Source organism: Heliconius melpomene, chromosome 20 (genome assembly GCF_056956725.1).
Source record: "Heliconius melpomene rosina isolate 202511_hmr_F chromosome 20, ASM5695672v1, whole genome shotgun sequence".
NCBI classification, from domain to species: domain Eukaryota; kingdom Metazoa; phylum Arthropoda; class Insecta; order Lepidoptera; family Nymphalidae; genus Heliconius; species Heliconius melpomene.
The window spans coordinates 878,638-950,726 of record NC_140408.1 but is presented as its reverse complement, the minus strand read 5'-3'; the positions used below and the strand labels follow the sequence as shown (position 1 = coordinate 950,726).

The following is a 72,089-nucleotide window of genomic DNA, read 5'->3' as shown; positions in this document are numbered from 1 at the left end:
CCAACGCGGCCTTTATATTTTCAGCTTATTTTCCCTCGCGAGTTTTACGGCAGTGATTTGAGGAGATAAAGACTGTAATTTAATCAATGTTTGTGTGGTCTTATTTTTTTCTTTTTCGCACCTTTTGTAGCTTCTTTTGTGATGTCGACGCGTGAATGTTTAAATTTGTTTTAAATGTTTATTGTTTATTGCTAGTGCATATTACATATGATAAGAAAAGCAGCGTCAGATAGTAAATGCGACGATTCAAGGTTCGATCCCCACTCGCTTCGGTAACAAGACAAAAAAAATCAAAAATAAAAACCAGAATTTTGCCATACGCATCAGCCAATTAATTTATATTAGCTTATACATACTTATATAACAACAATAATAGTTTCTGGTAATAAAATATCTCTACAAGCAAATACAGAATATTAATCCGTACTATATTTATATTAACCATTTCATTCCAGAAATGTAGTATTATTTCGTGACGTTGTCTTAATAAAAGTGGGCCGCGTTGGGCGCCGCGCGGCGCTAGCACGCCCTGGAGAAATCATCGCGTCGATATGTGACGGTTAATGAGTGCCTGTATATGTATATAGGGTATACTATTTATATAGGAGGAAATTATTGTATTTACTCTTTCTATTTTTGTTATGAATATCTTGGCTGTTGTGGCGTAGGGGCTGTAAACGCGGCGTTTGTGGGTTCGGGGGGAATTTTAGTCGAAAACAAGCAAAAACAAAAACTTTCAAATCGTTAACCCAATAAAGTTCGTTCAAAATCCATTCCATAGCAAGCAACCAATAGCTAAAATAAATTCCACGCTTCTCTACAAAATACCGTTCCCCATACGTACCGTACCGTAGAGTCAGCAATACCGGTAGATTGATACAAAACAAAAATCAACAAAAGAAACGGTTGGAAAAACGGAAAAAAACTACTACATCAAAATCGTAACGATTATTGGTATGGAGCTCCCCAATTGGTCTGAACTCTCAACGCATACGGCGGAAGGCGCATTTGCACAAAGGTAGAGAAAATATGTGGCCGGCACTAAACATTAACGATTATAGTCGCCAAGTCACGTCTAATTGTACTGGGGACGGTGTTCCATAGAGATGCTTCGGTATCATTTGGTTTCTTCGTGCGGAGAGCTTTGTTGTGTTGTTTTTAATGTATATTATGTATTTATAGCCTTGTGGTAGCGTAGAGGTGTAGTGTTTGAATGTACGTGACGATTGTGGGTTCGATTTTCGCTAGAGGAATTAGTTATTTTCATTTATTTACTCTGGTAGCAAGGCAACGCGTTGAGCGCTATACAGAACTCAATGTCCCGTAAATTGGTCGAAAAGTGCGGAACGGAGTATTTTAGCACTAGGTTCTCTCTGCCTGCCTATCCTATATATGCTGTTATGTATTTTTAGATATATTTTTAATTAATAAACAAAGTTTACTATACATAAACCACAGATGAGAATAAAAAAATCCTTCATAAATGACTTCAAATACTGAAAAAAAATATTTCCTAACCCAACCAATCCAAATCCCCAATATATCTAGACATAAAGACAGAAAATAATAGAAAATAGTCGAAAAACTAGAACTTTTTAATACCCACCTGCATAAAGCCGTCCAGACTAATTGTAAGCGCGCGTTATCGCGAGACAAACGCGTTGGTGCAACGCATAACCGTTACTACTTTTTGGTTTCGAGAAAATTAGCGCCTTTTTGCATAGCACTATCCGGGATGCCCTAGCTGCTGCTCTTTGTTCTTTAATTCCTTTTAGACAGGACCATTTCTATGTGTTTATATTGATTTGTAATCTTTTTTAAGTGAAAGAATCATTTAAATTTGATTTAGGTATATAGGTAATATTATAATGATGTAATTGTGAGAAAAACTGCGAACGGAGTGTCTTAACACTAGGTACTCACGAATTCAGCGTGAAGTTAAAAAAACAAAATAAAAAAGATATATTTTTCTCAAATTACATTAAACACACGCCTATCACAAGACGTGCTTCTCCACCACCAATTACTCTCAAGCAACTTAGAAGGGAGGAAATTGCAAATTAGTCGTCAATACTTAATCAACATTCCGGTTCGAGTCCGCGTTACGGGGAATTAAACAGGCACATTTGTCTAATGTTGTTTTGTACTTAACAAATAGAATAACTGATACTATTATGTCTTAGGAAGTAAATAATTGGAATCGAAGCTCTAGAGGCGCTGTGCAATAACGTCAGATTGTGAATGTAATGGTTCTGTGTTCACTATAGGGAAGATGTAAATTTTCATTTCCTCGGTGTGGTAAGAAGACGAAACGCGGCGTTTATTTCCGTTATTGAACATCTAATGCGTCTTGAGCAGTACGTGGGAAATGAAGCTTATCCTGTTTTGCGAGAAAAAGTGTGAAGCTACTAAAAACTACTGCCGGGCTCGCGGCTTCGCCCGCTTCAAGAAATTGCGTATTGAGTGATAAAACTCAACGTGTCGCACTGCGTCATGAGGACCTAAATAAATCTTGATTCATTAAATAAAAAGTGTAGTGGCGTAACCCTGCCCAGTCCCAAATGTAATTATACTTTGCAAACTAACAATCAAACAATTTGGATTGGCCCAATCAAGTTGATGCTTCTGACAGGCGTCATGGCGTCATGGCAGTCGTGGAATTACTTAAAAAGGTAGCGCAGATTGACCTTCCCTAAATTAACATTCCGTAACTTACTTTACGGTGGGATCCAGTTTACACTTACATATTATATAGATATGTATGAGGCCAGTCGTAGCGCAGTACAAGCGTATAAACGCGACAGGTTGTGGCTTCGATTCCCATCCCTGGAAATGAAATATTTAATATTTTCATTTCGTCACATTTCTAACGAGGCAAAACTCGGCGTTGAGTTCCACTACTGAACACGCAACACTGCCAGAATTCGTCGAAAAATTGGGAACGGAAGTGTTTTAATACTACGTTTCTAAGTTTCCTTTGCTGCTATGTGTTTCGTTGCGGCGGCCGTTAACAAGAGCATTGATTGTATGTAATTTTATTGTTATCAAAACTGAACTAGTTATATTTCAGCTCAATCAGGCACTACGACGGTCAAATTGACATTTCTAGATTTCACGCACTCTAACACGCATACTAACACGGCAAATCAAATAAAAGCTTGTAATATCAGTAAAATAAATGAATATTTTAATTCATTTTATCAATTCTCACGTACACAGAGAGGGGTGGGTCTCTCTGTAACGACGACTGCTACGAGACGAACATTCGACAGCGTCCGTTACCGGATCGACACCGGAATTCACTCTATTAATGTTCAAACAGTTGAATGTAGTGCGACTGTTTGTTTAAATATTTTTCTAATATTTTTTGTGTAGTCACTATGTACTACTATTGCACATATAGTAGAGTAGGCTGAGGGAACCTATTTTTAAATCATTATATTTCTTATTTTCTATCCAAATTCAGAGACTTTCCATGTTCAGTGGCTTAATTCAATGACGCGCTTTGTGTAATTTTTTTTCCTGTCATACCGTAAAAATGGTATTAATTTTTTTTCTCCGAATGGAAATCGAACGCAGAACCGTCGCGTTTACCGTGTGACGACCTTATTAAGTATTATGATTTATTTAAAAAAATATTTCACATAAAAAGCCGAAATATATTTCAGAAAAATAAGAATATTAAACTAGCTGAACAACATGTATGGGGTAGTGGTTCTGGCTATGGCTTGGACGATATCCAAGAGTCACATGTTCGAGCCCTGTCGCATATTTATTTTAATAAATTTTAGTAAGTTTAGACATTTTCCTACTATTATGCAAAATGTTCTTTTAAATTTTATTCAAACAAAAATGTTTACTTGTAACTGATAAATATGGTTACTATGAGATGCACTAGTATTTATCGAATAGACACTACCCCTTGCCGTATTAATGCGGCCAATTTGTAAGAGGGCGCGATCTTCTTTGAAACCCTTCCATATAACCAATCAATTTACAACCTTATTATATATAAAATAGATTTCATAATGAAATAACTTATACAAACAATACATTTATGTAAAATTACACACGATTTTGAACCTTATGTTGAAAAACAGAAGTATTATTTTATTGTGTCGTTATTTATTGCGTACACTTTCTTAGAAGTCGAAACACTAATTGGAATTAAATTAAACAAAGCATCAGCAACTGTTTTGATCAATCCAAATAAATGTCTGTTAAGTTTCCATTGTATTGCCCTAAAAAAAGGAAAAATCCTATTTTGCTCTTTCCCGCAGGAATTTTGGGAAACATACTTTTAATACTTCTTACATTTCTATAGAAACGTAATTTAGGCTGTATGTTTTCTCTCTGTTTCTGAGTAACGGAAGATTTTTTAGAGGTACAATAACATACTCGTATGTGTATATTTCTTATAATATTAAAATTTCATCTCTTAAATAAAAATAACTAGCAAATGTGGCACATAACGTACTCTAACTGCACGAAGTAATTCTGACCGCCTATTATAGAAAACTTCAAAAAATTTTCCTTTTATCGGTGGATGTGTTTAGGATAGCCTTAACAAAAAAAAAACAACTTCTTCATTTATCTTGATTTGAATTAATGTAAGATACGTTTACATAATGAATTACTTGAAGTTTATTAATTCGTTATCATATCCTTTTTTTTTATTTTTTTTTCGCTGGGAAATGCATTTACGCAGACCACTCATAGGAAGGCCAGTGCCTTACGGATGAGCGGTACTGTGAGACTCAGGACTCACCGGTGAAACCGAACCTACCCACTAAAACCCAGCGGAAACCCTCTCCACCAAAATGAGACGCCGCAGGATCGTTCACGCATACTATTTTAACATTTATTTTAACAAAAACACATTACTTGTACATTTATTTAGTCAATAGACTCATAACATCTAATGAACCAAATATTATCATTATCATGGTATCAAGATTAACAAGTTTTTAGTTATTTAAATCGAACGGTGATAACGGCGTTAGGACAAAGCGTTATCAGATGGGAAGTACTGAACAAGAGAAAACTCATTTATCCACCTCAATACAAGATGTAGATAGCATCTAAACGCCATCACGATCTTGTAATAAAAGGCCCAAAATGCCAATAAAACGAAGAGATAGTTGATCAAGAAGTGTTTTTTAGCTTCAAGTACCAACTTAATGCTACGACAGTCCGTTCCTCATTTTCTACTCAATTGTCAAGACATTGCCTGTCAGAAGCTCATTGCCGCGTTTCATAAATTGAAGAAATGTGCTAATATTTTTTTTGACTGAGAATCGAACCAGCAGCTGTAGCGTTTACGGTCCGATGCTGTGCCCCTGTACCATGACGGCCTCAATCAAGAAGTGTTAATTACATATTAATACCAGTAGTTTAGTACACAAAGTAGATATTCTATCCCTAAAGTTGAAGGATAGTGGAGAAGGGAGTGTCTTAACAATACCTTTCCCTCTGACCTGATGCACAACATAGCGGGTCAAGAATCTTTTCTTTCTGAATCAAATAAAACATAGCTTTATTTGCTCAACAAATTAAATAACAATTTACTCACGACAAGAGATTTTTTTATATATTAAGATTGTAAAATAAATAAATAAAAAAAAAAAAAAGATATCGTCATCCCACTCTTCCAATATTATTTCATTATATTACCTATAAATCATGACATACTTCCTATAAAAAAATCTCAGTACATCCATTAGAATATAATTCCTTGGTTAATGTAACTTTATCGGGTATCGAGTTACGTTAATCCAAGATATGATTCAAACAAAGACATCCCGATACAGTCCCGCGCTGATGTCGATACATACAGCTACGAAGGTTTTATATGGTATATATAACTATCTTTTACCTACGGGTTCGTCCTCGTGGTCATGTTGAAATAACTAAGAGCAGTGTTTTACCAATGACATATTTTAAATACCTGAGGTGACTTTGAACTCAGATACACTTAGGGTTATCTAATAACCGGGCAATCCAGGATTGTCCCAGTAAATTTACATTGCTATCCCGGAATTACTAAAGTCTAGTTTTGTTCAATCAAAGTTTAATATTTAAGTCCTAAAGATGTAACTAATTGTAATTACATAATTAAAAAAAAAATACAAAAAAGAATCAACACACGATTCTAGGTAGTTTAGTCGTGAATCGAATGTCTCGGTAATTTTGTGTCTGGCGGCCTAAGAACAGTAGTTAAATCGAAACAATTATCGTTATGTAATATAATGTGCCATTAAGAGGCTACGCTATGTCCATCAGTGGACTAGGATAGCTTGATGATCTTTACAATCCCATTAGCATTTTTATTACAAAATTAATCCGACATCCATTTATCAAAAACAGAACATTAAAAATCAACAAAACTTCGTAAATTATTCCCAATAACGAATGCCTCATCAAATCTTCCTTCCAGCATCCTCGTCCTAAATCACCGTCCTCACATCCCATTAACCGTTGGAGTTCGTAACAAATTTGCGTGGATGTGCAAACTTCTATACACCTTGTTTGTTAAGCTTTATCAAGATTGACAAAGTACGATTGTTCAGGTAGCTCGTACCTGATAGGATACGATACGTGGTAATAGCATGGTGTTCAGTTTGTTGTGGGCTCCATGATGGGTATATAAAGATACCCTTCTGTGGGCTCTGGTATAGGTACCTAACCTGACTGAAAATTAAACTATGAACACAAAATTATGATTATCTAAGCAAAACTATATCGAAAATAAGTCGTAGCTCACAATTACGTTTGCGTGAATTATAATATGTTAAATCTTGGTTTTCTGGTTCTGTAGTCTATACCAGTGAAGCGAGCGGCTCACAGCAAGCGGATCAAAAAAAGCGAAGATCCCAGTGTATTTACATTTAGGTTAACACAAAAACTAATCGAACAATAACTATAATTAAACTTAAAAGATACAATCCAGGTTATCAGCAGAATCACGTCGAGGACCCTCCCCCAAACTTGAATTATATCGGCAAGTTATCGGCCGCCGTTTATCAAACAAACGTCATATTTAATAATAATTAATGATAATTGCCTCCCAGCTCACAAAGCCGATCGACCGATTCACGTAACTTACTTCTGTTTAAGTTGGAATTTAGAACTGTATCTTGTGTTTGAGGATGCGATTTGGGGGTGGTGTGGACTCGTATTGTGATATCAAGATTTTATAATCTTAGATAATGCTAAGAATATGTTTTTAGGAACGTCAAAACAGACGGCGGAAATACATTGAATTCACGCTGTATCCCATGCATAACAGAGCAGGCAGAGACAACCTGGGAGTCTAATGTCAACACATCGTCCATATTAAAACACTTCCGTTCATCACTTTCCTCCGAATTTTATAGGCATTGCATGTTGAATGACGGAACACAACGCCACACCTTGCTTCATTACCAGAGGGTGGATATGAAAATATTAATATTTCTTAAATGATCTTCCACCGTCTCCACAGTTATCTAGTCCATATAACAGTATTCTTAATCACTTAGCATTGGTAAACGCTCGACAAGGTAAACAATATGAAGACTCGCAAGAGAACTTGAACTATAATTCACGGTTGCTTAACTTGAACGGACCTTAACTGCATTGTTTAAGTTGAACCAATTTTAACTATGACACACGGCGTGCTTATTGAAATCCTAGGCTTTAAGGAACTCTGTGTTTATTTGTGTGTGTGTTTGTTTGAGCTCTGTTAGGGTGTGAACTGTTTGTTTAGAAAACTCTCGTTGGAATTTAGTTGTTGATAGGACTGGAGACAGGATAACAAACATACCTAATAGGGATGGTTCTATATATTTTTTTAAGTGTTAATGTGCTTATGTGATCATTCAATAAATAAATATCAGAAGCCATCGAGGCCAAGTGGGGCAGTGCTTGTCAGTGAAAAATGAATGTGGGTTCGATTTTTAATTAGGAGATTAAATTATAGTCTTTTCCTCGCTCGTAGAAGAATTGTCTTAAGCGCTTTGGCGCGATATTGAGTTTCGCTCCACGCAATATCTCGAAAATTCGACAGAAAGTGTCTGCAAAATAAACAAAATATACAATATTTATTTTCTAGCTTCACACAATATTCCGCACTTAGGGAACATATTGTAAAAACACTCCTATCCCATTATGACACATCACTTTCCGCCGAATTTCGATGTGTTGAGAAGCGAAACTCAACCTCAAGCTTTGTCTCGTCACCAGAGCGAGAAAATTAAAATATTAAATACTTCATTCTCTAAAAACAAAATAAATTTCAACAATACAAAAACAGGGTTTACAAAGAATCTAATTTATTTTGTGATCCAATACTGTTTGAGCATAGTTAGTTAAATTATTTTTATGCGTACAAACAATGTTTGAAATTAATAAAATTTACTTTAAATTTATATCTTTTAGGTAAAACAATAAATAATATTTTAAATTAATGCTAATAGCGGCGGTTGGCCCAAGCGTTAGGTCGACGTTATAACTCAGCTGCGACTCTCACCTCTTAAATATATGAATATTTAGCCGACTATTATCCGTTATTTATTATGATTATGGGATAGAGTGATGGATACGCGCTATCCTGTAAATGGTCTCTGGTACAGTATTGAGGTTCCATTATTATCCTTGCGGTTTTCTTGGTGCTAGAAGCCGAATTGACGAGGAAAATAAGCGTTGCTATGGTAACGCAATGCCAAAAATTACCTACATTTGGTACAAAAGTGTATATTGTCAAATATATTTATTTTATTAATAGCATGTTTTTTGTATTATAAAGAAATATATGAGCATTTTTCACTTCTATATAAAAACTATAATTGTGTCAAAGTTTATTCTCTTAAGTAGATATAGATTATTTATTTAATGTCATATAATTATTTTGTTTATCTAATAAAATATAATATAATATGATTCACATTATTACTATAATAACCCTTTATTAACAATGGGTCCAGAAAATATACATTTGGGCGGAAAAACATTAAAATCGCCTGATAATCTTGTTAACTGTTAATACAAGATGACACCAAATGACAGTCGTTACGAGCGGAGGGCGCTAGAACGCTATCATTTCACTTTATTTATGTTTTTAATGTTTTTTACTATGGACATTGTAATTTGGATGGTTTAATTGGTGTCATTTGGGTAACTTATTTGGAGGAATCGTTAAAAGACACCATGGTAATTTTAATATTGGTGTTAGTTAGTGTTAAAATACTCCTTTCTCCATATACTGTCCAATTTTTGAGACATTGCATGTTGCGTGGCGGAACCCAACGCCGCGCTTTAAGATATAAGTATATGTATGTATGTATGTGATCGTAGCATTTGTTGCCAGTCGTGGCATCTGTGTGGGTTCGATTCCCACTAAGAGGAATGAAATATTCAATATTTTCAATTCGTCACTCTGGTAATAAAGCCAGAATTCTCACGAATCCACCGGAAAGCGCAATGCGGAATTATTTTAATGGGAACGAAGTGTCTTAGCTCTAGGTTCCTATTTTCCCTCTGCCCTACCCTTCTTTGTGCGGGATACAGCGGGAAACTAATAAAACATATAAGCCTTTGTTATTTTTAATACATAACAAAATAAAATAAGTATAGGCACTGATCCCTCAGTGGACCTAGTAACGTTGTCCTATCTACGAGTATATCTCCGGCCGGAGCTCGTGAGTATTTAAAACTACCCCCATCAACTCTTTGTTTATTGTGACCGTGTAATAGCGACACGTTCAAACTAAGATACTTAAACTTTAAATTGTTGTATAACTTGGATAATATATTTTTGGTAGACTTAAATGAAAAGGTATATTTTTGCGGCGTAGAGCTCCACCACTCAACATGCAATGTCTCGAAAATTTGGTGGAAAATGGGGAAAGTACGAGTAATGTCTTAATATTGGGTTAAGACGTTTTCCCCACTCTGCTTGCCCTGGAATTTTATTTTGAAAAGCATATTAACAAAATAAGTTTAAGAAGTTAAATTCTAATAACAGCAGTGACAATTTTAATAACTTAAAAAGATGGCAATTAAACAATATATACTCTTCATAAATTTCTAAATTTTATTTTTTTGGTACATTGAATACTCAAGGCTTTACATATTGTGTAATATTAGATATTATATTCGAATAATTTTCGTAGTTTCAAAAAAAATTTTTTTAGCATTTCTTGAAAACTGTTTTCCCGCAAATAATCAAAAATTGAAAACATAAAAACAAGCTACTATTTTTTAAACAATATATTTTTTAATAAATACCCAAATATGAACACAACAAAAGTTCACATCCGCCGATAAGGCTTTTGTATATCGAAACAAATAAAATATCTTAAATATGTCCGGGCGGGGGCTGACTGACCAACCCAGGTACAGGTTGATTGGTCATTTACATTTAGATATGGGGACGTGTTCCCGTGATCCTCGTTTAAGTTCACTACCTCTATGCTATGGGGTTTTAGTTTGTTTGCAAAGTACATTGCTTACGTCACTTGTTCTTATTTATTGGTTGACGTGGCTGTTCTTCTAGTATTTTAGTGTTGTAGTATAGTAGTTATGTCCTATAGTTGTCTTTCAAGGTGTAATGAATGTTCTGGTTGTGAATATACCTAAAACCTATTTTGAAAATGTTATATTTAGGCCATCGTGGTGCAGTGGGAAGTGTGACTGTAAACGGGGTCGATTCCTACACGGGGAAGTAAGTTCATTCGATGCTTTGATGAGACTAAGTAAGATGGCAGAGTTCAGCCCCTCAACACGCGATGTATCGACTCCGGTGGAAAGCGGTGAACGGAAGTCTTTACACCAAGTTTTCTCTGTTAAGTCTGCTAAAAAGCGTAAAACTGAAAAAATATACACTCCGTTCTCGTTAAAACACTTACGTTCCCTACTTTTCGCATTAAGTGTAGAGTGGTAGAACTCGACACCGCGCTGTGCCTCGTTGCCAAAGCGAGTGAATGAAAATAATTAATATTTCTACATAGTATTTATGAAAATATTAAATACACAAATTATATACCATTTTACTTTTCAGTTAAAGATTAGAACTGATTGCATTCCCAATGTTTACGCATAACATTATCCGTTTAATCATTGATTGTATCAATAATAAAAATCACACATATATATAAATGTATATATTAAACAATTAAAAGTTCAAAACCCACAGCATCTACCCAAAAACAAGTAAACCAAACAACATCCAAATTCCACTTCCACTCAACCCTCAATCACCTGCCCAATAAACATAATGATTGCACCTGGCCGCACAGACCAATAAATAGAGGACAAGAAAAGCAAAACGTATGCCTCCCATCGCCTACAAAGCCCCGTACAAATCTGGCCACTGGATAGCCTGCCTGATCGACAAATCCGCCAGATTACGCGCTGATACAAGCCCATGTTTATGAGACAGCATCGGACTCTACCGGACTCTGGTTGGTTTAGGGTTATCAGTTTTTAGAATGATAAAATCATTCTTTGAGATTTCTTTTTAGTTGTTTTGTGTAGTTGTGTAGGATTATAAGATATAGATAAATTTCTTGTTTTTCGTATACACAAAATATGTTGATAAATAATAGAATAACATGCAAAGGCGATCTTTTAAGTAATATAAGATATAGGTATTGCTTCTGAATATAGAAAGCAATTTATATAGGTTAAAATTATTGTAGACTCAAACAAATTTGTTATCCTAAATATTAGATGAAATGTAGTATTTATTACTTTATGTCACATTTTATTAAATTTTACATCTTTTCATAGAAACAATTAACCTGGGGTTTCTGACACCCACCATACAATCTCTAAATATATATAAAGTGAAACAATGTACATACATTGGACCATATATTTACTGAAAATAAGCAATTATACTAAACATTGTACATACATACGTAAAATACACAAACCAACAAAAACAACATAACAAAACTAAAATATTTAAACTACAAACCAACAAATTCCAATAGAAAATACAAAATACGATTTTAAATCCCAAAGTAACTGGACGTAAACAGTTAAGTTAAGAAAAGTTACAAACAAATGTATAATAAAATAATATAAAAATGCAAATCCTGGTAACCCTGCCACCGATACTAGATAGAGGGAAGGTAGTCGAATAATATTTCGGCTTACTGAACGAGTCCAAGTTTTAATAGTGTACCGTCATGTTTATGTTATTACCACGGATGGAGGGGACTCGCCTGATATAAGGTCGGACGGTTAAAAGCTTTCAGGTTTCTTTTCTTTGGAGTAATGTATTCTAGTTGGTTTAGATTTATGTTTTTTATGGGATAGGTGTTTTGGGTACTATTGGGCACAGGGCACAAGTGTGCGATTGGAAACATGACAAGTTATGGGGTTCGATCCCCACTCGAGGGAATCTCAGTCTGATAACGAATGAAAGCGTGACGTTGTGTTCTACCATCTAAGAGGTAATGCCTTTTAATTCGGGGGAAAGTGGGGAAGCAAGTTTCCCAAATTGAGTGAAAAGTGAAGAACAGAGTTTCTTACCACAAGCTCCCCTCAGTCTACAGTACTATATGTAAGGCATGCAACATTAGCAGAAAATAAAGTTAAAATGTAATATTATAGCTACTACTAGCGGACGCGCGCAGCTTCGCTTGCGTATTTAAGGGTGAATTCTAATAACCCATGAAACATGTGTTCAATGAAATATTTTTAAGAGTCTAAATTTCAAATTTTATAAAAATCGGTGGCGATTTAAAGATTTTTCCATACAAACTTTCAACCCCTTATTTGCACCCTTAGGGGGTGAATTCTAGAAAACCATGAAACATATGTTCAATTAAATATTTTTAAGAGTCTAAATATGAAATTTTATTAAAATCGGTGGCGGTTTAAGGATTTTCCCATACAAACTTTCAACCCCTTATTTGCACCCTTAGGGGGTGAATTCTAGAAAACCATGAAACATGTGCTTACTTATATACATTTAAGAGTCTGAATTTCAAATTTTATAAAAATTGGTGACGATTTAAAAAAAAACCTATACAAACTTTCAACCCTTTATTTGCACCCTTAGGGAGAGAATTCTAGAAAACGATGAAACACGTATTCAATTAAATACTTTTAAAAATCTAAATTTAAAATTTTATAAAAATCGGTGCCGATTTAAATTTTTTTCCATACAAACTTTGAACCCCTATTTCACCCCTTTAGGGTTAAAATTTTTCAAAATCCCTTCTTAGTGTGTGTCCAGATTACGAAAGTAAACTTTTGTCCAAATTTAACGTTTCTACCATCAGCGGTTACGGCTGTGCGTGCGTCTTACCTCAGTCAGTGAGGACAAGTCCTTTTATATATATAGATTAACATTAAAATTAAATATCTAAACACAGGTGATATATGAATGAACTAAACCATACATAATCCGTATTCATATTGATTCAAATCATCAATTTAGCACCGGCTACAGGCAATCCAGCTAAAGCATACGCTCTTAAATCAATAGGTCTTTGTTCAGGTATCCTAAGTGCCATCGAGGCCTGATTTAATATAATGGCTGTACACATTAGACGATCAATTGGTCATCAATTGTTGGGTTAATTTGCAGTAAATACGCACTAATCTCGCACGTCAAGGGTAGATGCGGTGATGACGTGTCCATGTACTGAAGTTAGTATAAGATTCTGTCTGACTGACGGAGTGATACTCGGGGATTAAAAAACATAGAAATTAATTTTAAAAACTCTCTGCCCACTTTTCTGTATGTGGGATACAGCGAGAAACTAAAAATATTACGCTTATTTGTTATAATTATTAGTTTTGCTATTAAAACATAATAAAAGCCTTGCTGTGTATATTCATACGGGCGCCCTGCGCAAATAATAAGCAAGGCATAATAAGGTATAAGTGCCTAGACACTTTTATTCTCTACTTTCCACCCGAATTCAAGGCAGTGTGAAAGTGGAGAAATAAAATAAAAAAAGTAATCATAAAAAACACTAAGTATTGAACCGACAACCTTCATTTATATAACTAGGTGAATCAGATACTTTATGATTTATATAAATTATTGTAAATAAATACTTATAACATTCTATTACCATATCAAATTCGTATATATTTATTTTATTTTCATTATTTATGGATCTTCTAAAGTTAATTTGTTTCTTCAGTGGCAAAATAAAGAAATAAAAGTAAACTAGTGTTGTAATTAAGACGCCCATTTTTCTTCTTACAATTGATTACCAGTAACGTACCTTACAAACTGCTAGCCCATATCTCACGGCGACGACGACCTATCAATAGGTTAAAGTCCTTTAAAGAGTTTCAATTAAAACATGATTACTATAAGCTAATTTTATTTTGTTGACAAGATCTAGCAATTCTAAACATATTTTATGTTATAGATATATTGTTTAATATAATTCCAGATGTTGAAGTCATCATGGCGTAGCGGCATAGATTAAAATATGGATTCGACTCTTACTCGTGAGAATAAATTAATTTAATTTCTTATATATAGTATAGCTATAGTAAGAAAGTAAGGCAACGCCGAGTTCCACAATTTAAAATGTAATATCTTGAAAATTGGGGGGGATCCTGGAGAATGGACCGCCTTAAAGTGTTAAAGCGGTACGAGTAGTGTCGTAGGTTTCTTACGCTTACCTTGCAAAAACGTATGTGTATAATATATAAATATTAACATAGTGATTACCCATAAATTTTATTAATTTTAGATTTTTCTTCACCAATATTTTTTAACAACCAACAACCCTCCCTCTGCCACCTCACAAAGAATATTTAACCAATATTTTCCCTACAAAACGTGTAATAATTATCACTCCACCCATTTTTCTCTCCACAATTGATTAACAGTAATGTACCTTACAAATTGCCAGGCCATATCTCACGGCGACAACGGCCTATCAATATGTTCTAAAGCCGTACAGCCGGCGTAAATTGAGACGCTCGATTTACTGGCACTGCGCCTCAAGACGGTACACGTTGTCTGTCACTGTGGATTAACTGGTACATGCTCGGGACATTAATTGGGGATGGACTGTGTCTCGAGGTAGCCGATTTGAATCTGGGTGTTTTGCGTTATTTATCGCTTGGTTATTGTAAAGCTATAGAAGGTTATAAATGGATTTTAATGGAATATTCAAGTCAATTAGTATAAATATAATAATTATTATTCTGGCAAATGTTGCTGTTAAAATGAAAAATATAATTATAAAAGTAAAGCTTTTATAATTACATTTACAATTTTTCAAATTGTTCGTACTCAAATGGCACTCAGAATTTTATACTTCCCGTCTTATCTCTAAATAAATAAAAACAAACAACAGCTTCGCGCTATATCCTGCAATGTTGCCGAACCCAAAAGGGCAAAATCTCCTAACAAACCTTTGATTCTATAATATTAAAAAAAACTAAAACATGATTTAAATAGAAAGTCTCTAACGTTAAATTATATAAAAAGGTGATCGACATTGAACAAATCAGAACATCTATCCAACTGCAAAGCTCAAATAATGAAACACATCTCATAAATCTAACCAACGAAAGCCGCAAATTAACATGAAGCTAGTAACTAGCATTCATACACCCGCCTACCGCAATTGCGCTGCGATAATACCAATTGTAAACCTCGCGATCTCACCTAACTGCTTCTAACCGGTTTTAACCAGTTCCAACCGGATCACGCCGCCAGATACCGGTATAATCCGGCGGAATCCAGTTCGTAAACTTTGCACTGCTGTTACGTTTGCGGTTCGCGCGTTATGCCACTGAACAACAACTAATTTGACGTACCTTTGGGCTGTATAAATATTGATGGTATTGTAATTTGTTGATACGTTAATTAAGGTGAGCCACTCGGTCACTTCAGTCGTTCGAGGGTTCAATTTCCACTCGAGGAAATGAGATATTGCTTGTAACTCAACACTTGCAGCGAACGATCGAAACGAAAGGAATCTAATGTTAAGACACTCCGTTCTCCACGTACTGTCTAATCTTTTGTAGAATATTGAATTGCGGAACAAAACGCCACATTTTGTTGCCGAGCGACGAAATGAAAATAATTCACTCTACCGAGGGGCCATCATACCATAACTGTCACGTGTCACAAAGGCCTCACTCATGTAATAACACTTACCAATTTTACTTCTAATAAAAACCAATAAACACTCGATATTATTAATAACATCCAGTACCTACAAATAATTATTCGAGGCGAAAACCGACTTGGGACTATAAAAACAATATTAAACCTACCAACTAATAAGAAATTCCACATGTAAATTTATCGTTATATTTAGATTCGACGAGGCGTAAACTAGATCGAGTAAAAATAAAAGAGGCTGACAATTACTGTACCCTTTTAGCGAAATGTCAGTGTGGCTCCATAGAATAGCAAATGTCCCAAATGTACTAGTAAAGATTGTAGCGTGTTTAATGCAGCGTGTTAGGTGTTAGCCGCCATGGATCAGTGCACACTTGCATTTGGGTATCTGTTTTATAACTGGTTTGGTGAAATGTTGGATTTGTTTCGTGTGTTATGACCTAGTGAGGGTATGGATCTCTTTTATTTATATAGTAGAAGCTGGGAAAGATGTTCCACATTTTTCGTCAAATTCTGGAGGTATCAATGCCTCAAGTGTTGAGTGGTGGAACTCAAAGTCGAACGAATTTGTTTTTCTTAGGAATTTGGATAATAAGAATATGAATATTATGGCCTAGGATAATAAATCCTAGGATGATAGCAATTTGTTTTTTATTTTGTTTTTTGTTATACCTTTAGTTATTAAAAAATATTTAAATATTTAAAAAAGGAGCAAATTATTACTTTAGTGTAAATGTATAATGCCTGGCTATTTTTCCCTTTTTTTTGTTATCGAAATTTTAATTAATTGAATTTTAATTTTCTTGATGTTGTCAGTTTGTCTCTGGAAGACGAAATCCACTTCTCTTCCCTTATGACATTTTATATTTTAAGAAAAATATGAAGTAAGTAAAAGTTTTTAATGTTTTAACGGAGAAAGATTTAATCCCGTGTTTCTTGAAAACCTCGAAAAGCGTTTCTAAAAATGTAGAATACAAAAGATATTTCATTTAAAGTTTATTTTAACTGACTATTAAATGTAAACATATATTAAAATAAGACAAGATATCACAAACGCAGAACAATTAAGACAAACCTAAGTCTAGAACTTTATGTAAATGGAGCTAAGCCATCCTGAACCGGTTCACACCGGTTAAAGCAGTTTAAGGCGGTTTGAGCTGGTGCCGGCGTGGGAAGTTTGTTTTGTCACTTGCCGAGATTGCCGTTTAGTGTAATTGAAGAGGTTTCCTTTGATTCGATTGCTCAATATTAGTAAAGGTAATATACTCCACTGGTAGCTATTATTATAGTAAGTATATATATAAACTATTAGACCAGTTATGGCGGAGGGACACAAGCGCGCCACTGTAAAAGCGACAGGTTCTAGGATCGATTCTTACTAGAGGAAATTAAGTATTAGTTATTTTTATTTCTCTTCGCTCTAGTAACGAAGCAAAACGCAGCGTTGTATTCACTTTGTCTAGTTTATTGTAAAATAATGACGAAAATAATTATCATCTGTTACGATTGGGTATCGCATAGACAATCTCGGGTTGCAAAGTTAAATTTATCACTGTACCCACAGTCATAACGACAAGAAAAAACTATATTTCTTTGTACAATTGTCTTTTCTATTATTAAATATGGAGAAAGTTTACAAAAAGTTTTTATCTTCCATTTTTTCTTTTCGGCTTAGCAAGTTCACTACGTAGAAATTAATTGTAAAGAATCATCAAAAAATCATAATTACGGTTTGTTAAAGGCGTGGTTTCTTGTCCCACTCTCTTGGCAGGGCAAGTAGAGAGAATTTGGGAACTTAGTGTTAAGAAACTCCGTTATTATTAATCATCACATCCCCACTTTGAATCTGTGTTGAATGGTGAAACTCAAAGTCGCGCTTTGCCTCGCTACCGAGGATATGACAGGTTAGTTACAGTCATTTTCACAAAAATTATCCAGTAGACTTACAAGAGAGAGAGAGAGACCCAATGATAGAAAAACAATTTCTCTTCCACCCACTATGTACTCGTATGTGACATACAAACAGAAATTCAATATAATGTGTTAATTAATAACGCAGGACACTCTTACAAATCGAATCTCGACCATACATTAATCATTGCATTGTTGCCCGTTGACACCGAGTCAGCTTGTATTGTGGATTCGTTGACAGGGTTGGAGCGACAGCCGGTGTATTCTGGAACTGATTTTCGTTTCAGTTACTTTTAATGTTTAATTAATTATTGAATACTAGCTGCCCGCCCGCAGTGGTTAGAGAGCCTGGTCGGTTTCCAGGAGGCGCGGGTTCCAGTCCCCCTACTTTCAATTTTTTATACGTTTTCTAAATAAATATGTTTATATCACAGTCTTTTCTAAATTATGCGCCAAAAAGATCACGATATTAAATGTCAATCGGAAATCAAACCTACACGCACACATATGACGATGCCGGTCAACTATACTATTGCTAAATTCAGCGGATTATTATTATTATTCTAAGCTAAATATCTAATATCGACGAATACTTAGATAAAGTAAAAACTAACAAAATCCAAATTCCCATATCCAGAATAACCCCGCAAGGCCCAGTAAGTGTAGTGAACAATCACAAATGAACGGCCGCTAGACAAAAGGCCAGTTCCTTTGTATAATGAAGAATGGTCATCCCTCTCTGTTAGTGCTGGGCGGTGGTGGTAAGATTAATTTGGAGAGAAATTTTGTTTAAGGTGACTAGCTAATTGAATGTATTTGAAGTTTCGAAGCTAGTGCGTGATATATGTATATGTGGATACGAATTTGATTTTGGTTCCAATATTTGTACTGTAATATCTATAATATGGTGTATGGTGATCGAGAGTAAACGTGATGGTTGTGGGTTCAATTTCCCACTTGACATAAATTTTTGTTTCCTTGCTCTGGTCTCTGGTATCTAGCTCCTTTGCATTATCATTGTCATAGACACTGCGTTTAGCAAGTTCTGAATTGTCCCATTTTTGGGCAAAAGCATCTCTCGATTTCCTGCATCTCTACAAATAACAAACAAAACAAACAAGATACAAACGAGGCGTTGATAATAATTCATGTAAATATACCAAACTAAACCCGCAGCTTTTTCCATCAAGAAAAAATCGAACCTACACCCACCTCCCCCCTCACCACTACCACCTTATTACATTACTACAAGCTACCTACAAAGCGTATATACCATTTCAAGCTAATTACTATGAAAAGTGGCGTAATAACGCCGCAGCGAACATAAACATGTCAGCGCTAATTCACTCCCAGGTGCATCGTACGATGCGATACGGCGCGATAGTATGCGATATCATGCTATGTTATAGTAAAGTAACGGTTACGGTTGTTATGTATATTATGTTTTTTTTATAGATTTTTTTATCCTTTTTTTGTGGGTTTATGGTTTTCTTCTTTATTTTTTTCGTCTATTCATATATTTAATTTTTTTCCGAGATATAAATTAAGATATATTTTAGCTTTACTCAGTATATTGCACAGTAAAACTGAGTGTTACGATACTCCGTTACACACTAGGCACCGCCCTATTGAAGATTAGGAATTAAATGGCGAAATTCAAAGCCGCACTTTGTCTTGTTACCAGAGAAAGGAAATGAAAATACCTCCGCTACATTCACTCATTCCCCCGAGTAGGAATCGAATTCACATCTGTCGCGTTTACAGTGAGACATTGTGCCCCTGCGACACGACTGGACTATATACAGACTCGTACAAAACACAATGAAATGGACACGGCATATTATAGACTTCAAGTACAAGATTCGATATCCACTTATAGCATAAACCACCACCATCACGTTCATTGAAAACTTAAGATATATACATAAATTGTGAAGTCCGATTCAACGGACAAAATTAACTATAAATATATATATGTAGTTTCTACTAGGTATAAGTACATAGCAGCAGTTGGTAGTAAATAACACACGTTTTAATTTATTATGAAACTTGCATACAAGATGCACTTGTGGGGACCAAGTTTCGATACAGCCAGACTATAAATTGATAAGGGCTGGCGGACGCTTGATATATTGGTATTAGATGTTAATACTTGGTGCTTGGTGGTTCAATAGACAATGCGAGTTGGCAAAGTAGATGGTGGAAATTAATTTTGTAATTTGTTGTTAGTTATCTTAAAATTTAAATGTATTGAGATTTTCGTGTCGTTGTTCTGGTAGTGAGGCAAAGCGTTGAGTTTTGTCACTCAAGACGCAATGTTTTCAGATATCGAGGGAAAGTGGATAACAGAAGTGTGTTAATGGGCAGGGAGTGTCTTAACACCAGGTTTCCAGCTACCATCTGCCTCACCAAGCGTGAAACTAAAAATATATTGATCGTTGTGGATTCGATCATACTTTGGGGAAATAATTATTTTCATCCCTTTGTTCTGAAAAGACAAGACGCGGCGATGAGTTCCAACACTCAACATGCAATGTTTCAAACACAAAAGTGAAAAACAGAGTGTGTTGACATAAGTTTTAAACTTCTTAAAAACAACATAATTAATTACCTGGCACAGTGATCAACATTGGCCAAAACGTTACTAAAGCACCAACATTGGCCCCAAAGTGACACATGTGGCCCATATCTCTAACAGTCTCGTCTAATTCGCGGCTGTGTTCACATCGCTTTATTGTCAGCATAAATTGATAGGTTCTTCCGTCAGACATTCTAGATGTGACCACCTGGAAATATGACAATTTATATTCATTTAGGCTCATATTTTATGATTAGGCTTTAGTAATTATTTGTAGGGAATATATTTTTATTTTTTTTAGTACATAGCTGTATTGGCTGGGGAAACAGTGTTCCCTAAGTTACTTCTCTTCCCCACTTTCCGCCAAATTCTCGAGGCATTGCGTCTGCGAGGGACAGAATTCAACATCACGCTTTTGCTTCATACTAAGAATTTAAAATATTAAATATTTCATTTCTTTGTGTGAGAATCAAATTCACGTCACGCGTTTGTGCCCCTGCACCATGACGACGGCGTTAGATCGTACCATATCCGATTTTAATTATTAGTCATAATAATCCAATTTGTGAACGATTAGAAGTCATTTTCTCGAGTTAGACTTGAACCCACGACCGTCGCGTTTAAAGGAGCCTTTGCGCATGTGACATAGTATTGTCAAAAACAAATATTTAAATCCAAATCTAAAATATCTATTCCAGTAAACCAATATCCAAGTCGATCGAGTTCAGGTGATGCCCGGTAAGCAACGTTAACTGAAGTAATTTGTGGGTGGCGAGGACACCGGCCGGTTGAGCGCTTGATTGTTGCTTGTTCGGTCCACTAATGGGGACGTCTCGTTAATCTTCTCTTGGTACTACTTGTCTTATCGTTATAAAAGAGATTTTTTGTTTCGGATAATTTAATGTCAAAATATTCTAGTTAGACTACTGTTTCAATTCGAGACATTGCGTTGTGAATGGCGGAAGTGAAATGTCGGGCTTTGTCTAAAACCAAAACTAAATACTTCTTTTCTAAATTCTTTCTAAAATGTACCTAATTATTAGCTTCTATAGTATATAAATTATTTTTCTTCATGCTGTACCCCGTTTACATATAGTAGGATATCCAGAGAGACTATTGTGTTGAGACACTCTGTTCCCCAATTTTAGAGACACAATTTTAAAGTTTTGAGAATGGCAGCAGTAAACGGCTCGCCTTTTTGTTATCATTGCGAGGAAGTAAAAATAATTAATGTGACTAGGAATCGAATCCGCTACCATCGCATTTACAGTCAGACGCTGTACCTCTGTGCCAATATAGCTTTAATCGTATATAAACTTTCCCTGCCATAATTCAAATGATGATCCAACTTGATGCGGTTAGTAAATCATCTCTATTACGTACTCTAACATACATTAGGCGCAGGTGTCGTTAATGCGCACACGCAACGTAATGGCCACATGTCAATAATTACATATATATAGAAGTATGTGTGTCGGTCTGTGATATAATAGTGGTTTGTATACGGTTAGATACGATTTAAAGTGGTTTTGGGTTTTGTAAAGTTAAACTGCTGGTGGTTTTCTGATCTTAATGAGTAAAAATGATATTTTTTCATTAATATCTGTGCCCAAAACTTTGAGGCTCGTCATGGCACAGGAGTACAAAAGTGTGTTGTGGTTTTGATTCCAACTGGAGGAAAACATTGTCTATATTAATATTTAAAGCTGAAGATTTTTTTCTATAAATTACTAGTTGGACTCGAAAATTTATTTTTATTTCTTATATCCAATTATAGAAAAAGATATATTACATTAATTGGAACTGCGGTTAAGAAAGGATATTCTGAAAATTTTACGGGAATAACGAGTTCACATGTTTTATAATCCACGAATACAATTGTTACAGGTAGCTACTAGTCTGCTTTAATGCAGCATTATTAGACGGACCATCATTAATAATAGTAATAATAAATCATTATAAAAACCCTTATTCACATTTTTATACAAGTTATTTGCAATTTTTTTTTGTAGCTAAATCATAGTTTTTTTTCCATTTTCTGTTCATGGCGATTCTAGACTATAGTTTTGGAAGGTAGCAGTTTTTTTGCCTCACTCACTCACAAGCCGGCTTGGGATATTAAATTAGATGAACCTCATATATTATTTAACAATAAATAAAAATGTAAAAACAATATAGAAGTGTAACCTTATTATTATTTAAACATTATTTTCACTATTTAATATTTAACTTTATTAAAAACCTCCGCCATTTTCGACTAATCTGTCACATTGACATAATTTAAAAAAGCCAAATCAACACACGTTTAATCAAGAAAATGATAAAGTGTTGCCATTTTTTTACGCGAATCAAGGCGAGTAATTTGTCATCACCTGGTCACGTGTCACGTAAAGCCGTGTTCACATCGCATTAACTCCAGATTGTGACGTCAATTTGCGTCGTGTGAAATGCCGCTTATAAAAATGTCCGGTATAGACAGTGGAGGTGAGTGTGGAGACGGCTTTTTCATATTTTTTTATATACTTTCTATGAAAAATTTTATAGTTTTTTATTTAATAGTTTTTAAAAAACAAATAATTTTCCCTTTTAAAATTATGGTATAATTATAATTATAGTAACCTGTCCTTTTTAAATTTATGTAAATAAACTTTATGTATATCTTTTACCAATAATTAACATAAAAACTGTTGTATATTAATCTCCAATTTTGCACCTTAAAAGGTAATGCATTTAATGATAAGAAATTTAGAATCAAGAAAATTATTGTTCTAATATTTATAAAATTAATTATTTTTTAGGGTTCCGTACTTCAGGAAATAATGAAATCCTTATAGGTGCATTTTGTTGTCCGTCTGTTAACATATATATTAAAAAAAAGTACAACGTAAAGAATATTTTACGTTTTCCATAGAATAGTATCTCCACACATATTTACCTGGTGACCGCTATCAAAAAATCGTAATTGATTTTTTTACGGGCGATGCGTCAAGCGCGAACGCAAATGGCTTACGTCGGCTACATTGAATTAGTGCGTGGACGGCGTCAAGAACGGGAAAACTGTAGAGATGTGGCGACTAAAAGTATTTAATATTTGTTTCCTAAAATGTTACTTTTAATTTATGATTTATTGAATGTTAATTGTACCTGTAACTTGACTTGTCTTTCAATTTGTGTGGAAAGATAATAGATTTAAGGAAATACAGGTATAAAAAAGGAAAGTGTCAGCATATTTCAATTTTAATAGTAAAGAAAATAAATATGAGATGGTGGAACCTTTTTATTATTATTTTGTTTCTGGTGGTAATCCAAGAGTACAGTAAATCTGCTTGAGATAATTTTTATCCCTGTATTTTCCTTTAAGAAAAGAATAAAATATAACAACAACTTCCTAATGACAATTTCCTTCAAATACAATTTATTATCAATTTTTAACAAACTACAAAAAGGAGGACGTTCTCATACTGTTGGTATATTTTATAAATAATTAGTAGTGAAAATAAGCAACGATAATGATATCTTTGAATACTTGCTTGATAAGAATCAATTCTAAAAGTAATGTTCTTGTAATGTAGATATACTTATATTTGTGTTATAATAAATGTATTGTTTAGTTCTCAACGTTTATTATATAAAAATACACAAAAATGGATTTTGGCGATTTATTTTTTAATTTCGAAATTATTTTTTCAAAAAGTAGTAATAACATTGATAATGTAAAGATAAATTAAAGATAAATTTTATGTTAAAGACTGGGATGTAAAACAAATAAACATTTTAACATAAAAAAAGAAAAAAATGCCAAAAAAGCTATTTTTCCACTTCCTATTTCCCTTATCCTAGCGCTGTTCACTCATAAAATTAATTAAAAAACACTTCACTCGGTGATTTCGCCCAAATTGATTGAGAGCGGGCCCGCGGGCGGACGTGGACGTCACTAATGGAGCGATACTGTATTTTTTTTAAGAAAACTTTTTCCAAAAGACTTTTAGATTTGGACAATTTATTGCCAAGTATCGTGGCGCAGCGACTTAGCGACTGATTCTAAGCGAGTCGAGCGTGTGTTCGATTACAACTCAAATTAATTTCGTATCCTAGCTCTGGTAACAAGACGAAGCGTGGCGTTGAGCTACGCTGCGGAAACCGGGGAACGGAGTGTTAAATACGAGTATATCACTAGGTTTCCTCTAGACATCCTGCTACATGCGGGATACAGCGTGAAGCTAAACAAATAAAGGAAGTTACATCCATTTGATTATCCCGTCACTCACTGACCTGCTATAACTTGTTCAGGGCAGTCGCTGTCCGCAACCACAATTTAGGCACCTAATTAAACACTAGATTCATACTGAAACCGTTTGTTAACGTGAGTTGATAGAATTTGGGTGTTAGTGGAGATTAGATTTTAGATTTTCCTATTCGTACTGGTACAGTCGTTCAAAGTGGAAGGTGGAGGATCGATACCTATGAGAAAAAAGTTTTTTACAATTTTAAAATGTCCTGTATGTTTTTGCATACCATTAGTAAGCCAGAAATATTCAATTAAATCTTTTAGGATTGAATAATTCTTCATTGTCATACTTTGTCGGTGATTTTGTATAGCTACAAAATCATCAACATTCGCCTAAATCCATTGATACTATAAAATGCAAACTTTTATCTCCCACAGCATGAGGTCATCGTGGCAGAGCGGCACATTATTCTTTTCCCCAATTACTACTCTGGGAAAAGAATTAATTTAATTTCAACGATAACAACAGGTAACAAGTCAAAGCACGACATCAAGCTCCGTTACATAACATGAGAAATGCAATACCATCAGCATACTATGCTCCAGTCAGTATCCACACGTCCAAAAAACAAGCCCATTCAGCACATCTTTCTCCATATTGACTACAAGGTAACCTAAAGCTACAAGGTAAGATATACCTACGAATAAAGTATAATGTTTCGTTCTTATCCCATAACGTAACTAAATTAACTGGATCTGCCTTCACTCGCGCTATTGTGCCGGCCTCATAAATTGACAAACTGCCCAACTCTCAGAACAAGAGGAATAAGTTTCTGCTTACGGTCAGTGCGCGGGTTATTGAAAACATACGGGCGTGTTGTTGTGTTTGACACGCAGCAATTATATTTTTGAGTAATAAGCTAACATAAAACGTGTTTCGTCGTAACGGCTGACTTTATTAAAGAATTACTTATTTTCGTTTAATACTAGTTATTATTTAGGAGTTTCTCAAACACTGTCTATTAGAGCGTTTCTTGCAATAAAAAATATGAAACTTCGTTTTTTAATTAAAATAATTACATTATTCAAGATAAGAAACTAGTAAGTAATCACCTTATAAGGTGACGTCACGTTACAGGGCGAATAGCTCAAAGTAGTGGTGGCAAAAATTGACAAAATATAAATGATATTAGATGCCCTTTAGGATGCCCCAATATTATAATGACAGAGAAAAATAAAAAAAACAAATGCATAAAAAATTAATACTGTTTTACTGTTAAGCTATCGAATTGTTCTTACCATTCACACATAATTTTGACGATAGTAGTAGCTCTTGGCGCAGCGATACACCGTTTTATTATTAACGTGAAGATTATGAATTCGATTCTCAGACAAGGAAAGGAATTTTCATTTTTTCACTATGTTACCAAGACAAAGCACAATGTTGGTTTCCACCCCTCAATACACATCTCCTTCATTTACCCTACTAACTCAACCACAGCACCAAACGCGGCTCCCCCGTCCCAAACACCCACCAATACATTCCTCCCCATTCCGCCAGGTCCACAGGCGCTGGCCATGATTTAGCGCGCAACTTGCACTGTGGACGAACGTACCGCGCTTTGCCTAATGAACCATGAATTTCTATTAGTTGCGTTCAGGTAATTAAGTAATAGGTGTATTTGTCTTGTTTATGCGCGAGCAAGTATTTAACTGTTATTGATATTTGGATTGGGATGCTGTGTTAGATGTCTTGGGTTTGAATTTGTTTATTTGTTTCTTATTGTAGTAGAATAATTATTGGTCGTAGTTAATAAAAGCCGTCATGGCAAAGAGGTATAAAGTTTGATATAACGCGACGGTTGTGTATTCGTTTTCTTCGTGTTGTTACTCGAGAAAATGAATTACTTTCATTTTCTGGTTCTGGTAACGCGGCGTTACGTTCCACAATTCAACTGGGGCTAAAAGTTGGAAATGGAGAGTGATAACACTAATGCTTGCTTGCTAGTTCAGTCTTTCTATAATGCTTTATTTGCAATACAGTGTGAAGCTTTGGCACGATATAAGATCTTACAAGTTACGCTTTACTTGTCTGAAAAGTACAAAGTACAAAAAACGTCACAAACTTATGTTTGTAGTTAATTTTATACAAAATAAGTAAAAACTTAAGTTTATAAGATAATTCCCGTAAACCTACAAATACCTACCTACTAAATTGGTCCTTTCGGTGGCGTATCCAGCTCAAGCTTGGCCGGATTTTTCTTAAATATACTTAAGTAAACATTCGTTTAATGCAAGCGGGCGTAGCCGCGCAGGGGCCGCTAGTATTTAATATTTCCATTTCTTTGCTCTGGGAACTTCACTTACTTGATACTTTGATTAAGACAAAGAAATGTGTTGAGTTAGAATATTGTATAAACGTAACATATAAAAAGTAATTGATTTGATATTTACTACAAAAAAATAAAAATTGTACTTTTGAAGGAATAAGGTATTGCGATATAACAATTATCATGTAAAAAGATTATAGAAGATATATTTACATATATAATTTGATATAATTCAGATAAAATTATATTATTACATAATGACTTTAAAGTTGAATTTTGACTAACTATTTATTTTAAAATGGATTATGTCCATTTTACTCTTGACCTAGTTAAGCCTAAATAATCAAAAACAAGAAACATTTGTATATTTTAAAATATTTTATTTGGCTTTTATCGTAATAGATTTTATTTATTTCTAAATAACTTTTGTTTGTGAATATATTATATCATATATAGTAAATCTTTGTACAGAGTGACAAGTTTCATACTTATTTAAACAATAAAGAGATAAATAAGACAACATATTGTTTAAACTATTTTATTTAATAATTTCAAAATGAATTTATTACTCAAATAAGCCTAGTACATTATGTACTTACAATAAAATTAACTTATACATTATTTAGGAACATTATCATTATAAAAAGAAAAATAATAATTTAATTACCTATACTACAATACCTACCCACATTTTATTCACTGACTACACTCAAAAGCACGATTTTTCCAAAAATCAGCCAAATCTTTAAACTTCTCACAACACTCTTTTCTCCTTCTCGGACTACAACGATTAGCTGGATTGTTCAACGCGTTACTAAATTTTCTAACCAATGTTGTCACTGAGTCCAAGGTAGTTTTGTCCACACCTTCAATTCCAGACACATCGAATTGTTCAAAAGCTTCATCTATATGCCGTTCTATTTCACTGTAATTTGTCATTTCCCTGGTATCGTCGAAGGAAAGATCCGTTGCTGATATACTGCACTGGACCACATCTGGAATTTTCTTCTTAATAGTGCTTGTACAAAGCTGCTCGATAGATTTAAATATATCGTCTATTTTGTCACAAATTTCTTCGATGGAAGCGGCCGAAGTTATCTGACCGTTGACAAAATAAAAGTGTTTTGAAGATTCCTTACTTGGATCTTCTCTTAAATGGCTGATGAAATCGTTATACTCCAGAGCAGAAACTGTTGATTTCTTCGACAACTGCCTTCCAATCTTTCTTCTGACTTTCTTGAAAAGAAATGACGAATCAAACGTGGGTGATTTTAAATTTAAAGAACTAAATACTGGTTTCATTCTTGGTGTGTCATCTTCAGCATCGACTTCCAAATCTATCGGTATTCCCCATTGTTCTTCCAATTTCTTCCATTGCTCGTTTTCTGATAAAATGTCATCGATATCTATGATTGCGGACATTTTTGCAGTGTACTCGCGGATGGTGTGATTTAAACTAGTTGTGACGTTTGTCCCGTCCTATTATATATTCTAATATATCTATCTCTTTCCTAACTTATTTATTCAAAGACGTGATCTATATAGTGTATTTGTTATAATTCAATAGGTGATTATTGCGGCTTTAATGATTTAAATGATTGAAAATAGCGTTAATCACTTTGTTTATTTGTGTATTTAACTTTTATAATAAAAGCTTAAGCGTAAGTAATTAAATATTTCGAGAATTTCATATGGACAGATAAACAATGTTTGTTGAGTTTTTGTGTAGATAAATGATTATAAATATTTATATGTGTGGATATTTTGTTAATAGTAGTGAAAATATTTTTGCAACTTTAATCAAATATATAGTATTTTAGTAATTTTCATTAAATATACAAAAATATTTTAACTTTACTACTAGTAACAAAATTGTATGGTTATTTTTTTCCTTTTGGAACTATACAAACTGATAAAATGTCTAATAGAATCTAGTATCTAATGTGTAATTCAATTAATAAAATCATAATAATCATACTCCTTAACTTCTTTAAAAAGAATACTTATTTTTAGTGAGTGTTCATTCCCTCGAATTGCAATCGAACCAAAAACCACTGCCTTAGGCGTGAGACACCACTGCGCCACAAGTGTCTAAGATAATTGTAAAATGATATAAAGTAACGATAATGTTTATTATTCCAAGTATAGAATAGAATGAAGCGATATATAACGCTTGCTTAGCGGAGGTGGCTGCGTAATTAAATCAGTATTTCATTGTAACGACCAACAAATACTATCATAAATTTGTTTTAAACTAAACACGTTGCTCTGATTGTTATGTTCAATTGTATGGTGCTTATTATGAATGTGATGTGGGGATGGGATTTTAACTTGATTTTAACATTTTGATCGTCGTTTTTTATTTTATTTTCTGTATATGTTCTGAGGCCAGTTGTGAAGCAGGGACACAAGCGTGCGACTGGTTGTGGGTGTGGTACTAATCCGGGGAACGAAATATTTCATATTTCCATTTTTCCGCTTTGGTAACGAGGTAAAGCGCGGCGTTGTGTTCCGTCACTTAAGACACACTGCCTCCAATTCGGCGGAAAGTGGGGAACTGTAATTACTTAATGAGAATGGAGTGTCTTAACACTAGGTTCTTACTTATTTTTTTATTCTTACTTTAATTTATGGATAACACTGTTTTTACATTTTTAAACATTTATTTATATATTTAGATCCATCAATGGTTATATTAAACAAATCATTCAGTAACAGTTTTCTTAATTCTATATTCTTATAGCTAAATGCATTTGACTAAATCTATATATATAAAAGGACTTGTCCTCACTGACTGAGGTAAGACGCACGCACAGCCGTAACCGCTGTGCGTAGAAACGTTAAATTTGGACAAAAGTTTACTTTCGTAATCTGGACGTCCGCTAAGAATGGATTTTAAAAAATTATAACCCTAAAGGGGTGAAATAGGGGTTGTAAGTTTGTATGGAAAAAAAATTAAATCGGCACCGATTTTTATAAAATTTGAAATTTAGATTTTTAAAAGTATTTAATTGAACACGTATTTCATCGTTTCCTAGAATTCTCCCCCTAAGGGTGCAAATAAGGGGTTGAAAGTTTGTATAGATTTTTTTTTAAATTGGCACCAATTTTTATAAAATTTGAAATTCAGACTCTTAAAAGTATTTAATTGAACACATATTTCATAGTTTTCTAGAATTCAACCGCTAAAGGTGCAAATAAGGGGTTGTAAGTTTGTATGGAAAAAAAATTAAATCGGCACCGATTTTTATAAAATTTGAAATTTCGACTCTTAAAAATATTTCATTGAACACATGTTTCATGGCTTATTAGAATTCACCCCTAAATAAGCTAGCGAAGCTGCGCGCGTCCGCTAGTATAATATAAAGACTGAAAACGAAACATACACACATATAAACATACATAGACTACATATTTCTAATAAAATTTCTGAATTTTCAAAATCACATATGTTTTCAAGCAAACGCGATCTATCTTAACACAAGGAGCACCCGACCAAATCTAGTAACTAGCAACAAAATGGTCCAAGAAAGGAATATATCATCAGTTCCTCTTAAACAAACCTAGAATGAGATCAACAATCCGTAACGCAATAAACCAATAAAACAGAAGTATAAATAAAAATAACTGCCTTATATAAATAAGGCAAGTTCCAGTATTCTGGGGGTGGGGGGTTGGAAGTATATCACTGGCTCAGGGCGTCTTGTCATGTTCCTGAGTTATGGCGTCACAGAACATAAAATGTACAAAAACTGTTGTTACACGAACAGTTTTGTCCCATATTAAGAGTGAGCGTAAACAGAACTCGGGATTTGATACGAGAGGAAGTATGGAGTCGATAGTTATTGGTTTTCTTTTTTTTTTTAGGTTCACGTTGTATGACTCGAATCAGGGTGGGGAAAGGGAAACTAGTGTTATGACACTTCATTCTCCACTTTTCGCCTAATTTTCGAGCATGTTGTGTACCGAAACTCGATGCCGGGCTTAGAATGGTTTATATTTTTAAAGTCGAATTTCTTAAAAACTTGATCCTTTTATTGTTTTCTTAAAAAAATAAACTATTTTGATAATTTACTCATTTCACTGTTTTAAAAAAAATGTAAATGTATTTATTACACGCAATGCTTCGAAAATTCTGCGGAAAGTAGGTAACAAAAATCTCTTAATTAATTGTAAAAAGTAAATAATTTTATAAGTTATAACTTTTTTTCCAAAACTTCAACTCAAATCCAGCAACGTTCAAATTTTATTGAAATGGCTTTTCTTTAAAGAAGTATTTTTCTTTTCTCACAAGTGTCGAATAACACTTTGAAATTTTAAAATATATAATCTTCTCCATGTATGTCCTTTATGTAAAAGCTCCCCCTTTAACAATTTATGCATTTCCGGAGATATCGTCCACTTTTGTTGTCCGAAACATGAAACGTATATTGTAAGGGTGAGTCAAAATTTTTTTATGATAAGGTGAAATGACACTGACATAGATATTAATAAAGCTTTAAAAAATTTAATTTACTTCATAAAATTATGTCCAATAAATTAATAGTCTCATAATATGGGGTAGCCAATTTTTTCCATGAGACCCAATGCTGTATTTTCAATATATATCCCAACTTAAACCGAGTTTGTAAAGTAGCTGTAGGCCGATTGACATGGAATCCAATAGTTTTCTATTTATTTATTTCAATATCAGGTTTTTTTTCATAATCATTAATTAAAAAAAGCAAGTTGCACAAAAATACGGCATCTAGACACTTTTTCTCAAAATATACCTCATATATACATACATATATACATACATATATACATATATATGAAGCAAACCAATATTAATAAGACGACCAAAGCACGGCAGTCTCCATATCACTCGCTGAGCAACACCAACCAAGCGAAGTTCGCGGCGTAATACGTTATTTTTATTGTTTTTTTTCTCTTGTTATTATCATCCTGTCCCCCGGATTACTCTATGTGATACACGGCCGGCGCTGGATGCGTTTAATTGCCACGGACGCTTTACACTCGACTATAAATAATAAGATTAAGGTACTAGATTTGTATGTTTATGAAAGGGCATAAGTTTACCCTAGTTTATGTTGTACAATTTCTTTTTGCGTGATTTACTTTCGGCCCCCCCAAATGTGAAATGGGTTTTTGTTTTTTCTTCTTAATATTATGATTTAATGGTAATTTTAGTAGTGTTATGAAATTTGGGTATGGTTTATTGGTTTTTTTTTGGTGAGGAATGCTGAAAGGGGAATGGGTTAAAATGTGAAGTTACACAGTAACGATAAATGATAAACTGGAAGTAGCTCATTGAAACATCTTTGACATTTGGAATAAATTAAAAATCCAAAAATATGTCTCTTTTTAATGTATACTAGACAAAACCATCTATAAAAATAAATTCCTCAACAAATGCAAATAAAATTTATTGTGGAAGAAACAAATTAAAACAAAGTAAAATGTCCTAATGATTGTGTCTCTTGGTTTCTTTTTTTTGTTATTTAGTATATGTTTGACATGTTTGTGAATGTGCATTTTTACTTATATGTCGATCTTTGGCATCGTAGCTCCCAAATAGTGAACCGATTTTTATTAGTTTTTTTGAAAGGTAACCAGCCTAATTAAACTTAAAGTGGCTAAGGCTCTGTTTCAGTTTTTGGCACAGTCACAACACTTTTTAGAATTTGTCTCTTACCCTTAAAGTAAAGTAGTTATGGAGGAACGATTATATTTAGATATATAGAAGATATCTACCCTGCTATGTGCGACAAAATGTTAAGCTGCGAAATACAAATATTTAGTGTAACCCTTATCTACCAGCAGACGCACCCATCACCACCACATACAACGAATATTTAATAAATTCCCAAAATCCCACTAAAACCAAGTCCAATGTATTGATTGTTATTATTTCGCGTCATTAAATCAAAATAATGCTATACGGCCGCTCATTACCGTCCCGCCATTATCGTCCCGCTGCGAATATAATCAGTTGTTTTGTTGTTAACATTTGATTTATGCCTCTCAGTACGCCAGTTTTTGATCGGTCTAGTTTTATGGCTTAGCCGTAGATTGTGATAGCGTAAGTTATGTCCGTTAGGGCTTTAATGCCAGTTAATTAGGTTTTTGGTCTGTTTTTGATTGGAAATTGTACTGTGGGGGTGTTGTGGATTCAAATTTGGTTTAGGGCATCTTGATATTCTACAATACATTCTCGAATACATTTATATCAATTAAAAATAGAAATAATTATTTGAAAATTTAAATTAGAAAAAAGTAAAATTATACATATTTCATAGTAATTAATTTTGTTGTTACAAAGAGAATGGAATAAAGAAAGATAGATAATCTATTCCCCATTGATTGTCCAAACAAATTTAAATTATCAGACAAAAGTACCATACATACGAATTATCACACAATATACAAATTATCGCTTACCACATGGTGTCTATTAGACCCCACGCCCCATAAAATAAGATCAAATCTCAAATTCCGGTGACAAAGCCGTTCATATTCAAAATGAACGTAATGTATAAAGCTTTCATAGCATCGTATCGCGGCGATACGAGGCGATTTATTTGCAGTTTAGTGCCGTATGCAGTTTGAGCGGTTAATTGCCGGCCAAATTGTCATGGTTACGTGATTTTGTTGATTTGTATTGATGTGCGTTTTAGAACTTTGTTTCTGTGGTGGAGTGAATAGTACTCGTATGTAGGTATTTCTTGTTTGTAGTAAAGTAATAAATTGTTAATACGTCATTAAAATTAAAAAGTTTTTTTTTAAGTTCACGCTGTTTCTTTCATATATCAGGGTAGAAACGGAGAAAAAACATTACCCAAATGAGATATATAAAAAATGTTTAATAATGAAAACGTATTACTTAATTAATTAAAGACTAGACCCTCTGTTTACCCTGTTGTACGCAAGGTAATGTATGAAGCTATTTTTTTAGCTTCACACTGTATCTCACACATAGCCGTGCATAAGCAGAGGGAACCTAGGAACCTAGTGACACTCTGTTTCTATTGAGACACTTTCGTTTCCCATTTCCCGCCGAATTATGGTTCTTTTTCCCTCGTCACCAGAGCGGAAAAATGAAAATATTTAATAATTAATTTCCTTCAGCAGGAATCGAACCCACAACTTGTCGCGTTTAGTCGCACGCTTGTGCTCCTGCGCAACGACTGGTATCGTGCCGCTAGGTCAATTTTTTTTATTTCAATCTATTTAAGCCTAAAACATAAAATAACTTCAAAATATAACAAAAGCGTAAAACATAATTACTTGGCGTGCAACATGAATCACCGGCAACGTCCTATACATGATTATCCTAAATCATATTTAGTAGAGTCATTACCATTCAGTACTATGATAAATAATCACGAGCAAATTCTAATTTAACCTTCTATTTTATAATGGCCATTTATTATATGGCCGCAGAATAGCTTGTCGAATTTTCCCAATCGATAGTTATAGGGTTAGTGATGCGTCCAAATTTTATGTAGATGCAGCATGGTGATGGTTTGATGATGTCGTGGATTCGATTATTGACTGTTGTGCTGTTAGGTCATTTAAAGTCGTGGTTTGATTACTGGCAGTATAAAGTGACAATCTAAAAAATATAAGATATTTGGATACCTGTATAATATATCGTAATATTATAAGGCCTTAGAGTTTTTTTTGTTGAACGCGCTAATCCGAGGAACTGCGGTCCAAATTGAAAAATATTTTTGTGTTAGACAGTTCATTAATCATGGCCCTGATATCCTTGATCCTTCCAAGGTAAAGAAAAACCAATTTTTAAGCATGTTCCTCCTACTTTCTTTTTTAAACTAACATATAATTTTAATGTATTCAACAAATGTAACACAAAGCTGCAAGCTGCAGTTCAGGCGTGTACCCTGGGTGCTAAATCCAACGTACACGCGTGCAATAGGTGCGCCAGATATTGCCAATAGAGGCCAGATTTAAGATGGCCGACGTCGACTTGCCTTGTTTTAATTGGCCGGTTTTGCTGGGATTGTATAGAGTTGGTGTTGTATTATAGGTGTTTTAATTACCATTTTTCAATAAATAAAATAATAATTAGGGGTCTTGGTGTTCTGTTTGTAGTGTTGTAGCTCTTTAATAAATGGTTTTATTATTAGAGTGGTAGCTTTACCATAACATGAAGGCTAGAGTGTATATAGGAGAAGACATAAATATTCTGTCAAATATTAGACATTTTAAAAATGTAAAATGTTTTTAATTGACTGAGAATTCTATTGACAGCAGATTGTGTGCAATTGTTTTGATTTTAAGTAGTAATCTACTTATTATTACACAATCTGCACGTTTAGACGTTTTATTCAGACGTTGTGCTACTGCCCTATGAGGGTTTCAATTGTGCATAATATTTAAATGTACTTCAAATAACCTTATTTTTTTTTATCATACGCTTTATCCTGCACATAGCAAGGTAGGACAGAGGGAACCTGGATACTAAGTCTTATGACATTTCGTTCCTATTTGGACACTCCTATTCCCTCTTCCGCCGAATTCTCTGGGCATTGTGTTTGAGTGACAGAACTCAACGTTGTGCTTTGCGTCTTCACCAGAGCGAAGAAATGAAAATATTAAAACATTTCCTTGCCTCGAAATCAAATTTACAGTCGTCGTGTTTTCAGTCGCATCTTGTGCCCCTGTACCACGATGGCTTCAATAAGCCTTACAAAAAAATATAATGAATTTTGCATAAAATAATACAAAACAAAAATAAACTTTTTGACCAAGGTTGTATAATTTGAAAACTACAAGTTTTTTTGTTGTAGTAAAAGAAAAAAGTCCAGTTTTAAATATACATGCCATATAAGAAAAGTCAAGACAATACCCTAAACTAAGAGAGGGAACATTTTTACCAAAATTTTGTGTAATTTGCCTCTTATTGTTCCGTTTAACCATTGTTATGTATAACTTATTAGAGGAAGTAACGGTTAATTAAAAAGATATTACTTTTTTTCGTTCTGAGAAGCACTACTTGGGAAATTTTAATGTTAATATTACTATCTTTCTTTAAATTTCGTTTTTTTTTCGTCTTTCGTGTTTGAAGGAGTACCTACTCCAGATTTCGGCGGAAAATGGGAAACGGAGTGGCGGAAAATGGGGAACACTAGGTTCCCTCGGCCTACCCTGGTGTGTGCGGGATACAGCGTGAAGTTGATTAAATTAATAATAATAATTTCCCAGCTCAATACAATTCCCCGTCAAACCGCACGGGCCCGAGCTGCAGCGCAACGCGTGTGGACAACCGTCCGTATTGCGACGCAGTTTATTGCGCCGATATCGTTTGACAATCGCCGGACAAACCGCCCTTGTGAGTTTTGTGTGTTTCAACAACACAAAACTACAAATGAAATATAGGAGGGAGTTGGTGGGAGAATGAGGTTTTCACTTATTTTTTTATTTCTTTTTTTGTTTCACAGTTTATTCTTAGCAGAGCCGCCAGGAGGGCGGACCGCCAAATGCTGCGGTAATTATAAAAATGCTACCTACTTCAAGCACCTCGTCTACTGTCTTCAACTTCTTCATATTATTATATCCTTTATTATTATTTATCTACTGTCTTATCAAACGTCAACCAACCTCTCAAGGTCTCACCATGTCTCTCTTACTACTCACTCTTGCTTGGGTAATTTTTTTTTCCCGTACTTTTATTTGTTTCGACTTGCTTAAACTACCTTAAAATTAAAATTACTTAAAAGTGATTGTTATGAACCAGCACAGCAGTGAAAATGTTAAGAAATAAATATTTGTAATAAATAAAATAAATAACATAAATAACAAAATATGGATATTGAGGCGTGGTTCTTACGAAGTGCAGCGAAATTGGGTGAAAAATGTGGAACAGAGTGTCTTATCACTAGGTTATCAAGAAAAGTGTGAAACTGATTTTTTTACTAAATACAATATAAAATCAACAAATATATAAATTTAACTATAATCATATATACATAAATATATCGATTTGTCCGTCCATCTACCTGCAATAACATGAAAGCCATATTAATGACATTATCAAAAAGCCATAGTTCCGCTCGTTAGCCGCTGCATTGCGAATTAAAATTGCTCGCGATCCAACTGTAACGATAATTATCTGTAATTAGAATAAACGGGCAGAGACGGGTCGCTTGTATTGTATTGTGTTTTTCTATTAATTAGTACTAAATGAGGGTATGAGCGTATTGTAATTGCTTTATTTATGTTATTGTTTTTAAATTAAAATAACAATAAAAACAGTGGGGTCATCGTAGCGGAGCGGCATCTTACTTACCAAGAAGATGAAGCACGGCGTTAAGTTACGTTCAACATGCAACATTTCGGAAATTGTTTGGCGCGTGGGGAACGGTGTGATATGGGTGTTGTAATATAATTTGTGTAGCTATTATTAGCTCCTAACATACAACAAGCAATGTCTGGTAGACAGAGGGAACCTAGTGTCACAACACTCAATACTCCACTTTCTGTACCCCACTGTCTGTCATTTTCGATATATTCCACGTTGAGAGGCAGAACCCACCGCCACACCTACCTACCACCTTTATTACAAGAGCGGGCATTGTCCCCTACGCCACGGTGCCGGTGCGGTGGTCTTCGTATGATTATGTAGATTCGTATTAAAATAACATTCGTATTGGAGGAACTCTTTAGGTAATATGAATATTTTGTATACGTCAAAAACTGTCAGATGATTCTATCATAACGTAACACACTGTTCGTTTGACACCATGTCCATAGGAAAATGTGTCTGATTTTGCATACTAAATGTCTGTTGTATTTTCAACTCTATTGCTGTTGAAATAAGATATCAAATGAAATAAAAGTCACCATACCATCCCGTGACAAAGTATTCGTACAGTGTAGAATAAAAATTGAAATTTCAAACGTATTCCTTCGGTTTAAGAGTTTTTACTATGAAAAGACGCATGCAAAGTTAATTATCACAAAATCAAGCGAAATTCGATTTTATTGCGCGGTAATAAGGTGTTGTATGAAGCTTTAACAAAAGTACAGGCGTTATCTCGACGGTTGTCACTCAGGTGTTTTTTCAAAATCTGTCCCGCCCGGGGACGTTTGAAGATTAACTTTTACGTATAGCTTTCGATATTTAACTTTAGGTAAACAATGATAACAGATTTTTTTATAGTGTGTTGCAGAATAAATATTGACAAAATTCAATTTTTCATAATTAAGAACATTTTTATAATATTAGCTATGACGTAAAAAAACTGGGTGAAAGATGATTTTGTTTTAAATTTTGAAAGTTATATATTTATACATTTCCAGTACATGATATTTATATATTTTAAATAAATATAATACTTAATATTCATTATGCAATGATAACGTTTTTTTTTTCAAATTGAATGTCCACATCAAATTCTACGTAACAGAAAGAAATCGTCACTGCATTGCGAACCGCAAGAAAAACAAAGAACATTATTATCCAATTCTTTTACATATCTATTCCCAAAAAATAAAAATTGAAAATACATTCGCAAAACAGCAACGCGATACTAAAGCCATCACATTAAAACAACTTTACTGTCCAACGATTTCCGAATCGCCGCCATACTGCTGTACGCCATTTTATCACCACACTAGGTTATATACGGCGGAATTAAAAATACATAAACATGTGACGTTTTACGATAATTACGCCGTACACTTTACATTGGTTGGTTTATAATGCGATACGGTAGCCATTTTATTTTTGGGCATAAAATACTAACCTCATTAAAGTTTTTATTGACAATGTATTCGATAAATTTGTGTGGATTTTATATTTAAAGTGAATAATAATTGAATTGGAGTTTCGCGTTTAAATTTAACGGCTGGATTTATTTTGTGTATTGCTAGTGAAATGGAAATAACTAACATTGTAATTTATGAAGCATGAAAGCCAAGATTGCTCTCAAGACCAATCTCAGAGTTTAGAGTGGTTTATAAATGTGGGCTTTAGAGCTGTAGGTAACTCTTACAATAGTACAGCGTGTTACATAGAAATGCAAAAGCTTGAAGTCCTACACAAAAAGAGTTTTTCTATTCAAACCAGTAGTTTTCGACTTTAGCGGTATTAGTATAGATATAGACAATATTTCTTATTGATTAATTCACTAGACACGTTCAGGTAACAACACAAAGAATGACGTTGTATATCGCCATTCAACAAAAAAAGCAGCAAAAAATATATAAAAATAAAAAATAATAATTAAAAACATGACGAATCTATACAAAATATGTGATACCAGTAACCAGCCAAGCCAAGTGGCCATTACCGCGCGCACCCGCGGTCGGGAGGCAGTGCTCTCGTAAAACTCATATATAACAATGTTTATCCGATTTGTCTGTCCATTTACCGTAATTAGCTAAACATAACGACTCACTTATTTAATTTAACGAGCGACAACAGGACATACAAAATTATTTATTATATATATATATTTGTTCGAGGCCGCCGTGGCGTATTGGCGCAAGCATGTATAAACGCGATAAACGCGACGATCGTGGGTTCGACTCGGGGGAATATATTATTGCCTATTATAATTTTTTCATTTGTTTTCTCTAGTAACAAGATAAAGCACAGTGTTGAGTTCCACTACTCAACACTCAACAATGCCTTGATGTGACGGAAAGTGGAGAACGGAGTGTCTTACAATAAGTTATTCCTCGAGTGCAATCAAACCTACAACCATTGTGTAAACAGGCAGATGCTGTGATATAGATAATGTTTTGTTGATTTTCAAGATATCTTAATTTTTAATTTTTATTAAAATCCACGTAGGCACTAGCATCGTAGATCGAGGAAATTAATTTAAACAGGATCATCGATCTTCTAGAATAGGATTCAAACCTACCTAAATCTCACGTGAATTAAACTAGAAGATTATTTTAAACTATATGAAAAATGAATCAGAAATTAATTTATGACATGCCACCTAATGAACAAACCCTGTGTGCACAACACTAGGTGAACATTAAATAATTATATTATATTGTAAAATCCACAAATAGTGTTTAAGGGATATATTGTAATTGACAAATAAACATTCAGTAATTATTGTTGGTAATAATAATTATTGTTTGTATTAGCGGACTATTTGTAAGCTACCATTTAAATTTAATTTGACTAAAACTAAATTAATGGTTTAGATTGTTTCGAAAATGATTATGGGATTTGGTGGAAATTACGTTTTTAAGTATTTCAACTGGAGTGCCCTGGGTTTGAATCTTGTTCAGAGATTTTTTTTATAACACTACGCTGTATCCCGTATGGTAGGCAGAAGGAACCTAATAGTGATGAAACACTCAGTTGACCACATCCCCGCCCAGTTTTCATGACATTGACATTGTATGTCAATATTGAGTGGTGGTATTATATAGAGACTGTATATAATTAAGGTATTGGTTGTTTTCTTCGCCTATTACGTTTCTTAAGTTGGTATTAGACTGTAGTTTACGTATGTATATTGTTAGAAATAATTAGAAATAATGACCATAGAGGTTATATAAGGACGACTCTAATTACTGGCTGGCACTTTTATGGGCTGTCAACGACGACCAAAAAGAGAAGAATCGCTAACGTCACTCTGCCCGATGGATTCTTTAGAACCAGATATTAATATTAGACTGCTAGATAATTCCCTTTGGTTGTTTAATAATTATTTGAAGCCTTGTTTTAATTCATTACCTTTCCCACTTTATTTAATATTTCCAATAGTTTCTAACAATATATATTTTAAATTTTGCGTTGTATCCCGCACATAGCAGGGCGGGCAAAGGGCGCCTCGGAGGATAGTGTTAAGACGCTCTGTTCTCATTAAAATGCTAAATATTATGGTATTTACTTTTTTTAAAAAAAGTAAAAGGCATGGCGAGATTTTGTACCCTTTAATAACTATCATACATTTTCAGTCTTCCGTAGCCAAAGGGCAAAAAACGAAACCCTTATAACTTCTAAACGTCCATCTGTCTTTGCGTCCGTATAACACAATCATTCTACTCAGAGACTATGGGTACTGTATGGAGGAAAGAAGGGATTCGATAAAAGTATATTTAAATCTCAAATTGATTTATATCTTAAATACCAAAAATATACAATAACTTAAAATAAAAAAAATATCATCCAAAAAAACTAACAACGTCAATATCTACAAACACATTAACCAAAAGTCCAATAAAACCATAATTATCAGTGAATCCCCATAAAACTCCACACAGAACCATACAGAATTCGACTCACCAATCAGTCAGTATCGTTATTGGACCAGCAAAGCTGTTTAAGGCTAGTTTACGATATCACGTGATCACGTGATAGACGCGTATCGTCACACACACAGTCGCACACACGAACACACACGCATACATGTATACGTACATTAATACACACACAGGCAGAGTACAGTAGTTGCGTTTAGTTTATTGCGATTGTGTATCGGTTATTGCTGATAGTTTTATTGATGGTCCTTCGAGCCGGTTGTATTTTGTATTATCCTCATAATTCGTCACTTTGGAGATGTTTTTATTTAGATATATAGTTTTCGTTTTTTGTAACTGGGATTGATTGGTAAGAGACTCAAAGGAAGATCTCAATTGACTTTCCAGAACCCAGTATCGGCAGTACCAAGAATGTGTATAAAAAGCGTGAGGGCAGCCCACAGGGAATATATGAAGATATTAATGACAGTGAACTTGGCGAAAAGTGTATGAAGAGACGGTAAAGTTTAACGCCCCTTTCTCTACGGCAACTCCGCTAGGGATTACAGGTAGGGCTAAAATAAATAAAAATAAGTTAATTAATTTGAACTTTATTTGACTTACATATATCACGCTTAGTCATACCGCAAATACCAGTATATAATTATTTATGTAACATTTTTTAGCTTCACGCTGTGTCTCACATAAAGCAGGGTAGGCAAAGTGAACAGGGAAGCTCAGTGTTAAGACATACAAACATACACAGAACATTAAATACTATTTAGAATAATTTAATCAAAACAAACAAAGCACACTTCATCATAAATTTTAAAGTATTTGTTGCGTACGCTGACAGATATATAGCAGTACCTTTGGTAGGCCCGACCGAGGAGTTACGATATCGTGACACGCTGAAATACGCGACGTATCTTGTTTATAGCGATTGTGTTCGACCGTCACGTCGAATCGGTCATAGTTCATGAGGTTTGATGGGTTAAACCGATTGTCCAACAGATATGTGTATGCTTGTTGTTCTATATTAAACTTTTTGATTTTACATTATATATTTATTTTAGCAGCCCAGGCCATTATATTTTTACTATCTTTTGTAGCAACAAAACAAAGTGCAGCGTTGAAATTCGCCTCAATATGAAATATCTTGTCCTAAATGGGCGGTGCGTGGGGAGCGGAGTGCCTTAGCACTAGGTTCCCTTTACCTACACCTCTGTGCGGGTAAAAAAAGTTGTTTCTTTTTTAATTAAATATAAAGTAAATCCGAGACACCATCCCAATTTACGATCTAATAACTATATAAAGTGTGTAAACGAAGATATTTGCAGTTTCTTCTGATTAGAGCTCTAATATACGCTGCCCAAGGGGAGAGTTGGCTGGAACTTTGATATTTCATAACAGGTTAACCGCGGAGTAAGTTTATTCTTATTGCCAGGCATAGCGCAGTTAAACCATATTTATATTTATACTTTCGATTATGGCCGCTGAATGAAAAACAAATGAGATGAGAATTTGTTTGTGCATACATTTGTGTGGATATTTTGGGGGTTGTGCTTTTTAAATTTATTTTAGCTTTAGTTTTGTCGGGATGAATCTCTAATATTTCTTTTCTACACTTTTTACTGCTTACATTACGAACATTATTTTAGACAATTTTTATGGTTGCTATAAAATATATAAGAAATATTTTGAATACAAGCACCTGTTATAAAAAACCAGCTTTTCGCTTTTTTACGCAGCCTAGTGTTAAAATACTCTGTTACCCAGTTTCCGCCGAATCTTCGAGAAGTTAAGTTAAAATTTAAAATTTAGCTTCTTTGGAGCATATAATTTATATTGATTATAAATATATTTTTATAAAAACGTAAAAAACAAAGGTATATCCACTCTAATACCACCACATCATCTCGAGACCTACGCTGTTACAGTTAATGTTTTTAGATTTGAATGTACTATCAAACTCGCCGCGTTATTCCTGTTTCACGTTATTACTTATTTGTCGTGCTTTCTCATTAAGTGAGGCAAATTAAATTTTATCTCGTAGCGTGCTACGAAGTGCTACGCGTCTACGGTGTTTTTAAATTAGTTCTTTCTTTATTTTTTTAGCCTTGCTGTACCCACATATAGTAGAGTAAAATCAGAGTAGGAAGCAGAGTGAATCTAGTATTAAGATACTCTGTTTCATACGCATTCACTCTTCGAAACATTGCCTGCTGAGTGATGTAAGTTGAGTGGGAGCTCATAATGTAATTTACTTTTCTAGTGAGAATCGAATAGCCTTGTTGTTGTTTATTACAAAAAGTGTTTTATTATGTCTTTGCCTCCGCTATATATCGGGGATATAGAAAGACAGGACCTAGAGTTAAGACACTTCATTTTCTACTTTTAACCCAATTTCAAATTGCTTGCAATACCAGTAGTATTTTGTTACTTCAACGTTGACATTTTGTGGTTACAATTTTTTGGTGTGTTGTATATCGTCTAGTTCATTCCCATTTTGTTTCGTTTAAAGAATAATAAATAAGTTTTCTATCCTATCTTTAATCTATATATACCTTTACCGAGTTACTGACGACGGGCTGATGAATTTACTGGACTAAGAAGGCTTTAAGGTTTTCGTTTAGGTAGGTTACACATAGGAAAGATTTTTTAGAAATTCTTTTGAGAACGAAAAAAAAAGCGCGGGCAAAGTCTAGTATCATTATAAACTTATAAAATTTATTTAGACTTTACATAACAAACAATAGACCGTAGGTAAGTGTTATAAAAAATTTAAACACTTTTTGTTGAAATTAACAGGTTGATCTGAACCCGCCGTCATTAATTTCAAACTTTTCCGCAAAATTATAAAAAATATATCGACGATGCTGAAAAGTTTCAAACTAAAAATAAATACAGTCATTCAGTACTTTCCGCTAAGAAAATCCTCTTAAGCTCAAGAAAGTTAAAAAATAATTAATGCTTTCGTAAATATTCATACCTCGACTCAAGTTTAGAGTTAACCCTCTGGGGTTGAGAGTACACGGGAAGCTACTGTTGACGGCACTGTCGCAACTTTTGTGAGTGATAAACAGATTTATTTGATAGACAATAAAACTAACAGATGACGGTGACTTCCATCACTTAACAATCAAATTATGGTAGTGTCCAAAATTGGTTAAGCTTGAAAATCAAGAACAAAGTGTGTCCCACTGCCACACAAGCCAAATAGTATATTCTTAAGTAAGCAAAACTATTTTTTGTCTATTATAATACGAGAAATATTTTTTCTCAGTTAACAAATCAAAGTTAAGTTAGACATTTTACATATTTTATGAAATTTCCTAAAAACCTGTAACTCAACAGACCTGCGAGTACCAAAATCTAAATTGTCCCAAGTACACTCCCGTATGTTTCCAACGTGAAGGGTTTGTCGAAACGGCACCGATTTAATTTAAGTCGCGGCCCGTTATCGCCGGTGCCCCATTGTTTTTCTTCTTGAAATTTTACACTCAATTTGACGTGATTTCGCTTTTTTTACGATTAATTTAATTTTAATTAGTTCGCATTGTTTGGGAGGGCAGTTATTTTACAATTAACCTGTGGAAACTTTTGTGTCTTAGAAAATTTCCATGTATTCCTCTTTATATATATTAAGCAAAAATGTGGATTGGTTTGTATTTTAAATTTTTTAGCATATTACTATCAGTTAAGAACGGATTTTTAACGGATCTATTTAGAATTTTAGATTGAATATGAAATAAAGTCAAACCTACAATCTAATTCCTGACAATAAGATTGCGATAAGATATTCTTATTTAAACAATTCATAGAAGATTTTATGAAAGATTTGAGGTCAATGAAGAAGCAATAAAATAGATTAAGAAACAAAGTTTAGTGTTACATAACTACCTGCAATATCTAAGACTAACAACTAAGTGTCAATACACTAATAACATGAAAAAAAATTAAGTTTTCAAAGAAAATAATCGAATTGACACCACCAAACCCAATAACTCACCATAACTCAAAAACAAAGGAATGCCGTACAGATAATCTCACTCCGGGATAATTGTCCAAAAAAAAGACGCAAAGCCTGACAGACTGCATAGAAGGGATACCCAAGATATTGGCGTGTTGACATATTTACGGTCTCCTCGACTATTAAGTGGTGATTTAGTGTGCATATCGGGATGGATACGTTTTTATCGCGCCCATATATCCACTCAGTTCGCTCTATTATGGGGCGTTGTAAAAAATACGGGATTTCGTCTTGAATGTTTTTTATTCTATTTGTTTTCTTGTCAGCTTCTGAATATGTTATGTAAAATAGCACTAGCAACACTGTATGATTCTATAATGTAGTTTCTTTTTTTGTTTCGCGTTGTATCCCACACATAGCAGGGTAGGCTTGGCTTCGAGAAATTCCGTTTTTATTACGACATTTTCGTTCAAGTTTTTCAAGTTCTAGCGGAATTGTGTCTTGAGTGGCGGAACTAGGTTTTTTGTCCTGTCTTAAATACTATGATACTATGACTAGGATTATTTTTAGAAAAAAAAAAGAAAACAATACAATAAATATCATTTGCTCCTAAAACCTGGATAATATAAAAAAAATCAGATATAAGGAGCAATAAATTACAGAAAATTTTATTTATACAAAAAAGGAAAGTTTACTTGGGTAAACTCGTCTACAAAATGTAGTTTCGTATATTTTTAATGACAAATTCGTTGTTATAATGCCTGTAACGCCTTACCTCCCATCTTAACCCTTCAAGGGTAGAACGTTAATTCTTAGGCGTAATCTCTGGATATTTGCGCGTTTGATGAGGTAATCACGGCTATTGTTTTAATACTGGAAGACCGCGGAAGGCGCAACGGATGTAGGGATACTAGAATTGTTGTGTTCTATAGTTTATTTCATTTTACTTTTAACGCAATTGTCACTACTAAACGCGGCGTACTGTTTTATAAGCGCGGCGCGATAGGCAGAAAGTGGAAGATAGGAGGATCTTTACATTGTGCTGTTTTAGTATCAGACCATGGCAATGATAAAAATTCATTTCCCAAAAGTGGGAATCGATCCCACAACCGTCCCCTTAACAGTAAGACGGTTCCATTGAACCACGATTTCCTTGCATATTTATTTGACAAAGGTGAAAATGAAAATTAAATGGCGGAATTGAGTACATTTTTATATCTATTGTAAAGTTTAACGTATGAGGGTCGCAGAAATATTCAAAAAATAATATTTTTACGAAACATAAACATTTTAACGTAGTAGGACTCCAATCTGCACCTTTTGTTTACGGTGTAAGCGACGTAGTGGCATACATTTTTTTTAATTTCCTTAACTACACGCTGTATCCCGCACATAGCAGCGTAACCAGAGCCAACCTGGGAACTTAGTGATAAGACACTTCCATTCTTCTTTTTCTGCTGAATTTCTCCAGCATTGCGTGTTGAGTGGCGGAACTCAACGGTGCGTTTTTCCTTGTTACCAGAGAGAGAGAAGATATAAGTGGGAATCTAACCCACAACCTCTCGTTTTTACAGTCGCACTTGTGTCTCTGCTCCACGACTGGTCCCCTTTTTAAAACAAATTAAAATATGACCGGCTCTTCCATTCTCGACAGCATCATAGAGCAATTTTAGGTATAACAATATTGAGGCCGGTACAACGCGACGTCGCGCCTCTAACAGCTAATACCTTAATCTTGAAGCTTGGACGGACGTGGAAAGACATTGGAGATACGATTATTTAGTGTTGAATTATGTAAAGATTGTTTTAACTCGAAGTCGCCCTTGCCTTGGAATGGAAGAGGATATTTTTAGAGGAAATTGCTTTAGGTTTTAGAGATTTTTTCAGGCTCATAAATATGTAAAATTTGAGGGTTTTTTTAAGTAAAGGTTAAAGGAAAAATATTTCTGCATATTAATTAAAATTTGAAAAATCCTTCTGTATGCACGTATTGTCATCTAAACTATATTTAATTGGACGATATCACTATTAGAAGTGCGTGTAGTTCCGATTCTTATATTTTATTACATACTTATTTACAGCTAGATCTAATAAAAATATATTTTAAAAAAACCAGTTCAGTCTAATCCATCCTACTAAAAATCTATCTCTATTTTAATCTAATCTAGCTTCACGCTGTTCCTCTAGCGGCGTAGTCAGAGAAAACGCAACGCCATACGCTACGATATCTCTTCGCCTTGTCCACTGCCATAGACCTCTTCATACATGCTTTCCGGGGGATGCTTTTTACGTGACCTTCCTTCAGCATCATTTGATACTGTGTTTTCCAAGGTCGACCGAGGTCTCCCCCTATAAAATCTATTAAAAAAATCAGGTAATATCCACGCTATCGCAACATTACCTTCACTCTCCCCTGCCATAACTCTTAGGGCTGCCACCGTCGACGCGTCGAGGTATTATTATTATGCGAATAAATACTCGAACGTCAAGACTAAATGTCCTCTCGCCCCTAATCCCGTACAAATGCTCGTTTATTTCTGTAATAGTTTTAAAAGATACTTTGAATTTTTGAATTTATTTTTTAAGGTGAAAAATTGTTTTGAGATACTGTAGAACGAGTGTTTTCTTTTGTTTTTGTTTTTTTTTTATTCCTCAATTGAGAAAGCGAAATATTTGATATTTCTGCCCGCTCTGGTTACGAAGTAACGAAGCAGAGCGTGGCGTTCAATTTCACCTCTGAACCACGCATTGCTTTCAGAATTTCTGAACCCTAGATTCAAGGTGACAGCGTGAAGATAAAAAAAAGTTGTCGTAAAAACGCTATTTATTTATTGATATGACATTTAACACCTTATTCTTATCTTAAAGTGACTAGCGTAATGTAGTGTAAGTTTTTTTTTAGATGAACAATTTTCAAGATAAAATTCAAGATAAATATAAATATAATTTGTCTATTCAAATTTCTGTAGGCCTGTTGTAGCGCAGGGGTACACGCATGACTGTAAACGCTACAGGTTGAGGATTCATTTCTCACTCGAGCTCCCGGACTCTAGCTGTAGTAGCGAGGCAAATCGCGGCGTTGAGTTCTGCCATTCTCACACTTTTTCACACCAAAATTCGACGGAATTTAATGCGAACGGGAGACGGGTCCTTGATACTAGGTTAAAATATTTACTTTGCACGGAACAGAGTCAGGGCTCTGAACACTGGAACTCCTTAGATGGAAATCCAGCATTTTACAACACTCTTTAAATAAATTTAAAGTTTGGAAGATAGATTTTAGTCTGTATTTCTTTAAATCTTTATCTATAGTCTTAGAATTATTGTTTATTTATCTTAATTGTATGAATATTATAAAATAACACCAAAGAAAACAAATTCTAAATAATTTTTATAAGATTTGATATTACAATGTTGTAGATAACAATGGTGTCTCTTCTCTGGTCATTCCAGTATAACGAACTTACTTATCTCCCTACCTACAGCAAATCATTGAAACACTTGCTTTGGGGGTGGAGTTACAAATGAAATTAATATACCGCATCCATTTGTTTTTTTTACAATGAAAATAGACAGAATTTTTAGTTTTGTTTTAACTTCACGCTGTACCAGGTTAGGCAGAGGGAACTTAATGTTCAGACACTCCTCCTTCTCTTTAGATATTCTTAATTTTTTCAGAATGGTAAATAGAAAAAAAATATTTCAGCACTGGATTTTTTTCTACCTCAGTTTAATACCTTGCAAAAAAGGGTAGCAAATGAGAAAAACACAAAATTTAACCAAAGACACCTCCAATTTTCCTAGTTCAGGTAGTCAGGAGCGACTGTAGCATAACGTCTTGTTTAAATCAAGCGGGAATGATGGCAATAACAGTTAGCTACGAGTTACGATGAGAAGAGATAATGGCGTTTCAGGAGATTTTGTTCTAAGTAATTGTTAATTTTGCGGCGCCCGACACCCGACACCCGGACGGATGATAATTGTTTGTTTTTATTATAGTGTCTTGGTGTCCTTCTATAGTGGTACTAGTGTGTTGAATAAGGTATGACTGACATTTTTCTTCTCTTAATGTTGTGTAATTGTGTTTTTGTGTGTGGTTCCAAGCGTTTTGTATAGCAGAGTAGGTAGAAAGGGCGTAGGGATAGGATATCCCGGTAACACTTTGCTAATTTCCGAAATATTGCGTGTTGAGTAGCGGAAATGAACGCCGCCTTTAGTCTACTAGAGCAGGGTAATGAAAATTAGTTTAGTATAATAAATCTCTCGAGTGGGGTGTGGGGTTGAACCCACGGTTACTATTGCAGCTGCATGCTGCAATAGTAAAATGTGTTGAGATTATAATTTTTGGAAAGTTGTAGATAATGTTTTTTAAAAATTAAATTTAGGGTTATATAAAAATACTTTTTAACAATGAGAGGTGATAAAGATACTATATTAAATTAATACTTTTAATAAATTGAAAAAATATTCCTAATTTAAATTAAATTATGAAAGGAAAAAGTAATAGATATTTTAAATTCTATTATCTTTTAACTGTTCTATTTCGCATATAAAATTTGATATTTTCATAATTTAACTATGTTTTATAATATTGGTACTATTCATTAATTAAAACAAAGTTTATAACTTTCACGCTATATACCAAGCAACGCCGACTTAGTGTCAAGATACTCTATTTCCTTGAATCTGAAATAATTCGCCCAATAGCGAAACTGAACGACCATTTTAGAAGACAAACTTAAAGAGAACCAGACCTACGAGTACAACAAACAATCTATAGCTACCATCAAACCTTCGCAACACATCAAACAACGTCCATAAAACACCAAGATTTATACCATGCAAATTCCGGCCAAGAATTCCATTACTATCATCCCAAATGAACTATCCAACAGCCAACAATATAAATGTGACCGTAAATCTACACATGCTAAACTAAGATAGACACATTGAAGACAAGTCAGCATCCCTTATCAGGCGACGTTATTTACGACGCGGACTTGAGTTACGGCCAATTTACAAGTAGTCATTAAGGTTCCTAATGGCTGTAAGGTGTCTGGGTGAAAAGTTTCCTGGGTAAGTTGGGCGTCAGCGTTGTAGGAATATGATGTACGGCATGGCGAGGTAAGGTACGGAGGTTTTTGTTCTGCATTGTTAATGCGTTTAAAACGCTTATCTTGGGTATTTTTAAGGTTTTATAGCCATTTTTGTGTTTTTGAGAGGTTTTTAAGTTGCTTGTGGGGTGTGTGTGAGGTCTAATGGGTGTGTTAATGTATGGTCGGTTTAGACTTGATAGATTTTATAGGTGAGATGTTCTTGATAGATTGATACAGTGTGGTATATTTTATAGTTTTAATTTTACACTAGTGGGCCCGGACGCGGCTACGCCCGCGATATTATAAGCCTAAATAATTAAAATAAGTTAAAAAATAATAATAAGTGGAGATTTATTATTACAAAAAATATCTGAGTAACAGAAATGAACAAACAAAAGAAGTAAAAGTAACTAAAGGAAATTCTTAATAGAAAAAGTACCTAAAGTTGGCCGTGCGCGCGTACTTATCATTTTTCTATATTAAATAATTATTAATTTTTGCGAACAATATTAAATAAAATCCCAAATGATTAAAATTACGATATTTTAAGTGTATAACATCGGTATAGACAACCGAACTGAGATAAATTAATTATAAGCAGCAAATAATTACATAAAAAATAATAGTAATTCGAAAATATATGAAAATTTACAAAATCATCAAAGTCAAGATCATACTATACCACTCGTAGGCTAGGTCATTTGGAATCAGTGACATCTTAATTATTTATTAGAATGTTACACATTACACTATAATTTCCATCAAGATGAAATGCTAAAAGTGACTATTATATTTATTTTCATAAGGATGAATATCAAATTATAGAAATCATTTAATTTTTGTTAATGTATACAAATCTATATCGGCGCGCGCCATGTACGCGTTAAGCAAACTCATTTTGGGTGACGTTTTCTTAAAACAGCAAACTTTGCAAGCCGTTGCTTAGCAACGCGTAGCGACGATTGTTATTAACATGGCGGAATAAATTCCTTGTCAAATTAATTATTTTAATATATTGTTATATAACGAAAATATTACAAATATGAGAAAAAAAAAGTATCCTATGTTCATCCCGGGACCCTCAAGTATCTCTATATGAGTATTTTATCACAATTAAATTAGCGGTTTGGCCCTGATTGCGTAAAGGACAGACAGACAGACAGACAGACAGACAGAGTTACTTTCGAATTTATAATATAGGTATGGATTGTAATAATTTTATTTATCATTTGTAGAAATGCCTTAAGGAAGTGGAGAGTAGAGATCGATAATCAATGATTGATCAAGAAGATTAGTTCTTTTTCTTCAAGAAGATCCAAAAAATAATTGTAGTTATGATAATTTATAAACACCCTGTGTAGAAAATAATAAAACAGCTGAACGTTCACCTATCCTGCAATACATTTTCTAAACTCAAATTTAAATGATCTAAATTGAAATGCATAGATCTATATAATAATATAACAACGAATAGGTACACGCGTAAACGTACGACCACAAATACCGCTTGATAATAGCAAAATTCATTAAAACGAGACAACGCTGGGAATGATAACCTCATTTGTATGGGATGAATCAAACGTACATTAAAGCATTGTCATACGGGAAAATTATTGTGACGCCTCTCATTACGGGCACTGTGCTAGCGGAGACTGCAGAGTGGAGAGTGAAGAGATGCCACTTTTTAGGTTTTGTGATGATATATATACTAGTAGATTTTTTATTAAATTGAATGTTTCTCAATTTTTCAAAATATGTATCGAAATACAATATTTATTTTAATTTTAATTTTTATTATCTATATATATAAAATCGAAAGGTCACTCACTCATCACGAAATCTCAGAAACTACAAATGCTAGGAATCTGAAATTTTGCATAGACGTCACTAGGACGTAGTCATGGAGACAGAAATTAATAATAACATAGTTCACGCGGGTGTAACCGCGAGCGGGCCGCTAGTATTATATAATCTTGAAGACATATATTTTTTAATTGGTAGAGGAAGTATAAAACATATATATTACATATATATTTGTATGCAAGAAGGATAAAACTAAATTTAATTGCAATATACTTTAGTAAAAGTACAAATTAAATTTAAATTTGTAAGTATATACTTTAAATGTTATGTATAAAAAAGCACTTAAGTTTTACATTTCAGCCAATTGTAGCCTAAAATCTACTTAGAAAGCTTAAGCAGATATAAAAACCGACCAATACATATTTTGTATTGGTCGGTTTTTATATGTATTACAGAAAGAACGAAATAGAAAAAAAAGTATGACATTTTCCAACATCGACTCTACAGTTTTGCTGTCCACAAATTTTGCATTATCGCCCGCCAGTATGACAGGCCAGTGATATATACTCGTGCGTATTATAAAAGCGATAAATAAATAAATTTCGGGTAAAATTTAGAACGATCAATTTTATCGGCAAAGATAATATAATGGACGCATTGTCGCTTCGCTCTCGCACAAAGGCATTGTGATTGTTTCTAATTAAATTGTATAGGTGCTATTTGTTACCGGTTCATATCATTTTAAATGGTTTTTTTTTTATGTTTTTTATTTGTGAGTGTATGGCCGTAAACATGGTCGTTTTGGATTCAGTCTCCACTCAGGAGAGTCATTGTATTTAAATAATTTTTGAAATAGAGTGCCTTCATTATAGGTTCCCTCTGTCTACTGAAAATAAACGTAGACTATTATTTTCAGCATAGGCATTACTCATTTTGTTTGAGGGAAACTGTGTAGGTCAGGTTATAAATAAAAAGCTAAAGAAATAAAATATTTACGTAGAAATGAGCAACATCAATTCTTTTTCTTATTTTTTTTGTTTACTGCTGAGGTGTAAAAGCTCTAATAGATCATATTGGGTAAAGATAAACATTACATGTAATTATTTAATTAAATAGCTAAATCGATTGAACTGATTGGCTATTCAGTTATTTTTTTATCTATTTATGATTAGTGATCTTTAGATAAACCAATTTTATTTCTATTCTTCTATTCTACGTAGCTAAACTAACTTATTTAAGCTTCATAATCTTTGGGTACGAAACTTTTGTAGTAATGTGCCCACAGACAAGGTTTACACTAAAAGGATTTCAATGTCACAATAAGAGCTTAAAGCTAAATTAACTTGGCTTGTAAGTAACGATAGGTGCCGATTTTAAACTTGACATTCAAAATGCATATTATACAGGGTGTGAGTACGTTTTATCTAGTTTTTGTGGTAAATGACAACGCTGGCGGTGCACTGTTGTGACGTGCGCGCCGCAACGCAACGAATCGCAAATAAATGCACAAATATACTCATTTTTGATAATGAATCGTATTTAATGCATATCTGGGCGTGACTGCGGTCGTAAACTGTTTGTCTGTTCAGTAATTATTTTAATTATAATAAGGACACTACAATCTGTTTTTGATATTTCAAATTGTCGCTATAATAATTCAATGTCTGTGTTACATACAGGGTGTTTGTTTTCTTTGTTGTATTTTTTTAACATGCTTTTCTTTTAGGTAAATTTGTAAAAAAATAAGTGTATGATAGTAAAATTTGGCAATTATATGTCATGCTGCCTCCTGTAGTTACTAGTTTATTTATGTAAAGAAAATACTGCATTTTACAAATAAGAGTTATTCCACCACTCATGTAAGAATTATACTAAAAAAGTGTTATTATTATTATTTTTATCAAAATCTTTATATTAAGAATGTAGTATGAAAATGGCTTTAATAAAACAGTTAGAGATACGTTAACAGATGGCAATAAATCTTAAAGTTTGAGATGATGTTATAGTCTGCACCCGTCACGCGGCGGCTCATCTGTCCGTCGTCGCTGCGCAGGCGCAGATCGACACGACTCAGCCAGTTCAAGTATTACAAAATTTTTAGAAGTGTTTTTTTTCTATTTTAAAGAAGAAAATAAATTGGCTTAGTTTTTTAATTTATTGCTTATTATATATAGGATAGTTGGAAGTTATTTTCTCTATATGTTGAGAATCTTGTAAACCTTGTAAACTTTGAACTCTAAACCATCAATCACATTTAGCTGACTGTAATTGAGTTTTTTTTTATTATCTATTGGATCGTTACATAAATATACTTTTGGTTTGCCAATAGGTTCTTTTTACAACAGATATTAAATGAAAAAACCAAAGAGATTCTTAGGAAAGAAAAATATTAAGAATATTTAATCAAAGTCAAGATCATGCAAACGTTCTACTGAATTAACTTTCCTATTTTTTAGAATAAGCATTTGGTAAATTACAAATACCATATAATGTGCAAAAAGAGAACGCTATCTCTTAAATATTTCCAAACTTTCCTAGATCAAGCCCGCTCCTCATGGAAACTTTCCGTCCTTTACAACTTTCCAAAAACGAAAAAAAAACAAACAAAAAATGTGGAATAGAGTATTTCAACGTTCACTCTATATGCAGGATAATGTAGGCAGGATGCAACGTTAAAAGCTTAGTTTAAAATAATTAAAGGAATATCACTTCTAGTTGTTTGTAACGCTCTAACAAAACAATGTAGTGTGTGTTGAAAGATTCATTCGCGCGATGACGAATTGTTCAAGCGATCTCACGCGGTCCAAACGTAAACAACGGCAACTATGTCGCTAGGGTTACCAGGGGTTTGTATGTTTCAAAATAAAAAAAAAGGCCTTAAAGTTCTTAAAATAAAAAAAAGCTCAATTTAAAATTATGTTTCTCGGCAGTAAATTCGACCACGTAACACGTAATCCCTCCAGCATTCGTTGAAAAGTGGAAAAAGTGGTTCCTGTTCACGTATCGTACGTTTCACAGATTCTCATTTAGTATAGTCTACAACTACCAATTTGATAATTTTCATCTGTGCGTTGCTTGTCGTAACGAATAAAAGTAAATTAGTAGTAAATAAATAAGATTTTTATTTAAATAAATTAGTTAAACGTAAATGATATTTGAAAACTTAAAATTTAAGGCATTCGTTTGATTTAAATTTTAGTTTTTAGTTGCTAAATGATTGTTTCAGAAGTGGTTTAAATATGAGTACAATAAAAACCATCATTGTTAAGTTTAGCTTAATTTACATAATATATAAAAGTTAATTTTCTAACTGAAATTAAAAACAGGATGATTCTAAAGTGTATACAGTGTTGCTATTGATATTTAACAAGGCATAAAAATATTGAGACAATAAGAAAATTCTATATTAACTAACATGGTCACACCAAGCTCGCACGCACGTTTCTTGATTTAAAACCCCTAACAAAATATGTACTGTTTTACTTGCGGGCAGCGATGGATTTATACGAACAGTCTGATTCACGTACTAACTTTTAGGATCTAAATATTTATACTAATATACTGTGAATATGTATATGCACTTGTATATTGCTTTACGTTATACCACTTAACGGATAATGAGCATAAGTTTAGTTACAAAAGTTTCAGGCCTTCAAAATTAGATTAATAAAAATATATATCTTGTGTAGTGGTGCGCGTCATGACAGTTCTGGGTTCAATTTCACATCGGAAATCAAGAAAGCGTGGCTTCAACTTCCACTACTACAACGTCTCGAAAATTGGGTGAAAAGTCCAGAATTCGGCAGTGGGGAACGGAGTGTTTTAACCCTAGGTTTCATCGGCTTTTCCCGCTATATGCGGGATACAGTATGAAAGTAAAAAGAGTAAAACTTACAATAGGTCTGTATAGTATATTATGTGTGCTTCTTTATAACCTGTAACACATTGGGTGTATTCTATAAAAGTGTTAATAAATCGCGTTGTTTGTTTAATCGGTCGCAAAAAATGGTGTTCACGGGTTTACAGCTTCGGGAAAATACGGTTATTATCGATATCGATACGTTTACGGGACTATCTATTTATATGGTGTAAGTGAATTTAAAGATATATACGGATCATTTTTTCTATTTTTTCAAGTATGTATTTGAGGATCTTTTATAGTTCATTTACATTAATGACGATACATCCTGCAAATATCAGGGATATTCCGTGTGGTGTTGGTGGAACTTAAAGCTACATTTCGTTTTGTTATTAGAGTAAGGGAATGAAAATAATTCATTATATTCATATTCCAGTGTAGGAATCAAACCTCTAATCGTAGCGATTACAGAGATGCACCTATTGCACTACATATATTAAATTTATAGCTTTTAAAATATTTTTTATTGTTTTCATATTATATTTTCTTCTTTGCTGTAGACGGCTTTCATCAATTTGAAGTCTAGGTAAAAAATATTTTCATTTTAAATCAAAGCACGTTAACTGGATTGGTATTTCGACAAAAAAATATCTAAAATGGGCGAAACAAGAATAATCAAGTTTTAACACTAGATTTTCTGTCCCTACCCTGCAGGTATAATTTGTGTAAGACTAAAAAAAATTATGTGTTTTCTTCACATAATTTAATCTTTTAAGATACTCTCCCGCAAGTAACTAGAAACCCCAATTTCATTTTTCTTTTTTTTCAGCTTCTCACAGTATCCCGCCTATAACAGAGTAGGCTGAGGGAACCTAGTGTTAAGATACTCCGCTCCTAATATTAATTAATTCTCGAGTGGTACTCGAACCCCCAACTATCGCGTTAACAATCACACGTTTGTGCCAGTACGCCACGACTACCTCCCACCTCCACTGATTTATTTTAAACATATTTATGTTTATATCTATCTTTTTTTATAGCTTCACGTTCTATCCCGCATTTAACAGGATATACAGAGGCAACCCAGTGTTAACTATTTAACACTAACAATACAATACCATTCAGCTTTTACAACAAGCATAATTTAGACCAAAACGCGTATGCTCAACGGTATTAGGCGGAATATTCTAAACGTGAAATTCTAAAAAGCAAAGTCTTTGCACGCTGAATTTAATATCTGTTTAGTTGTGCTAAAACCTCTTATAATTCTGCCGGCACCGCACACTGCTCGTAAAGAGGGCTGTACACTTGCAGTTTTTGTCTCTTGAGCTCGTGGTCACCGCATAGTGAAGGCGAAGCTCTATTGTTAAGGAACTATCTTATATATATTCTGATAGTTTGATAGCTTATATGAAAATATTGAATCTGACTATACGAAGATATCATGAGTTCCGCCACTCAACAGGTAATGTCTCAAAGAAAATCATAGAAAGAAGAGAATGGAGTGTCTTAACAATAGGTTTTCCCTGATTATACTGTTTTATGCAAAAAACATCGTGAAACTAAATAATTATGCTGTCTATACGAAGATATCATGAGTTCCGCCACTCAACAGGTAATGTCTCAAAGAAAATCATAGAAAGAAGAGAATGGAGTGTCTTAACAATAGGTTTTCCCTGATTATACTGTTTTATGCAAAAAACATCGTGAAACTAAATAATTATGCTGTCTATACGAAGATATCATGAGTTCCGCCACTCAACAGGTAATGTCTCAAAGAAAATCATAGAAAGAAGAGAATGGAGTGTCTTAACAATAGGTTTTCCCTGATTATACTGTTTTATGCAAAAAACATCGTGAAACTAAATAATTATGCTGTCTTAGTCATGTAGTTAAGAATTGTTGGTAAAGAGTATAGAAATATCTAAATTGTAAATTTTCCTTTTTAAACATGCAATTGTCAAAACCCAACAAACTGACGGTGCTTATTTAGAAAAACATATAAAAATGTTGAACGCAGCTTGAGGAGAGGTGCGGGTTCAAATCCCGTTAGATACAACATTTTTAAACGTTTTTCTAAATAAATATTTTTCTTTCATATTAAAAATGTCAAAAAGACAGTAATTTACATCGCGTTTACAGATAGACGTCCCAATCCTCCACGCTGGCCTTATAAAAATCTAATATATTAATATCACTGAAAAATAATTAAATAATTATATAATTTAGTCAAATATTTAAAATTTGCATCCAAAATACAACCTAGCCTTAACCACCGTCCAGGTATTCAGCCGACTATTTATAGAGGCGTGTTTAAGAGAGTCAGCGACGATCTCTACAGCTGATATTAGGAGAATATGTGACTTTGCCGGCACATTAACGTAAAAGGCATATGTAAATTGCTTTCCCAAGCCTAATTAGTTTAATTTTTTACTTAAATGTAGTTTTTATTTTGTATTTAATTTTGTTAGTTGGTTTTTACAGGTTTCTTATCATCTGGGGTTAGGTGTAGTGTTTTGTCATTCTTTCTTTATTTGAAGCTTATATTAAACATTAATGTTTGAGGCCGTCATGGCACAGTGGCACTGTAAATACGATGACTGAGGGTACGATACTCACTCGAGGTAATGAATTATTTTCATGTTCTCGCTCTTTTAGCAAAAAATGCAAGGCATTGAGTTCCGTTACTCAACGTGCAATATTTCTAGAGTTCAGCGGAAAATATTGATTAATTTATTTACAGAATAATTTATCACTTATCTGCTGATATTTTGTAACGAGTAACTAAAATAAATTATAATACTTCTTTTATTTAAAAATAAATAGTCAAGGCAGACAAATCTCAGTGTTGAGAGACTCCGTCCACTACACAATATGAAGCTGATTACAGCATAACAACTCATAACGAATACCCATAATCTTCACCTACTTCACAAACTAGCACTGTTTAGACGTAGCGAACTCGGTGATTACAGAAAAAAGAGGGTGGCAAAAGGGGGGGAGAAATGCAAATATGAAATATGAAAATGAAGATGGCATGTAATAAAAATGATATAGTGGGCTCCGTAGAGCTATTCCGACGCGTATACTCGTCTCGTCAGGTTTATACAGGGTCGTCTGTCACGTGCTGACACTCGTGGCTAGTGCTGGGCGTGGGTCGATTACTTTTGAATTGAGGAGATATATATTTTTCGGTTCTTGTTTAGTTCTCATTACATCTTTGTTATTATATAACTTGTTTTTTGGATAAGTTATCAGATAATTATTATTGATCGTGTCAAGGATTAAATGTTTTAAGATTATTTAATAGTTATGTTATTAATTTAATAAGATTGTATATTAAACTTTTAATTTAGAATGGTTAGTAAGATTTTAAATATCGATTTTTAAATAAAAAACCTCGATTTCATACATCCGTGTCACATCACTTTTAACTGTCTCTCCTTAAGGGAGGTCCGGCTAGATTTATTATGTTTTGGAAAATGTTAGTGCTAATATTTTAGCTTAAATTCTTTGTGTATCTGTGAAGTGTTGTAAGTTGAAATATTTATTCGTAGTGTACAAAATTTGGCAAGAAAAGTTTAGCTAAATTATAGGGAGCATTTAAATAAAGTTCAAAATATAGTACACTAGCATATACCTGCGGCTTTACCGGCGTTGTTAAATAGAATATTTGTTGTGCATTATATATGACACATGCTATTAGCTTAACGCTCTATCGCGCACATACTAGGGTATGCAGAGAGAACTGGAAGCCAAGTGGTAAGACACTCTGTTCCCTATTCAGACACCTCCGTTCTGCTTTCCGCCAAATTTGCTTTGCGTGTTGAATGGCGCCAGGGCATAAGCGTACTGTAAACGCGACAGGTTGTGCGTTTGATTCCCATCCGAGCAATCAAATATTTAACACTTTTATTTGCTTGCTGTGGTAACGAAGCGTAGCCCAGATAAGAGTTTATCAATATTTAGCTTCACGCTGATCTTGCATGAAGCTGGGTAGGCAGGATACCTGATAAAGACCTGCATTTTCTAGACTTTCCGCCCAAATTTTTTAAATATTTCCATCGCGGAGCAAAGAAATGAAAATAATTCTTTCCACCAAACAAGAATGAAACCTACAACCGTCGTTATTACAGTTAGACGCTACAAACAAGCTAGACAGTTGAAATCCATCAAAATAACAAATAAACACCTGTTTCAAATGAAAAGTCATCCGTAATGTAAGCAACACACAAGCACACGTCACGTCGACAAAGTGAATGTAACCGAACAATGGACAAATTAATCGCTTACACCGAAATGCTGCAGATGGTGACGGAGAAAAAATTGAAATAAGTTGATACATGCTACCTTGTGGAGGGGCGTTCGTATGTCTCGTTTTGTTTTCCATTTGGAATTGTTTATGAGAAAGACAGAACTTATTATTAGAACAAATTATAATTTTTCCTTTTGGTTATTTTTTCGTATCGTACTTATCGTCGATGTTTAACACCGCGATAAATGTAAGGATTCCGTTGGGTCGCATTCTATACAGAAGGAACACTTTCAGACATGTGAATTCCAAAGCGAATGCACGAAAAGATAGCAGAAGGTACCTAGTGTCGCTAAAAGGGACAGGTTTAAATGCAGTATTTAAATTTGTCCCGATTTCTCTAATTCATTCTAATATTACCTGCTATTTAATATATACTTAATAATTTTTTCAATCAAAATTATAAGAAAACTTAAGTAATTATATATTATATACAAAAATGATCTATGTACCGTTATCTCCACAACACAGCTTAACCTAACATTACACTCGCGCTCCCCCCTACTTTATCTGAAGGCAACAAAATTATAAAAGGGTAAATAAAACAGTAAGCTTACACAAGTCATAAATTTGATTTATAGAGATTAAAAAAGGCGCTTTAGAAACGGCTCGAACGAGAATTTTCGGTGGGACGAATCGGGAGACATCGGTATGGTGTGCAAAAAATATTACAAGATTTTTTTTCTTTTAAATATTTATTTGATATATTTATACTTCTATTAAACATTTACATAATATGTGTCTCGTTTTTAATTTCTAATATCATGTCAATATCGACGCAGGCAGCAAAAAGAGAAATACGTTAAGAGTACCAACAAAGTAATTATTTTAAAAGGTTATTCCAACAGAAAGTATGTTAGAGTTACAAAAAAAATAACAATAACTAATCAAAATTGACAAAGATTTTAATCAATTAACATTATTAGCATTTTTAAATAGAGTACAATATTCCGCTTCCTTACGAAAGATAATGAGTGCCTTCCTCCTTCTTTCTCTTACCATGAATGGTAAGAGAACCTTATGATCATGTCTCTCTCACGATCCTCTAGTTGTCTAAATATTAAAATATTAGATAATATATCTTACAAAATATATGATCCAAATCAAATAAATCTCATCCAAAACATTTGCTTGCTAGCAGTACCCTTCAACGCTGTCGATGCTCGCGTCAGGGGGGTAAGAAAATTTACCGCCACCGACATATTTCAGCGCTAATCCACCCTCTTAATGCGTCGTTTTGTTTACCTGCTGACCGTCGTAGCTCGTAATGGACGATTATTGCTCGCGAGTATCTAACTTCTGTTTAATGAAACACGTTTTATTTTATATCTTCTGTTTCTGTTGTTATTAAAATTAAAATTAAAATGTGAAATCTATCTTTACGTGATATAAAATAAGGTCGATTTCTACTAATGATTTTAACGCAGTATCTATTCACACAGATGTCTCATGATAGGAGAATAAGAAGATTTTTTTAAAAACATGTATATTATGATATGCAAAGCTGAGAATATCATGGCTTTTTAAAAGTTTTTTCAACCTTTACGCTGTATCTCTCATAGCAGAGTAGACAGAGGTAACTTTGCAACCTAGTGTTAAGGCACTCCGTTCCGATTAAGATACTTTTGTTCTACATTATTACGCTTATTTGCTTATTTCTAGAGGCATTACGTGTTCAGTGGCGGAACTCAATGTCACACTTTCCCTCGTTATCAGAGACTTGAAATAAAGACAAAAAATATTTAATTTCCTCGAATGGTAATCGAATCCATAACCAGTCGCATTTACAGTCACTAGCAAGTGCCCCTGTGCTACATGGCATCAGGGTAAGTAAAAAGCATAAAGTAAAAATGGTAAAAAAAACGATTTTTTACCTCATATAGAAGAGATTGCTAACCTGAAATATATGAACGATGCGTAAATACATAATACAAGTATTATACTCTTGTCCTTGAACCTATGTCTACTTAACTTAAGCGTAATAGAGTAGGTCTTAACAGTTTTGAAGCACCCTGTCTCGCCAGTGGTCAGAAACGATTGATTTCAGACAGATAATTAGGATAGGGTGACTGGGGACTGTACTAGGGGCACGAAATAACGAACTTATTTAACTGTCTACTAAGTAAATTGATAGTGTTTTGATTCTTTCATGTTTTTAACATGTTTAATCGTTTTTGAGAATTAGAAGTCTTTCTCAATTTAGTGACTGAAGTGATAGACAACGCACATACAAAAATTACATTTATATTATTCTTATATTTACTCTTAACGGACCAATAAAGGAACATTCAGTCTGTCCACTCAACATATTTTTTTTAGCTTCACGCTGTTTGCGAAAACCTGAGAACCTAACCCCGAGTGTCCCGACACTTCTTTCTACTTAAGACACTTCCGTTCTCCACTTGCCGCCGGCACATCATAATTCTCTAATATCACATATAAAAAGATTTCGTATCAAAATGAAAGCGCAAGAGCAATTCAAGTACGACAAAATAGAAACGTAATTGAAAATAAGGAAATTCAGTTTTATAAAACTTCTTATGCAAATGGTTGCAGTAGATTTGGCTAGATGTTTAGCTCAGTTTTCGATTTGGCAACAATCTTGCCATACTGTAGTCTATATATTTGGTATATAAGCATCTATTGTTTATAATAGTATGGTATAAGTCCCGAATATATGATGGTTTCTGGATTGCCTTAATTTTTGGTTCTGCCAAAAAATAAAACATGTCACCGTAAGTTAAATTTTATATGAGTAGTTTCTGTTGTATCTGTGTTATTGCAAGTGGTTTTCTAATACTACTATTATAGTACCGTTCGTAGTAACTTTGTTGATAAGTTTTTATGTTATTCTTTTCAAATATAAATTATTTATTCAAGATGGAAAGCTAAGATAAGTGATGCCGCGGCTGTATGCTCCACTTTGCAGGGGACTTTCATTGACATGATTCATTCGACATTCGCGTTGAATAGCGGAGTTCAACGCTGAATTCTCAACTTGTATTTTTACAGTTGCACCCCTTTGCTTCTGCGCCATGACTGGCATCAAAAAAGAATATATTACGTTCTATACAATATATATTTTAATGGCAGTACATAATTCCTATAGCACAGTCCTCTCAGCCCGGACACATCAGTGTACAATCGCGCCGATAGAATTTTACGACGACCCGGACGTTCGGCGAAGACGTAAATAGCCGATTTGGACTAAATTACTGAATAGAGCTGTGGATGTATTAACTTTGTAGATTTAAAATTCGTTCGTTGTATAGATAAGTGTTTTTTTTGAAAAGCCATTCAATTAAATTTTTGTTTTGGCATGATTTTTACTTATTTTTCAGCTTCACGCTGTACAGAATTGACAGAGGGATCCTAGTGTTAGGACACTTCGTTAGCCCGAGAGCCCCGTTTTGCCCCGCCCTGCTAAGATAATAAAATAATTAATTCCTTCGAGTAGGAATGGAATCCACAACCAGTCGTAGCTTGTGGACTGATCTTTACATTTTGCCTTTGTAATTTCACATTTATACTTATATCATCCATAGTAAATCCAAGAAACCTGGTCGAAGATAAACCATTGAAGGGTTTTAAATCAGTGCATTCATACGTGAAAGTAAAAAGTCGACTCCAACCCAAAGGATAGATGCAGGCGTGTGTATTGAAAATGGCCTCATTTTCAGAAGTCGGTATAAAAGATGGCAGATTGCAGACAGTCGGTTTTAAGTGGAAGTTCTTGTACGCTTAATAATTTTTACTTTTTTTATGTTAGTTGGCACAGCACAGCATTTACGTCTATACACAGCAGTTGTAGGTTCGATTCTCAATCGAGTGAAAGTATAATTTCAATCACTCGCTCTAGGAACAAAACAAAATGTAACGTTGTACCACTTAACACGCAGTTCCGTTAGTCACTTTCCGCCGATTTCTGGAGGTAACACCGCGTTTTGACTCCAGAGTGAGGTAATGAAAATATTAAAATTTCATTTCCTTAAATGGAAATTGAACCATCAACCTGTGTCGCTTACAGTAGCGCGCTTGTGTCCCTGCCCCAGGACGTGCCCTCATATAGTTAAATTAAATAACATATTAAAGTATGCTGCAGCATTATGAGATTAGAAAAGAAAATATATAATAGTTTTTAATAAATTTTAAATTTAACTCGACTTGCCCTTAACATGTGCACTGAAGACGGCAGGGGGCAGGTGAAGAGGTCAAACGTCATCGATCGCGTCCACTCTTGGTTGACGTATAGAGATACGTATGTATGTCTTTACTTTGTATGTATGAAGCATGAAGTTCTTAGATTTTCACGATTATATATATTATGTAAGAATAGTACTTTTTAAATAATCTTTAATAATTTGAACGTAGTACCTTAAAAACACAACCAAGGCGAACAGGTTCAAGTTCTTACGCGTTTTTGTCTTTCAAATTTTTACACGTTTTGTTAACATATTAATATCGATATTTTTTTAGTAAGTCCGATTGAATAACCAATGAATAAAAAATAGACATATAACTATATGTAGTAGTATAACACTATACATCAGTGATTCCCAAAGTGGTCTATATCGACCAGTGCGGGTCTACGTCAACCTGCAAAGGGGTCTGCGTCAGCGAAAAAAAAATTTGGGGGTCCATGAAATGAAAATGGGGGTCCACGATAGTGGATCTCAACACATAAACTGATAGTTCTGAAGGCATTACATACTGAGTGGCAAAACTCTTTGTCTCGTTTCCAGAGCAAGGAGTTGAATATTTTTCATATCTCTGAGTGCGAATCAAACCCACAAGTTGTCCTGTTTACATAATATAATTTTAATAATATATCCTTGATTTATATCATTATTATAACATAATTATAATAAGTATCAAATTATCTTTGTAATTCAGAGTGAAACGCTGCTTAAGCTATGCATGTTTAATAGCGGTCACTTTGTGAGAACACCTCCTCCCAGAGGATGGCTTTTGAAAACTGAAAACCATGTTTCCATTGACATGCGAGATTTTAATACTTGATTTATATACTCACAATATTATCTGTTTATTTGAAGGAGGTAATGAAATATTTAATAATTTCGTTTTCTCGGTCTGGTAACGAGACGCGGCGTTAAGTTCCGCTCAATGCGCAGCCTCCAGCGTTTGGTGGAAAGTAGAGAACGGAAGTATTTTAATGGGAATGGAGTGTTTTACACTAGGGTCGTAGGTTTCTTTTGTCTACCGTACTATTTGCGAGATATATAGCCCGAAGTTAAAAAATATCTTTTTTATTTTTATTATAGAAAATGTATTAAATTTTAGACATAACGAGACTCGTGACTCATTTAAAATAATAAGTATATTTTATTAATTTAAAATATTTTCAATATTTCACCTTATTTCATTTGTTCTTCTTTACTTTGCTTATAATACAGATTTATAAATAAATTTAAAGGCAAAGGACGGCAACCGGACTTAAAATGAATCATCAAAGACATAAAATGGAACATTAATTTTTTTCCCGTTCCTATAGGAGTTTCAAGAAAACTTAGTCCTTACCCAACCAACTAACTTAGCCTAACCGGCATATATGCCGAATTTCAACTTTCTAAATACAACAGTTTCCTCTACATATTGTCAATCATTAAATAAAATATTATAAGAACATATTGTAACGTTATTTCTGCAACAATCAATTAATGAATAAAACTTATACTGAATATTTCTTTGCCGTCATCGTAGCGTCGCGTTGATAAGTGTCGAGAGATTCTTCGTCAGATTTCGAATCTTTTGATAATGGTAAAAATAATATTAAATTAATCTTAATTTTTTGTTCTTCTTACATAAAAATATAACAGGATTTCATTCGTCCATAATGTATGTTACTGGAGTGCTAGGAAAATACCGGACTAACTAACATTTCCCTAAATCAAATCTCTAATGCGTAAAAAATCATAATAAAATGAATCATTGTACAATGGACACAATCACACACCTGCTGCCTGGAGCGTCTCCATACGGACTGTCTTACCGAAACGCTCTTTGTAAGGGTCGCATTCGATACCACCTCTGCATATTTCAACCTCGCCGCGACCACAGCTAGCTTCGTAAACGCTATCTTTACACTGACCTCCAAGCTTACAACTACCCCCATTTAGTTAAAATTTAAACAAACATCACTCTTACATGTAGTGAAGTAAGGTCCAAGTTATTTTGTACCAACTGTAGAAATAACATTGTAAAGATGGGAAAGCCGAGTGTTGGTCGCGCTTGAAATATTAGTAGAAGTCCAGATGTGTGCATTCACGGAGACACCTACCTACGTGAGATATTTGCGTTTTGATAGCCTTTGAGATGAATTTGCCGAAAGGCTTTCTAAGTTGAATGTATATTTAAGTGGAGTGATAAAGTTGGTGTTCGATGAGCTTTGACTTGGTATTTCCTTTTAAGTTTAAATTTAAATTAGGAAATTACTTTTTAAATATATTTTTGTGTTTTCTTATACACAAATACTTTTATAATAAACATAGTAGGTAATCTACTTATTAATTTTGTATATAATGTTTAACAAAATGTTATATAAATGATACATCAATTTAAAATTAAAACAATCCTATTTCCAACACTTCTAAATAATTAAATATTGAATAACTTGTGAAATCGAACACACGTCTATAGCTATAATCTCTAAGATACTGTAACTTAGAGAAAGTAAGTCTTTTCTGTCTATCACGCTAAATGCGGGATACAGCGTGTCGCAAAAAAATGTATATAAGTATGTATATACTAAATAAATATGAACAAACTGGCGTACAGATGTTTTATTAATGAAGCAGGGATATGGTCAAATTAACCCTAGATAGGACGTATGAGCCTCATTGTTCCACGTGATGAGTAGTTCACGCCTGTAAGCGTTGCCGGCGGCGAGTGTCGTCGGATTTTTGTCAACTTTTCACTATAGTGCTACAGTTTCGAGAGTTACATTATACATTTGAATTTTATGTTTTGATGAAATTCTTATAAAATTAATATATTAACTTAGAAATTAATATTTTCTGTTATAATTGGCTATAAATAGCTAATAATTTTAGTAATAATTATTGTTCAATTCTTTTTGATTTACGTTTTGTCTGCATAACGAGGTAGGAAGGGAGTACCTAGTGGGTACACCGTCAATTTTCGAGACATTTGCGCGTTGAGTGGTGGAGCTTAATGCTGGACTTTGTTGCTATATTGTATTTCCGAGTATGTTAATATTGAATCTAATATTTTAAGCTGGCGCTACATTTTTATTTTTAAATATTATAAAATACGGTACGGTATATTATAAAAACTTCTTTCTTTAAATTATAAATTTTAATTAAAACCTTTCCTTATAAACCGAAATGTACAACAAATTCACATAACCCTTTCTTTTGCAATTTCGCAACAACCAAACTCTAAACGACTGCTCTTGATGTTATTTTTTTTCTTATCAACCTGAATGCTAAAATTGAAACTTCTTCATGTACTACGTAAAATGGACAATGGCTAACAAACACTGCATCTCAAACTTTGGAATGAGGCTAATTACGGTCTCCTTCAGTATCTTTCTTTTAAATACTATATAATATAGTGCCATTGTTATCTGAGAGCACTATACAAAGAGGGAGGCTGTAACCATCACGCATCGCTGATAATTTCCGCCAAAGCTGAAAATGAACTGTATATCACTGTTTTGTATCAAACTTGTATACAGCGTGTTCTGTTTTGTTGAATTATGTATCGAGTTGTTTTGTTTCGTATGTTTGGAATATTGATGTTATGTGCTGAGTTGGTGCAGTGTTACGTTTTTTATTGTATTTTGCTGTAATTAATAAAATTAGTTTGAATATTGTTTTGAAATTCTGTAAATAGAGATTATTAATATGATTTTATTATGTACAGTATTATAACATCCATAATGTTTGGCAACCTTATTATAAATTTTACATAATATACAAAAATAAATCAGCAATTTTTCACTCTATTCTTCTTTAAGTACCGGTAGTGTTTCACTCACATAATATGCCGCCGTGGCGCAGGGGCCTAAGCGTGCGAATGGAAGGAAGGGAAAGAAATATTTAATATTGCTCTGATAACGAAGAAAAGCGTACGTAATATCTCAAGAATTCAGTGAAAAGTGGGTGGAGTGTCTAAACACTAGGTTCTTTTGCCTACAATGCTATGAACGAAACTAAGAAGAAAAAAAAACTCTATCCACATTTCCCAACACCCTGTACAACGTTCCTTAGCGCTAGTTAGACTCTAGACGGCGTCCGCCATGCGAAAAAAATTAAAATAAACAAAGCAAACACTCGTCCCACACCCGGGGGCAGTTGGTAATAACGCTTTTGTCTTAGATTAGCTTTTAAGAAAGCCTTTATTCAGTACTCTGTGTCGTGTGCTCGTAGTGTGACTGCTATGAAAATTAGTCGTACATTTTTACACGAAAGGAGTAGATTCTTGTCTATTAGCTGGTGACTTTTTAAAGGAAGGTTTTTGCCTTTTTTTCTGTTTTAGTGATGTGTGTTGGTTGGTTTGTTTGTTTTTAGGGTTTCGTGCAACTAAAGGTGAAAACGGAACCCTTATAGGAATACTTAGTTATCCGTTTGTCAAGAATATTTATCTCGAGATCGTTCATAGGTATCAGCTTAAAAAAATATAAATCATTAAGTCTATGGTCCCTTAGAGCACAGAAAAGTTAGTTTCTTAGTCAACGCAATCAAAAGACTTATGATTTGTATGATATTCGCTGAGTAATTAAAATTTATGGGGTACTTCTCGTGGTGAAATTTGGGCGAAGTGAAAATTTACAATACAAGTAAAGGAACAAATTTGAAAAGTTACAATTTATAGGTATTACTCACAAAAAATAGTTACAAACTTATACTTGTAGAACATTTCAAACAAAATGAGTGCATACGCTCGCAAACTTAAGTTTGTCAACTCTTATAAATTGTACTTCCTGTTGCCCTACAATCTTAACGGACGCCTCGGTGGGCGAGTCCGACTCGCACTTAACCGGTTTTTTATTATATTAGGGTGGGGAGGGAAGTTGTGGCATAAGGGAAGTTAACTAAACACTTAATTTTTACAAAATGACTTATGTAATAATTAAGTTTTTAATTTTTACATAAGTCATTTTAATATTTTTTTTAATTATTGTCCATTGTACTTGTACACTAATTTCTATTTCCCAAGCATTTCTATACATTTCCAGGCAACGAATCTAACAAAAAATATATATAAAAAATACTTTTTCTACCAACACACACACCCAGTATTTTCGTGAAGGCGAAGAAAAAGGAATTAATGCAAAACAAAAATGCTCGCTATCTCGATGCTTGGTGGGCGTCGTTCGCAGTAAATTACTGGATGGGCGTCACCGACCGCCATGTATCAATCAGGCGGTACTAGATTTATGGGACAGCCAGCTTGAATCGTTAGCCTTGCCTTGCGACGAAAATGTGTAACTGGCGGTACGTCTTTCGCATTTTCCTTGTTTTCTACTAATTTCAAGGATTTTTCGTCTTGGGGATGGGATGGGATGGAATAGCGATTCTTTTCCACCTCTGATTCAATCTTCGAGTTAAGCGAAAATTATTTTGGGATGTTGTTTTGTGATTTAGTTTTTAGTTGATATTTTTGGGAGAGAAATAGAGAGAAATATATTAGTATTTGAAGCCAAATTATACTTAATAACTGTTCGTATTGTGTAGAATATGAATTTGTAACTACATAGATATTCTACAAGCACTATCTGATCTAGAACTATAGTGGACATTTCCTACGACAACAGTGTTGAAATTCTCTGTTCACTACGTCTTGCTTATAGTGGCATTACCTAGTGAGTGTAACCCAACGCCACTTGGTATAACCATATCGCAAGTTAGAAATTACTAAAAACTGCCCTAAATATTTTTGAACTTCACGCTGTATCCCACATATAACAGAGAAGGCAGAGGGATCCTGTTAACCGAGTGTTAAAACACTTTTTTTCCCATTAAGATATACCACTAGACTCACTCAATGCGGAAAAAATGTGTAATTGAAAAAAAGAAAAATCGAGCTCATGTTATAAAATGAAATTCCATTATAGGTATTTATTAATATTTCATAAATATATTAAAAATACATACAAAAATAAATATCACAAACAAAATGAACCATTAAATAGTATTGAAATTCCACACCATCACCGATCATCGACTCCTTTGTGTCATTGTGGGCATTGTGGCGTTGACGCCAATGGAAAAATGCAATGCGTCAGACGGCACTATTTCCTTTTCAATTTCTGTACAATCACCGCTGATGGGAGACTCTTAATGTTAAGCTGTTAAGTTATTAGAATTAAATGGTTTTAAGCAAAATTGTTTAAGTTATACTGGTATCTGTATAACTTTTTATGTAAATTGTTTTTCTTATGTGCCTCGGGTACAAAAATTTTATAGATGATACGCCCAGATCATTTCCAGATCCTTTTCCGTTTAAATTTTCTACATATTACACATATTTTAAAAAAGCTGGCTAAAGTCTATTAGAATATGTTCACCCATTTTATCGATGATTTGTTTTATCACAGTGAAACGATTAATTATAACTATTTCCCTTTAGAAAACTTATAAAAAACTTAAACGCAGCGGGTTAGAACCCGCGCCTCTTGGAAGCCGCCCAAGAAGTCTGACCATTAAGCCATACGTTCACATCAAGCTACATCGAAATTCTTATATATTTGTTACAACTTATTTATGTTGTTAGTACTCTGTTTCTGCTTGTTAGATGGCCCCTTGGACGGTTTCCAAAAGACGCAGGTTCAAATCCAGCCACGTATTTTTTTTATACGTTTTCTAAATAAGTATTTTTCTTTCTTTAGTAAGAAATAACGCATTAAAAACGAGTGGAAATCGAACTCACAACCGTCGTGTATCCATGCTTATTAGTCTAGAAGTTAGCTACGCTACATTTACTAGTTAAGCCGCACCCTATATTACGCGTACGACGATAATTCACATTCAGAGATTGTTACAACAGGTTTAATATTGAATAAGAAATGTTCTCACGAGACAGGTCAAACAGGAACTTAGATGTGGGTCGGTAGTTTCTTCACTATAAAGCTGCAAGGATAAATAATTACACTACAGCTTTAAATTATAAATAGTTATATAATATGAGGCTGACTGATACCGTGGAGACGCGATGTTTGTGGGTTCGATACATATTCGGGGGAATGATTATATTTAATTTGTTTTCATTTCTTCACCCTGATTCTGATGTCTAATGATGATGATGGTGATTCTTTCATCTTACAAATCGTGGTGTACGAGAATTGTGTGGAAAATGGAGTATCTTAACACTAGGTTCCCTCTGCTTACCCTGCTATATGAGGGATACACCGTGAAGATACATTTTTAATATGAATTAATTACAAAACTTTGTTAGCCACCGTACAGTAAGCGACGTAACGACCACGACCCGATAAACAAAGCTCACCTGTATTTACAATATACGATTTAAACTTGTTCTCTTCCCCAATTTATTGCTCGCCGTGTTCCCCTTACGTCACTTCGCCCCATAATTTTGATTGTTTTGAGTTTTGTACGATATTTTACGATGTTTAGTGATTTTGGATATATTTGGCTTGATTTCTTATAATAATATTTTG

The 72,089-nt window shown here is 33.9% G+C and overlaps 1 protein-coding gene across 1 annotated transcript; it reads right to left on the bottom strand.

Moving 5' to 3' along the window:
- Window positions 1-27,670: 27,670 nt before the first annotated feature.
- Window positions 27,671-28,620, bottom strand: LOC146527429 (uncharacterized). Its single transcript, XM_085205006.1, has one exon. It carries the CDS (start codon window positions 28,566-28,568, stop codon window positions 27,843-27,845), a length of 726 nt encoding a protein of 241 aa, XP_085061132.1. The 5' UTR covers window positions 28,569-28,620; the 3' UTR covers window positions 27,671-27,842.
- Window positions 28,621-72,089: the final 43,469 nt, after the last annotated feature.

What these genes read in the sequence shown, in the direction of transcription:
- LOC146527429 (XM_085205006.1), bottom strand. Translation starts at nt 28,568, where the DNA reads ATGTCCGCAATCATAGATATCGATGACATTTTATCAGAAAACGAGCAA.